The sequence below is a fragment of the Pseudorasbora parva genome, chromosome 5, assembly GCF_024679245.1.
Source record: "Pseudorasbora parva isolate DD20220531a chromosome 5, ASM2467924v1, whole genome shotgun sequence".
NCBI lineage: Eukaryota > Metazoa > Chordata > Actinopteri > Cypriniformes > Gobionidae > Pseudorasbora > Pseudorasbora parva.
Genome location: NC_090176.1, coordinates 7598982 through 7671070, shown reverse-complemented (window position 1 = coordinate 7671070; position 72089 = coordinate 7598982). Strand labels below are relative to the sequence as shown.

The following is a 72089-nucleotide window of genomic DNA, read 5'->3' as shown; positions in this document are numbered from 1 at the left end:
AATAACTATAAATGATGCATAATTACATGTAACTAACCGAATCCTAAGACTATACATCTAGTTAGGTCTAACTAATATGACTCAGTACTTAAATGTACAATTACAGTGTAACAAAGACACCTTAAAATAAAGTGTAACCTCAATCTGATATGCAAAAGGATATCAAAAGGGTATATAATCAAGGGTCTCTCAAACGCTGTAAAATAGGTTCGAATTAATGTGCTTTAATATGTGATCCTCTCAAATCAAGTGTTAATATGGGGGCGTGCGCGGCTTTTTAAGGCAAGGTTAAGTTATCCACTTCGAGAGAGAGAGAGAGAGAGAGAGAGAGAGAGAGAGAGAGAGAGAGAGAGAGAGAGAGAGAGAGAGAGAGAGAGAGAGAGAGAGAGAGAGAGAGAGAGAGAGAGAGCTAAACTGTTTTCGCGTCCTCTGGCGCCCTCGCCAGTTTTTCATCAGATACTACAACAGCTTGGATTCAGTGAGCGATCATCAACCCACCGTCCCACTTCAAATAGCTCTTTAACCACGAGTTCTTACCCAGTTACTTCATTTATTGTAGCCTATTAACAATTTATCAACTATGAAGCAAATTAGATGTTCAGATCTTTGTAAAAAAATATCTGATGTGAAAAATAATGCCTTTAACAACTCATATCATCACTAATACGCGTGAAACCGTTCGTCAAGTAGAGCCTACAGATATCACACTTCCCACATTCTGTTCAGAGACAAGCTGAAATTAGCAGAAGGGACACAAAATAGGGTACAACCTTAAGAATCCCATAGTGTATGATTGCAGCTACGTTTGCATTATTTTATGTTAATTTTGATGAATAAAAGTATTCATTTGTGTTCAATGTAATCTAAAAACATTGATTTTTCACCATAGTGTCTCTGATTGAGAATATTCATAGACACAAAGACACACACACATCGATAATGTTTTTTGTTAGACCTACATATTCTTTACACAGGTACACTGGAGTCGAGTGTTAATTAAGAATAAATATCATTAAGTTCTATATTAATATACACACATACTCTTGAGCAGTGTTGTGGGGTAACACAAGTAACTTGAGTTACGTAGTTAGATTACTTTTTCAAATAACTAATGCATTACTTTTAAAATTTACAACAAAATGTCTGAGTTACTTTTTCAAATAAGTAACGTGAGTTACTTTGTTCTCCCATTTATTGACTGACGCTCTCTTGTCCTGTAATTGCAGGTGTTGTGTGTAAACATGATAATTATTGTTGTCCTAAACTAATGTGAGCAGGCATTTACTCATCTCACTTGCATAAAAAACATTCAGTATTCCTCAAAAAGAATGTAAAGTCAGAATACTATACAAACCTCCAATGATAAAATGTGTTAAATAAAACATTTTTATGCATTTAATCTCACTTTGTGGACCAATGTTCCTGTTGCTGACCTTAGATGATTTCCGTAAAACTATAGATAAAATGAATTTATCCAGAATGGCAGCACAGCTGAAAGATATGCATTTCATGTTATTTAAATGTAGGTGTGAGAGTCTTTACATTTGCCCAAAAATAGAAGAAAAAATGAGAAAAAGTAACGCAAAAGTAATGTAACACATTACTTTTCCTAAAAAGTAACCAAGTAACGCAATTAGTTACTTTTTAAAGGATTAACACAATATTGTAATGCATTACTTTTCAAGGTACCTTTCCCCAACACTGTGTATGGTGAGACAGAAAGTGGATATGAGCTGTGGGCTGTCACAAAAAGAGAGATTATTTTGGATTGGTCTTTTGGATTGTTTCAAAAACCTGTTTTTGAAGGATATTGCATAATGTGGCCTATGTTTTGTCTAATTGTTACAACTTACCCAAGCATGTGTTACCATGGGCTAAATTGTAACAAAGGCATAAGATGTATTTGACACCAACTCATAAGGGCTGCGATTTGTTCTTGCAAAGAGTTTGAATTTGGTTCATTTCGTAGTAAACACATGGTTTGTATTTAAAGGTACTTTGTGAAAACACTCTAAAAATTCAGATGCAGAGTTACAGATGCTCAAACGAAACGTAATACATGAAACAATGCATAATAAGCATAGGTTACAAAGATTTGTACAAATCTCATAAACTTATACTTTATAGACAATAGAATATATAGATAACATATCAAATGTTGAAAGTGAGACATTTTCAAATGTCATGCCAAATATTCACTTATTTTGTGTTTCATGAGAGCTACTCATTCCAAAAAAGTTGGGACAGGTAGCAATAAGAGCCCAAAAGAGTTAAAAGGAACAGCTGGAGGACCAATTTGCAACTTATTAGGTCAATTGGCAACATGATTTGGTATAAAAAGAGCCTCTCAGAGTGGCAGTGTCTCTCAGAAGACAAGATGGGCAGAGGATCACCAATTCCCTCAATGCTGCGGCGAAAAATAGTGGAGCAATATCAGAAAGGAGTTTCTCAGAGAAAAAATGATGAATCATCTACAGTGCATAATATCATACAAAGATTCAGAGAATCTGAAATAATCCAGGGGTCAAGGCTGAAAACTATACTGCAGTGGTTGGCTGGTTCTGAAATACATTAATCTAAAGGATTATTAGGAACACCTCAATTTCTCATTAATGCAATTATCTAATCAGCCAATCACATTGCAGTTGCTTCAATGCATTTAGGGCTGTGGTCGTGGTCAAGACAATCTCCTGAACTCCAAACTGAATGTCAGAATGGGAAAGAAAGGAGATTTAAGCAATTTTGAGCGTGGCATGGTTGTTGGTGCCAGACGGGCAAGTGTGAGTATTTCACGCACAGCCATTTCTAGGGTTTACAAAGAATGGTGTGAAAAGGGAAAAACATCCAGTATGCGGCAGTCCTGTGGGTGAAATGCCTTGTTGATGCTTGAGGTCAGAGGAGAATGGGCCGACTGATTCAAGCTGATAGAAGAGCAACTTTGACTGAAATAACCACTCGTTACAACCGAGGTATGCAGCAAAGCATTTGTGAAGCCACAACACACACAGCCTTGAGGCGGATGGGCTACAACAGCAGAAGACCCCACCGGGTACCACTCATCTCCACTACAAATAGGAAAAAGAGGCTACTATTTGCATGAGCTCACCAAAATTGGACAGTTGAAGACTGGAAAAATGTTGCCTGGTCTGATGAGTCTCGATTTCTGTTGAGACATTCAGATGGTAGAGTCAGAATTTGGCGTAAACAGAATGAGAGCATGGATCCATCATGCCTTGTTACCACTGTGCAGGCTGGTGGTGGTGGTGTAATGGTGTAGGGGATGTTTTCTTGGCACACTTTAGGCTCCTTAGTGCCAATTGGGCATCGTTTAAATGCCACGGCCTACCTGAGCATTGTTTCTGACCATGTCCATCTCTTTATGACCACCATGTACCCATCCTCTGCCACATCGAATTAAGGCAGTTCTGAAGACGAAAGGGTATCAAACAGTATTAGTATGGTGCTCCTAATAATCTTTTAGGTGAGTTTATATCTGTCATGATAGTGTAACAGAGACGACCTAGTGAGAGATGTGCAGGTAAACTCCCCTCATGTCATTAGAGGCTCTAGTCTAGTGGCTTATGCAAAAAGTGGCAGCTTTTAGCCTCATTGTTAGAGCGTCAGACTTCCTTAAGGAAAGACCCAAGTTCAAGCACCGCTTAGAGTGGGCGGTGTGAACCAAAGAACAAAAGATCAATGATGTCAATTAAGTATGCTTGGGATTAAGTTAAATTACGTCCCTTGCAAAGACTCTGCAGGACCCATTGAGCGCACAGGTGGACATGGCTCATGCATCATTTGCCTGGGCCACACCCACATAGAAGCCGCGACTGTCACACTTAGCGGTGTATAAACACTCCTGATCCGTCATATTCTATCCAAGGCATTGAAGGAACTTGAGAACTGGAGTGGGCTCCTATGGTCGAACCAGAACACAGTGGGTTAAACAAGTGGTTGCCATCGTAAAGCGGCCTTCCAAAGACCAGCCCCCTTCTTTCCCAAAGTGCACATGGAGGTATCTAACATGTGGCATGCTCTGTATTCGGTCCATGCCCACATCTCTGGGCCTGCGCTCATCAATACAAACAGCACGGACACAGGGATATTCAAAGCTCCCCCTGTGGAGAAATCGGTTGCTGTTCATCTTTGCTCGGGGTTGTTGAGGGGTTACTTGCCCGTTCCATGGATTATTCTTTTGCCTGTCTCTCCTGTCTTGTTTGCCTGTTTGGACTGTTTGCCTGTGTATGACCTTTTGCCTGTTCTGGCTACGATTGTGGATTACCCTTCATTAAAGCTCAACCTTTTGTCTCAGAGCAGTTCCGTTACAATAATAGACAGACCAGTTTACGAAGACTTGATGCATGTTACCATGTGTCAGCACAATCTGTTAAAGACGCAGTTATGACATGTCAGTGTGTCCCAAAACTTGACTGCTCTTTTGCTACACAATCAAAAGTATGTGCATTTAATTTACATATTTCTAGGTCATAAATGTAGACTAACAGTGTCCCCCCCCCCCCCCCCCCCAGTTTTTCTTAAGTAGTGCCTATGGTGATGTCATGTGTATACCCACTATTAAAATTAATGCTATTGATGCATATAATAAATACTAAAAATATGAATAGATTGAATAAAAAATGTTAATGTTAAATACACTAATTATTAATATACAGTGTGAAGTTAAGAAAAACAGAGCTTTTTTGTCAGCAAAAGCTCTCAGGTGACGAGTTTTGACAGCTCCAGGGCTTTCATGTAAATTACAGATTACTACAACATTTTTCTATCCTCACCTACAGACATTCTGATCAAAAGAGGGTTATTTACAAATCAGTTATTGCAAGAGTAGGTTTATCAGTAAAAATAGTATTGAACTTTGTCTACTCTATAAACAGCATTAAGAAAAAAATGGAACGCTAAAATAGCCTTCTCAGCTGTACAACTGTGTTTTGGTTTGAGGGTTATCTAAAGGGTCCTCACCGTTCATCTTCTTCCAAATTAACAGACAGACTTGCAGTTTCTTTCAGTGTTCCCTCTAAATTTGGCCCAACACACTATAGTGGTTTTCTCTCCATATTTACAATTCTTTGCAGCTTTTAGTTACTGTCTACAACACTCCAGAGCCATCACTGGAAACCAACAAATAACTAATTCCCTGGAATTTATCCTTTTAATTCTTGCACTGGGGAACATAAAATTTTTTCCAACAGTTTTGTAAAAAAATATTTCCTACTCAAGCAAGGTGATATTTGACGTATGGGTATTGAAGATTATTTGACAAAAGGGTTGACAACAGTCCCTTTTCTCTGTTTTCTGTCAAATGGATTTCTGTCACAGCATATGAACTAACTGTAAAATATCGGAGTCTGGTATCGTCTTTGCTTGCCTGGATCACACAGAACGCTCTGTTATCTGTAGGGTACTTTCCTCAACTCCAGCACTGATTCCTCTCTGAGTGTTTCATTGTGCATCTCCATCATCTTCTCTCCAACATCTTAATCACTCTTCAGTTAAGTCTACAAACTGTTACTGCGTTTTCTATGTTCTGCAATAAAACTCCCTGTGAGTGGGTTTGCTGATATCCCATTGTTCAGACCACACAATGGATCCAGTGAGGAAAGGATTGTCACTCATCACAGAACCCTTCCCAGAACTAGAAGCCCTCTCTTCACTCCCCAGTTCCAGAGCTTGTCTTGATTTAATAACCTCCTATACCTAACATGCCAAATCTCGTTTCCTTGGCTTAAAGTTCTGCCATGGTCAATCCAGCTCGCTACTCTGGATTGGTGAAGGATTGCAGTTGTCTGCTTTTGCAGTGCTGTAGACAAGCAAAGTCCTGGCTGTGCTGATCCATCCTATTCCTGTCTGTGCCATGTATGTAAAAAGTCCTTACAATAAGCACCAGGTAAAAGTCCCTTATGAATATCAATAGTTTCTGGATTTCTCCAGGCAACAGCAAGCAACCCTCACAGAGCTACAGCCAAGTGTGCCAATGCCCAAAAGTCAAATCTATCCTTTATCTCCCGCAGAACAGAAGGCCATGGATGAGTATTATAGAGAAACCCTTGAAACAAGGATATTGTCAGTCTCACACACACAAAGGTCTCACACAATACAGCATTACTTAAAACTAAAAATAAATTATAAAAACAGAAGAATTAATCATGTCAAATAATCTTAAGCAAATGAGTCTTAAGCAATACTAGTCTCAAACAAAATAACCACAAAACACAAACGATCTTCAGTCGACATATTCAGTCCTTTATGCAAAAGGACCTGTCCCAGGATTGAACCACAGACCCACCAAACCTCCTCTCTCCACCTAACGGGAACTTCAACTAGAAAGTGTGTACCCAAACTACTTGTGATATTAAATTAATATAAATGGGAAATAAAACAAAAGAATGAACGAAATCAGTATCTTTCATCATTCAAAATGCATACTAAGAAATACGTGGAAAGGTGCTGAGACACTTTTCCATGCTATGTTTAATACCTGATAAAAACTGCCTTAAAACTACCCCAACCATCCTCTGTTGAGGAGGACATAAGATTTCACTTTAGCTACCATGATTTAATTTGGGCACATTGACAAGCCTAAAGTGCATCTGAATGTCAGAGACGTTGCACGGAACATTTACATTTTAGTTTGCAAATTGATGAAAGAGAGAGGTGTCACATGCTCAGTTCATTAAAGACCCCTCTTGGGTCAGTCTGTATCTGGATCAGTTGTAAAGGTTATCAAGAACATGCTGGAAGACCTGGAAAGAGAGTATTACAATAGTCCAGCCTGGATAGAACAAGAGTTTGGACAATGAGTTGTGTAGCATGTTTCCGATTAGAAGAACCTGATCTTCCTAATGTTGTATAAGGCAAATCTACAGGACCGGACAGTTCTAGCAGTGGTCAGTCAAGTTTAACTGATCAATCACAACTCCAAGGTTCCTTGTGGTCTTGGATGGAGGTAGAGTTGATTAGCCTAGCTGAATGGAAAAGTTGTGATGAAATTTTGTGTTTGCTGAAACCACACACTGTTCTGTCTTGGCAATGGTTGAGTTGAGGGTTATGGTCCTTCATCCAGGAACAAATGTCTGTCAGGTTGGCTGAGATGTGACCAGTTACCGTCAGATCATCCGGCTGGAATGAGAGGTAGAGTTGTGTGTCATCAGTGTAGCAGTTATAGGAAATTATGTTTCTGAATGACGTATCCTAGTGATGGCTTGTAGATAGAGAATAGAAGTGATCCAAGCACTGAGCTCCGAGGAACCCCATTAGCTAGATGTTGCGACTTACACACTCCACCTCTCCACAACACACTGAAGAACCTGAGAGGTAAGACTTAAACCATTGAAGTGTAGTTCCTTAGATGCCTTTTGTTATGAGGATTGACAGGAGGATATGGTGGTTAACTGCATCAAAAGCAGAAGACTGATCCAACAAGATGAGTATGAATGATTTGGAAGCTGCTCTTGACAGTCTCAGAGCATCAGCCAAGAGCAGGACAGTCTCAGTTGAGTGAAAGTTTTGAAAGCCAGACTAATTGCTGTCCATGAGGTTGTTCTGTGTTAGAAAAGCAAATACTAACCAAGGAAATAAGCTTAGCTAATGCATCAGTTGTTGAAGTTATTCCCTTGATTGCAGCATGGAACATCTGCTAGAGGCACAAACACACCATGGTGTTAAACAGCTAAAAAATCTCTGTTGGATGTTGTTAACAAAAGCTGCATTGCAACAGTACTAGATCCATGATTTAAAAAAAAAAAAACATTACTTTGACACAGAGAAAAATCTGCATTCCATTATTTGTGAAGATTGCACCAGCGCAGAGAGTGAGAAACTATTTAGTACAGCATCTTATGTTCTCTCATCTTATGAGAAAATGAACTGTCTCTACTACAAAAAAGCCAATCCAAGGTATGTAGTTATTTACTGTAAAATTGTGTAGCCCTGTGAAACTTTGATCTTGACTTGCGGCTACATCTGTTGTTTACCTTTACTAGTGCTCCTGTCATGGTTCACCCTAATCTGAACGTCCCCTTCTTGTAGAGGTCAATGCATCCACTATTGGAGTCCTATCCCTATGCTTTCTTTTCCTTTAAAATCTTAAATCAGAATTATGATATTGGCAATTGGAAGCAGCTAACCAATAACTGGTGCTGAGAGAGTGGTGTCACTAATTTGAGGGATTCCATCATCAATTTCTGATCACCACCACCTGGAGTACCTTTGGGATGCCAGATGGATGACCCCTCACCAGGCCAGGTGGTCTCTTTTCTCCATGCAATTTGATTTCACTGTTACTTACCTACCATGGCCCAAGAACACCAAAGCAGATGACCTCTCACATCTTTATGCACCTTTTTCCATTCCAAGCACAAGTCCTTCCTACCTTCCTTAGCCTCTATGAGCCCCATCTCTGAAAAATAAACTTGTGGAAGCCTTTGTCACAGAGCCTGCTCCACTGGGTGCCCGAATGGACTACTCACTCTAATGGGCTCTTCTGGTCACCCCTGCATTTACCAGACCATCTTTCTCCAGCAAGAACATTATTGGTGGTCCTGTATGTCCCAAGTAGTCCAACATTTCATCCAAGGCATCTGGCAAACTTTAAGCCCTACCGTCATCTTCCAGCTTGGAAACGTCTTCCTCTGTCCATTCTTGTCATCTTTGGTCACACCTAGGAGTCAATTGTATTACTGATCTCCCCATCTAAAATGTATTCACATGTGTGAAGCTTATAAATAAATTCTCAAAAGTGTGTTATCTGGTTCTACTGAAGGGTCTTCCCACTGCCCTCAAGGTCCTTAATTCAACTCACAAGTTTGGAAGGCCTTCCTTCCTGGGTGTGACAACAAACATCTCCCCTAGATACCACTGTTATGAGCAGAGTTATTTATTCATTCATCCCATCCTGTTGTCCTGTGTTCTTCTTGTGAATTTTCTCTCTCTGTGTGTATGTGCATATGCATGTTTGTCTTACAGGTGGGCGGTGACTTGTGTTAACCTGTTGGATGGAGGCTGCAATTGGTTCTCCCTTTCACCTGATCCAGATATCCCGGACGAGCCCCCAATTTCTATGACTGTCTAGGGGTCAGTCGCAACAGGAAGAGGAAGAAAAGAGTCTCACCTAGAAGAAAAACTAACTCACCTAGTGAGACTCTTTTCTTCCTCTTCCTGTTGCGACTAAGCCCTAGATGGTCGTAACAACCACACTCAGAAAAACAGGTAGATGGAAAGGGAGATCCATGAGATTCCTGCCATGAACATCAGCACGACTGTTTCATACCTTGGGCCAAGTATGCACAAAACTACCCTCACCAGCCTGCCACCGGCCTAACACCAATGTAAACGTCATATTTGACATTTACATTAACAAGATTTTTTTTATTTATTTAAGATTTTGTAGTTTTTTAAGATTAAAAATGGTGTATAAATAATCAAGTACATTCAAATTGTTTCAGTCCAGTAAATGTTTATCTTACATTTGCTTTAAAATTCATTAAAGATTTATGAGCAAAAAAAAGACTTCACAAAAAAGTATGGCATGAAGGCATGAAGTAGATTGTGCACATGTTTTTCAGTAAAGATTTTGTCATATTGATCATATATAGGCCCTAGAAATTTGCGTATTAAATATGATACAGAAGGTTAATATATCATAAATAGGCATTATACTTATTGTTTAACAGAATGTTACATAGAATGTTTAGTTTAAGTTATGAGGGTTTATAAATAAAAGTTATAAATGTAAAAAAAAAAAAAAAATATATATATATATATATATATATATATATATATATATATATATATATATATATATATATATATATAAATGTTGGAACACACATTGCCAAACAATCATTCTGTTTTCAATTAATTTATACCTCCATAGGGGCGGTATCCTGGGGGATACAAACATGAATATAAAATAAAAGTTCAAAGTTATAAAAAAAATTCTTTGTGAGATAAGATAATAAGATAATTTTTTTTGATGTCCCTTTTTAGGGGTATATGTTTTGTGGGGTATTTGTTGCGTATATAGCCCTATTCGGACTGTGTCTAGTGGGGTCGTTAAGTATTTTCATTATTTACAGTGGCTAGTTTGTGATTTTATTGCTGTCCGAATCCAGAATGTCAGTGTTTTTCTCCCACCACCAGTATAAAAATCCCTGGCCTAATTACCTACTGTTTTTAGACAAACACCAAGGTTGTGTGGTAATTTAATTGCCGTCCGAATCCACATCTCAAGAAAAGATTGTTTCACAATTACCTGTTTATATCCTTTTTGACCTCAATGGAGCACCATATCGTTGTGCTTCGCTGTAATTTGTATGCATTTTAAAGATCTAACCTACACTTTTATTACTGATGTGCTGGAAATTGTTTACAAGAATAAGCTTTCATCACCACTCAAAAGATAAAAACAAAACAAAAACAACAAAACAACAACACGTATACATTTGAAATGAGGTATTATGGCAGTAATTAACATTATATACACTCACCTAAAGGATTATTAGGAGCACCATACTAATACTGTGTTTGACCCTCTTTTGCCTTCAGAACTGCCTTAATTCTACGTGGCATTGATTCAACAAGGTGCTGAAAGCATTCTTTAGAAATGTTGGCCCATATTGATAGGAGAGCATCTTGCAGTTGATGGAGATTTGTGGGATACACATCCAAGGCACGAAGCTCCCGTTCCACCACATCCCAAAGATGCTCTATTGGGGTGAGATCTGGTGACTGTGGGGGCCATTTTAGTACAGTCAACTCATTGTCATGTTCAAGAAACCGATTTGAAATGATTCGAGCTTTGTGACATGGTACATTATCCTGCTGGAAGTAGCCATCAGAGGATGGGTACATGGTGGTCATAAAGGGATGGACATGGTCAGAAACAATGCTCAGGTAGGCTGTGGCATTTAAACGATGCCCAATTAGCACTAAGGGGTCTAAAGTGTGCCAAGAAAACATCCCCCACACCATTACACCACCACCACCAGCCTGCACAGTGGTAACAAGGCATGATGGATCCATGTTCACATTCGGTTTACGCCAAATTCTGGCTCTACCATCTGAATGTCTCAACAGAAATCCAGACTCATCAGACCAGGCAACATTTTTCCAGTCTTCAACTGTCCAGTTTTGGTGAGCTCGTGCAAATTGTAGCCTCTTTTTCCTATTTGTAGTGGAGATGAGTGGTACCCGGTGGGGTCTTCTGCTGTTGTAGCCCATTCGCCTCAAGGTTGTGTGTGTTGTGGCTTCACAAATGCTTTGCTGCACACCTCGGTTTCAACAAGTGGTTATTTCAGTCAAAGTTGCTCTTCTATCAGCTTGAATCAGTCGGCCCATTCTCCTCTGACCTCCAGCATCAACAAGGCATTTTCGCCCACAGGACTGCCGCACACTGGATGTTTTTCCCTTTTCACACCATTCTTTGTAAACCCTAGAAATGGCTGTGTGTGAAAATCCCAGTAACTGAGCAGATTGTGAACTACTCAGACCGGCCCGTCTGGCACCAACAACAATGCCACGCTCAAAATTGCTTAAATCTCCTTTCTTTCCCATTCTGACATTCAGTTTGGAGTTCAGGAGATTGTCTTGACCACGACCACAGCCCTAAATGCATTGAGAAATACGTGAAAACAACATTATGGTCATTAACAAACAACACACGAGCTAGCATAGCAAGCCTAAGTACATTCTGACTAACCCCAGATTATACATGATGAACTTAAAATTACTGTGAAAAAGTATAAAGAATATCTCACAAAACAAGGCATACATACTGACAATGCTAAGCCAGACACAAGTCATCGACAGATACAAATGAAATGCAATGGAATTTAACAGACTTAAACCAAACACTGAAACTGCGCATGAAGTGCGCAAGTGTTTTCCTTTCCAAACTACAGGTTGCGAAATCGGATATTACGACCATGCGATCTTAAAGTGAACATGACCTAAATAGAAACACATAGGAAGTGCATGTTCCTGGAACACAGACCAAATGCTGACTAAATGTAAAGCATGTATATCTTCTGTAAATTTAAACTGAATGCTTATTACATTTTTTTACTCATAAAAAATCACTCCCCGCCTGACATGGACACACATCACCCCACAGTCCATGCACAGTTTTTTTTTTTTTTTTTAACAGCCCATTTGCTATACAGTCCATTACTGTGCCTCTGGAGGTAGAAGGACAACTATTTCATTGACTGGCCTGAGAAAGAGGCTAGTCCCGCCTGGTTTGATGATCTTCACCTCAACCTAGCGCACTACACTGTAAAAAATAAAAGCGGAAAATATACTGGTCATTTTCTGCCAGTACATTATTTCAGTTAACCCTTAAAACACAAACTAATGCAGTGTGTAATTCAAAATACTGGTAAAATACCTGTAAAAAACCAATATGGAAAATTCCTTCATATTTATAAAGTACCTTGTGCCTTATTTTTATGGACTTTTTTTACAGTGTATCCCATCTTTGCTAGGGAAGGGCTGTGTAATCAATCCAAGAGGCCATTCATTCCTAGGTGCTTGGCTGCTCTTGAGGAGAACAACGCTTCCAGACTGAATGTTTGGCTGAGTGGACAGTCATTTCTTGCGGACCTGCAGTGTTTGGAGGAATTGTTTCCTCCAGCGGTCCCAGAAGGTGTTGGACAGATGCTGAACCTGTCGCCACTGGGACTTGTAGAGGTCTGCAACTCCAAACTCACCAGCAGGAGCAGGCACAATGTTCATCTTTTGTGTCAGAAGAGCAGTTGGCATAAGTTTGAACGAGTCATCAGGGTCCATAGTCATTGATAATTGCTTCAACTTCTGCCATGAAAGTCACCGGCACTATGTGGGTAAGCTTGTCTTTCAGCTGAAGGAACATTGCGTCCATAATCCTACTCGCCAGCCCTATCATTCTCTCCCATAAACCACCCCAATGGGATGCATGTAGGGGCTTGAAGGACCAGATGCAGCCCTTGTCTGAGAGGTACTCTGTTAGTTCCTTACAGGCAGCGGCGTAGCACCAAATTTTGGGCCCTGGGTACAAACCATCTTACTGGGCCCCCATACCATGTATGTGTATGTATAGAAAACTGACTTCTAAGACTTCTTTTCGTCTAAAAACACTCCGCGTCCACACTATCATTTTTAATCGTTTTCCAAAAATGTTTATCTACACTGAAACGTCTGAAAACGCTTACATCCCTGTACTGCGCATGAGCAAATCCAAGACGATTCGACTTGCGTCATTTCCGCTACTCATTTATTTACTCTTTGAAATTTTGCGGCAATGTCGAGAAAAGGCAGAGTTTTTTAAATGGGTCGACAGTGTGGTGGAGTTGTTGCTGTGAGTAACACATGAATATAAAGTGCTAAAAGCAAGTGAAAATGTAGACTGGGAGACGTGCCAAAATAAATACGGCGTGAATTGGTCATATGACTGCATCACATGGCTAAAAATGCGTCATCGTATTAAAAAGCCTCCGTTTTCACAGTCCACACTACAACGCAAAGACGGCGTTTTCAAATTTATCCGCTTTGGAGAGCATTTTCAAAACAATATGTTTTCATTGACTTAAAACGCTGTCTCAGTGTGGACGGAAGGCCAAAACGGAGAGAGAAAAATATACGTTTTCAAATGAAAACGTATTAGTGTGGACATGGTCTAAACCTGAGTTGACAGAGGAAGTTTATACCAAGTTTTGAGAAATGGTTGAACTTGATCTAAACAAGGTTGGATTTATCTGGATTTGTCAACTCTAAACCTACTCTGAAACTCAGAGTTTGTTCAACTAGCTTTATGCAACAGGCCTCAGATGTGAATAAAGATGTGTTTATATTTGCTGGGTAATGAATTGGCACTTTCATGTTTTCAATACTTTAGCTTTTAATTGAGGGTGGGCACCCACTGGCAGAAGCATAAATCAGCAACTATGCCCCAGACTACTGATCACCCATACCTATTCCTCATTCCCTGATCAACTCAGTCTCCCAACAGTCTCAGTCAATGTTTTTAGTCAGGTCATGTCCACACTAATACGTTTTCATTTGTAAATGCATCTTTTCTATTTATTTTGGCCTTCTGTCCACACTGAGACAGAGTTTTAAGTCAACGAAAACGTAGATTTTTGAAAACGCTCTCCAAAGCGGATACATTTGAAAATGCTGTCTTCGCATCGTCGTGTTGTCAAATGCCTGTCCTGTCTTGTGTTGCGCATGTGGTGTTTTGTTATTTTGGGCATGTCATTGTCTGATCCCTCCCCCTTGCTATCTTCCTAGTGTCTGATTTCACCCACCTGTTCCCCTTTGATTATTTAACCTTCTCAAGCCCTATCCAGACTGGATTAGATTAACATGGGGATGTGGGGGTAAAGTAATTATTCCCAGAAGTTCTCTATGATTTTAGTCCTGTCCGAATGTGCCATCTCGGTAATCATTATGGACAATGTCAGTGATGATTACAGAGATTTTTACCTTCTGTAAAAAGGTCCGGAAAAATGACCTCGGGTAATACTAATCCCGTTCGAAAAAGTTTTAAAAGTTAAAAATTTAAAAATTAAACTTTTAAAATTAAAAGTTTTTAAAAAAAGGCGCATTTTGCGAGCTTGAATGTTGTTGTTTTTTTTTTTTTTTTTTTTTTTTTTTTTCGTTTATTGAGCAGTGATGAAAGCTTATTCTTGTACACACTTGCCAGCATATCAGTAATAAAAGATTAAGCAGATCTTTAAAATGCATACAAATTACAGTGAAGCGCAGATACGGTGCTCCGCTGTGGTCAAAAAGGATATAAAGAGTTAATTTTGCAACCCAGGCTCATTGGAAATACGTGACTCTGCCTACATTTTTGCAACACTTGAAATATGTACCTCCAGGTACGTTTACCTGCACTTTTTGGGTGAAACGTCCACCGGAGGCGCTAAGTGGTAATATTTTTTCTCCATTCACAGACTGCACTGTTACAAAAATTTTTTTGGTTTAACTAAGGAAACATAAGTAACCTGGTTTCCTTAAAATTTTGAGTTTATTGAAATAAAAAATTTGAGTTGATACAATGAAGGAAATTTGTTTAATACATAGAAACTCAAACTATTATTGTATCTGAACCACATAAAACAATTGATAAATCATGAAAATAGCACTTTTTGGCATGTTTCACTGTATCATCAGAAATAAAACACACACAATTACCCAATATGCTTACACAATCTTTTAATAATATTTTAATAAAGGTTGTCGAATCTCAAAAAATTTCATCGTATTAACTCAAAATGTTAAGGCAACCAGGTAACTTTTTTCTAAATCATTTTTTATAGTGATCTCATGAAATGGTGTATGTATGACACACCAATTCGTATTTCATTTTTCAAAACATTTAATCAAAACGCATAATTGCTTTTTAGTGTGTTTATCAGCGCCGTTACATTCTATCCCCCTACACTGCCCCTACCCCTAAACCTACCCATCACACACACACGCACACACACAGCCCCTAAACCTACCCATCACACACACACGCACACACACAGTCCCTAAACCTACCCATCACACACACACGCACACACACACACAGCCCCTAAACCTACCCATCACACACACACGCACACACACAGCCCCTAAACCTACCCATCACACACACACACACACACACGCACACACACAGCCCCTAAACCTACCCATCACACACACACACACACACACACGCACACACAGCCCCTAAACCTACCCATCACACACACACACATACACCCATGTGTGTATTATAAAAAACAGGATATAACAGGCAGACGACTGCAGGCACAATTTATTCAGAAAGTACAAATATCCCAAGTGTTCCGAGGCCAAACGATTGATTTGTGTGAAGAAAATCCCCAAAAGCGATCAATAACGTCGAGTCCATCTGCCGAAGATTAATACATTTCAAATATTGCCGCCGGAAGAAACGTCAGGTCAGCTTTGACAGCATTGGCTGTCGTGTGTCTCGTGACCAATTGCGTCATTACGTCAGCTTTGATTGTAAAATGCCATTGGCTCTCGTGTGTCTCGTTACCGATCGCGTCATTAAAACTTGCCCTGTGTTTCATTTGAATTAGAAATATGAATGAACGAGTGTGTGTGTTCTGTTCGCAAAAAGGAGTGCGATCATCATTTCAACGACTAAAACAGTAATATCAACTCTGTTCTTCACATGATGATATCGTATGACTTCAGAAGACTTGGAATGCAACATGAGTTAATACTGTTATACCGTTTTTTGGTCAGTTTTTACAATAAATATGTGACTGTACATTTATTTGCCTGTTACGTGTTTTATATTGTGTTGAGAGTTGGTAGGTTTAGGGTAGGAGTGGAGTTAGTTGCTCCAAAATATAAAATTAGGCTATAAATATTAATTCTGTGAGATCAGATTGGCGCATGTATGTTTACGCTAAGTCATGATGTCATGTTGCGCATCTGGAATGGAGAAAAAATATTACCACTTAGCGCCTCCGGTGGACGTTTCACCCAAAAAGTGCCGGTAAACGTACCTGGAGGTACATAATTGGGGTGCTGCAAAAATGTAGGCAGAGTCACGTATTTCCAATGAGCCTGGGTTGTAATTTTAAAACAATCCTTTCTTGAGATGTGGTTTCGGATGGAAATTAAATTACCACACAACCTTGGTGTTTGTCTTGGAGGTGCTTGAAGCATTCGGTTGCATTGTAGATGGTGGTGGGACAACTCTGTGGAAAATGTCCAGTATTTTCCGCATTGCATATGTCGGCAAAAATGCCTTGTTGATGCTCGAGGTCAGAGGAGAATGGGCCGACTGATTCAAGCTGATAGAAGAGCAACTTTGACTGAAATAACCACTCGTTACAACCGAGGTATGCAGCAAAGCATTTGTGAAGCCACAACACACACAACCTTGAGGCGAATGGCTACAACAGCAGAAGACCCCACCGGGTACCACTCATCTCCACTACAAATAGGATAAAGAGGCTACAATTTGCATGAGCTCACCAAAATTGGACAGTTGAAGACTGGAAAAATGTTTCCTGGTCTGATGAGTCTCGATTTATGTTGAGACATTCAGATGGTAGAGTCAGAATTTGGCGTAAACAGAATGAGAGCATGGATCCATCATGCCTTGTTACCACTGTGCAGGCTGGTGGTGGTGGTGTAATGGTGTGGGGGATGTTTTCTTGGCACACTTTAGGCCCCTTAGTGCCAACTGGGCATCGTTTAAATGCCACGGCCTACCTGAGCATTGTTTCTGACCATGTCCATCCCTTTATGACCACCATGAACCCATCCTCTGATGGCTACTTCCAGCAGGATAATGCACCATGTCACAAATCTCAAATCATTTCAAATTGGTTTCTTGAACATGACAATGAGTTGACTGGACTAAAATGGCCCCCACAGTCACCAGATCTCAACCCAATAGAGCATCTTTGGGATGTGGTGGAACGGGAGCTTCTTGCCCTGGATGGGCATCCCACAAATCTCCATCAACTGCAAGATGCTCTCCTATCAATATGGGCCAACATTTCTAAAGAATGCTTTCAGCACCTTGTTGAATCAATGCCACGTAGAATTAAGGCAGTTCTGAAGGCGAAAGGGGGTCAAACACAGTATTAGTATGGTGCTCCTAATAATCCTTTAGGTGAGTATATATATATATAGGAGACGATAGTTAAGACTGGTGCTCATGTTGTGTTTACTCACGTGATAACTGCAACGTCATACACACATGACGACCTGGGGGTTACCCTGGTGCGTAAAGCGAGTTACTCCTCCCACTTCTGCTAGTTTTACTGAGATGTCTTATCCTGTGCAAATTGGCCATTAATATTACAGACGTCCTGAGGTAAAATTACTCTACCTCCACGTCCACATGTTAAAATAATCCCATCTGAATAGGGCTTTAGTCTGTGTCGTATTGTTGTCGTGTCTACAGCTTCCGGTTCCCCAAGATTCCCAGTGGAATGTTTTATGTTTGCATTTGTTATTTGGATTATGCGGTTTCCCCCCTCGTGGGTTTTTGTTTATTTTATGTTTTATTTCTGTTAATAAATCTTTTCCTTCTTCTGCACCTGAGTCCCTCCTTTAGTTTTCTTTGAGTTTACATGACAGAATGATCTGACCATACTATGAGGACTCAGCAGAGGAAGGCTCCCTCTTTGCCAGTTCCGGGGGTCCTGAGTCCGGTAGTCTCAAGACGGAGGAGGAAAAGGAAGGCTCTATCCGGGCCAGCTCCTGTGGTCATTTCAGGTGATTTTGAAAAGTGCGCATGTGAAAACGTGCTCTAATGCCTAAGAATGATTGATTCTTGAAATAAAGCAAAATAATTGAGAAAAATAAGAGTTAGTCCTCAGATGCTATGTCCATAATTTATAGCAAAAAAATCTAGCATGAATTCAATTCGATTCTAAATCTATTCGATTTAGTTCTGGGCTGATTTCTCTCCTTTCTTAGAAACATTGGCCCTCATTTATCAATCTTGCGTAGAAACGGGCGTATATGTTGGCGTAAGATTATGCTTACACTCCTCTCACCGCCTGATTTATGAAACTGTGCGCACCTCTGCAATTCAGGTGTACGCAATACCTGCCCTTGATAAATGCCGCGGCTGAAAACGATCGTCATTAGAATAACACGCCCCTATATATTCAAGTCTCCGCCTCTCCCACGCCCTCATTTTACGCCATGGACACACGGAAGACGGCAAAGAAACGAAACTTCTCCGACGTGGAGATCGGGCGCGCTCAATCATCTCTTTAGTCCACTTAGTCAGGGCACTGATTAGGACATAAGTCAACGGGCTGACTCCCTGATCAGTGCTCTGACTACTGAACTATTGAGATGATTGAGATGCGCCCATCGAGACCCTCACCAGGGAAGTGGAAAAAACCCCGAAATTGTTTTATTTGGGAGTTTAAAGTGTGGGATTAAAGGCGCTCACAAAAACAAAATATGGACCCAAATTACGAGTAGCTACTGTTAGTGTGGGGGTTGAGAAGCGCACTCCAGCAGTTTAAATAGCTGTTTGGATGATAAATTACCATCACAATGCATTATTTTACAGCACGTTTTGAAACAATTAGCATTTAATTTCGTATCACGGCACATGTGTTGGGGTGTACAATAGTGATGATGATGTGATGTGGAGTAAGATTCATTCACATTAATAATTACATGACAATTTGTAAGATTCTTCTTCTTATTATTATGATTATTATTCTTAATGACGCTTGTTATTTAGAAGAAAATGCCGTTTTTATTGATTTTATTATTATTTAAAAGAAGAAGGCCATTTTTATTATTTTGTCAGTCTGAATTATTTTAGTCCCAGTCCGTGCGCAGCTGCTGGGCCAGGCGCGGGCCTGAAACGTCAGATAAAGCGCACAAGCTCGCGACTGGAGGAATACATATGCCTACAGATCAAACACTTTGGTAAAGTCACACAAATTAAACATTGACGTTCATGTTACACAAAAATAAACACTAAATGTTGTTGTTGTGGTTTTTAACAATGGGTCATATAGCATATCTTGTCAGTGCGTTTTGTGGTGTTAGGAATTGTTTTTCTGCACATTTTCGCACTAACTCAAACGTGCGTACACCACCTCCTGAGCTGGCGTAGGATTTGAGCGTGCCGTACGCCAACGTCCATATTGATAAATCTCAAAGTCACCGTGGGTTTGGGTGTACGCAAGGTGTACGCTGGAAATTTGGTGTACGCACTTTTGATAAATAAGGGCCAGTGAGACCCAACGAAGTGAGATCTTGCATGGAGCCCCAGTCCGAGGGAGATTGACAGTCATGTTTAGCTTCTTCCATTTTCTAATGATTGCTCCAACAGTGGACCTTTTTTCACCAAGCTGCTTGGCAATTTCTCCGTAGCCCTTTCCAGCCTTGTGGAGGTGTATGATTTTGTCTCTAGTGTCTTTGGACAGCTCTTTGGTCTTGGCCATGTTAGTAGTTGGATTATTACTGATTGTATGGGGTGTTCAAAGACTTGTTTAGTTTAAAAATCATATATTGTGATTTCTGGATTTTTTTTTAGATTATGTTTCTCACAGTGGACATGCACCTACGATGACAATTTCAGACCCCTCCATGATTTCTAAGTTGGAGAACTTGCAAAATAGCAGGGTGTTCAAATACAGTTTTCCTCACTGTATGACTCTAAAATAACATGCAAACTTTTAGTGAGAACGGACCAGGGGTGCGTTTCCCGAACAACCACATTCCTCACTGCTGAACTGCCATAGTACGTTGAATCAGTGTCCCTGTCCCAAATGGCACACTTCATGTGCACTTTCAGTCTTATGGACTTACAATAGCCTTTGCGTGCACACGTCCGTTAAGTTCAGGAGAGCACAGGGTGTCCCATTTGTCATTTTAGGTCTCAGAAGGGTGCTCGCGAGCACCCCCTTGTGGCCGTTATGCACCCTCGATGTGCACTTCTGTTGAGTCCGCACTGGTGCGGTTTCATCACAGACTTCTTCCAGGCAGTCAAAGGGTGGTTAAAAGTGCGGACTCTGAGGAAGACCATGAGGGTTTAGGGTGCAATTTGGGACAGGGCCGTTGAAGAAATTAAATAGGGTCCTGTCCCGAATGGCACCCTAAACACTCACAGTCATCCTCAGAGTCCGCACTTTTACGATGTAATGCCGCTTTGAGTGCCGGGTAGAAGTCCTCTGCGTAGCTCGCAAACTTGCAGCATCGAGGGCGCATAGCAGCCGCTAAGGGGGCGCTCACGAGCACCCTTCTTTAAGCTTAAATGATGAATGGGACACCCTTGCGGTCTTGTGGACTAAACAGACACGCGCAAGCAATGGCCATTGTAAGTCCACAAGACCGAACGTGCACATGAAGTGTGCCATTTGGGACAGGGCCTAGCCAGTCCTGACTGTTTCCTGAAATCATATTGTCGCAAATCTTTCGTTTAACTACGTTGGTTAATGATGTCACACAGGTGGTGGAGTAATAACTGCTTTTAATTAATTATTTTGAGATCGAATTCATGCTAGATTTTTTTGCTATAAATTATGGACATGGCACTTGAGGACAAATTTTTTTTTTAATTCTAATTCTTCCAGATTTAAATAGGCTCGTTCTTATGCACTAGAGCACGTTCGCACATGCACTCTTCAAAAAATATGCTTTAAATCTCTTGGCAAACTTAAAAGATATAAATTATATTTTTATGTAGGCCTATTCAAAATAAAAATATATAGATTGTACTAAATGTCAGCTTGCTTATTTTGCTCAAGATAAGTATTTATTAAGTCCACATGTCATGCAAACAAGAAACTCTGCTTCTAACCACGGGTGGAGATCTGTCGTGCAGACCACACAAGTTCCTGTACAACGACATAGCTCGCAGATTAACCACCATAGTACGATGCATCTTTGTGCGAAGTCTTTTTCCCGAGTCTTTTGTACGAAACCATGGTACCTGGGTGGCAGATCCATAGTACAAACTACGTTGGTATGAGCCGTCGTTCTAGCCTAGAAATCTAGACACACCCTAGCGGCAGCAAATTTAATCTGCCCGCAAGTGTTGTCTAGGAACTCTCAATATCCTTCTGAGCTGTATTCCTCTCAATCTGGACGGGCCAATCACATCGTGTATAGAGTCGGCGGGCGGGGCCATAATGACGACAGCCGAGTTGGGTTTGCGTGCTTCTAGTAAACACAGAAACTGGCGAATGGCGATCTTTCGAATCAGCTCTGACCGCGACTCTGGAAGACTTAGAGTTAAGCTTTTCTCTGAGAAAAGAACAAAGAACGGCACTGAAGTCATTCTTAAAAAGGGAAGATGTGTTCTGAGTTTAGCCGATCGGATACGGCGAATGTTTAATCTGTCAACAAGCTCTGTTTCACCTTCGTTGCTCTGGTTGGTTGTAGCGCTATCCTATCGCGTGCAGAGGGAGTTTGAAAGACAACCGTTTATCCGCCCCTCGGATTGAGCTGCCAATGGTGAGTTTCCAGACCAAACATCTGGATGTGGGTCTGCCTTGTCAGGGTAGGGCGTTCTTCTTCTTCTTCGATCTAATGGCTGACTGGAGACATGAGCACACAATGCCACCTACATTAATTTGGTTTTATTTTCTCTTTTCTTCGACTCGAATTACGCTTTTGAAATGACGTTACCTAGGAGTCGAGTAACAACGAATGATTTGTTTGTTCTGCAATACATTATACACACACAGAGTTAAAAATGTGCTCTTTTCTGATCTCAATGTCAATAATTTCACAATTTCAGATAAATACTATTTCTTATGTAATATTGATAGGCTACTTAACCACAATTGAAAAAAGATGGGTTTTGAAAACCTGTGATGTACTGTTGTGGATTGCCTATTTTGCTCAATCTTTCCAATTTTTGTCTTCTTGCCATTCTGACGTGTTAATGAAAATGACACAAAACCCCTAATTTTCAATGCTTGAAATTGCAGTTCTTTTCGAGAAGGTTGTGGAAAATAATAAAGTCCAGTAAAGTTCAAAGCTGAAAAATAGCATTACAAATGCTGACAAAAATAAAATCTGGGCAGAAATCACTTAAAAAATAAAGGATGCTAGCTATGGAGATGGACAAATCCCAGACAAAGTCAGGAATAAGTGGAAGGACTTTGCAAGTGTGACAAAACAGAGGGCTGTGGCACGAAAGAGGGAAGCAAACAAAACTGATGGGGTATCAGTTCAGTTCCTCCTGTCCCTACAGAGGTAGACACAGTTTTGGCCATCCTGGGGCCTGGTGCAATGGAAGGATCCTTGGAGATATGGATTCATGTGCATTAACCAGGCCTTTGCCTTCAAAGTCCAGGCCTCCAACATCAGACCCTCTCCAGTCTGGCCCTTCACATCATCTTCAGAGGGCAATAAGAATGCTTTAAATTCAGTTGTTAGCTACACTGCATTATTATGCTGTTGGAAATGTATGGAGGTGGTGGGTGATGGCCTAATGGGTGGGTGATAGAAGTACACATGACTCTTTAGTGTGGGCCACTTCTGCAGTTTGCAGGTGTCTGAAGAGGGTGCATGGCTTTGGTTATAGCTGTCTGCTGGAGACATGTCCTCTTCGCCCATACGTCCTGTCACCTGTGCAGCATCCAGCCACCACTGCACTTTAAACCATTTGTTTAATGTGACATAATTTGAGTTAAATATTTGGTTTCTTTGTCGATATGTATTAAATGAACACTTAACAACATAAAAAAAACTTTTGCAAACAGTGTATACTCTCTCTCTCTCTCTCTCTCTCTCTCTCTCTCTCTCTCTCTCTCTCTCTCTATATATATATATATATATATATATATTCACACACAAACACATATGTAGAGAGTATTCTATATTCTAATTTTGTAAAAAAAAAAAATTTAAATCACTCATTGGCAAGATTAATGCTTTGAGAGGGCACTTCGAAGGGAGAATAATCGTGAAGGCCACGCTTCTATACACTGTAAAAAATATTTTTTGTTGTTGGTTTAACTTAAACAAGTAAGTAACCTGGTTGCCTTAAAATTTTGAGTTTATTGAAATTAAAAATTTGAGTTGATACAATGAAGGAAATTTGTTTAATAAATAGAAACTCAAAATATTTTTGTATCTGAACCACATAAAAAAAATTAATAAATCATGAAAATAGCACTATTTGTCATGTTTCACTGCGTCATCAGAAATAAAACACACACAATTACCCAATATGCTTACAAAATCTTTTAATAATATTTTAATAAAGGTTGTTGAATTTCTAAAAATGTTCGTTGGATTAACTCAAAATTTCAATTTCAATGAACTCAAAATTTTAAGGCAACCAGGTAACTTTTTTTCTAAATAATTGTTTACAGTGCATAGTTTAAAACTGAATTTGTAATAATAATAAAAAGGCGATTTATGTGATAAACTTAAACCACAATATTAAGTCTTTTAAATCAGTCAAAGTGGATGGTGAAATCTTCTGAATAGGGCACAGGGTCGATAACTCTGAAGAGAACACAGCCCAGGTGCGGCGCAATCAATGACGTCGACACAGCACAATAACGACGAACTATGCCTCTAACCACAGGTGGAGAGATGTCGTTCAAACGACACAAGTTTGCGATGCATTTTGCGAATGTTCGTTAGAACTATGGTTTCGGGAAACACTGAATCGTTGAACTACGTTGATAACGACGGAACTTGCGACCATAGTTGGCTAACGATGCTTTCGGGAAACGCACCCCTGGTCACGCTATAGTGAGCATTTGTCGTTGAGTTAGCCAATAGCCTTGTGCGAAGCACTTCATCTTTTATAGCATGACATTTTGGCGAAAATGGCATGGCACACACACACACACACACACACACACACACACACACACACACACACACACACACACACACACACACACACACACACACACACACACACACACACACACACACACACACACAAAATACTTGAGTGCCCACATAGCTAGCTACAATAAACGCACACAACATAAACCGGGCACTATAAAGACAGGCCACATGACTTCCGCACTTCAAGGCGAGCGCTGCATGTGATCTGCTTTTATGGCCTATAATGGAAAAGAGGAAATGTCAAATTCCTCCAAATTCTCATTTCTTTAGGCCTAAACCAGAATTTTGGATGAGACGTCAGTGTTCACGCGTCGGGCAGCATGCAGCCTACAGTGCGAGATTGTATGTACGAATATCCCAGAGCACAGAGTAGGCTATTTACTAATCGCTGTGAAGGGTATGTTCTGTCCTTCTTGTGAGGGCACTACAGAAAAAAAAAGGTTTTCTTTATCCCTTCCAGCTCTAATTGTGCTTTTGAGCAACTCACGGGTGTTTCACAACTGCACCCGCTCACAATATCTCCAAAAGCAATGCTCAAGTAAATTATTAATAAAAAAAATAAAAATAAAATAAAAAAAAACACTAACACTTTTGCAGTGTAGAGAACAAAATAAAGTTCTGGAGTTTCTACACTCGACACTAAACCCTTAGATCCTCGCAGGTACGAAAATGCGAATAATTTACAGATTTTCCCCATTCATTTCATTTATTTCTTTATTTTTAAATGGTTGATGTATCCGCAGTGAGATTGACTCTACACCTTACCTCTCTAAAAGATGCGTGACACACCTTGTTTTCTATATATCAAATTAACTGATATTATTACAGCAGCAATTTCTGATATTCGTCAAATTATGACTTATCAATAAGATCAGTAAGTTAAAAAAATAGTTTTATTTAGCAAAGACACAATAAATTAATCAAGACATTTAATACTTTGAACTTTCTATTTATCAAAGTATCTTGAAGAAAATGAACCATGCCCCCCCCCCCCCCCAAAAAAAAACAGCTTTAACATTGATTATAATAATGAGTTCTTTCAGTTCACTAAATCGGCATTTTAAAAGATCACGTGACACTGAAGAAGACTAGCCTATTGGCTGCTGAAAATTCAGCTTTGCCATCATATACCCTACATAAACATTTATACATGCCAATATACATTTTAAAATATGATGACAGAAAAGTTATTTTAATTAAACTGTAATTCTATCTATCTATCTATCTATCTATCTATCTATCTATCTATCTATCTATCTATCTATCTATCTATCTATCTATCTATCTATCTATCTATCTATCTATCTATCTATCTATCTATCTATCTATCTATCTATCTATCTATACACTTTTCCACTGATGTGCTGCGTAAGTAAGCTTTTGATTGTAATTCAATAGACTTCAGATAGCCTGTATAAAACATTGTGCATAAACATAGAAGAAAATTAGTCTTAAATGTTATTTAATATATATATATTTTAAATGCATCTTAAATCAGGCTTACTCGTAGACAACTGAGGTGTGGTGTAGTCCAAGTTCAGCTGATCCGTTTGCATGTCACATGGTTAAAAAACTATCCAATCAGGCACTAGGTTATCTGACCTATATGTGATTAGTCCGTAAAATAAACATAAAAGCTTAACTGTCAACGGATATTGTTCCCCGCTAACATAATCCATAACAGACGATGAGTTAAATTACAAATCATACACTGTGTGCGAGTAAAATGGAAGTACTTGGGGGTTTGGGTGAGGAGTTTGGAAGTTTTTACCCGTCCGCCTTCAGGTCGCACTCCAGCCGGTCTGCGTCAGGAACTCCGCTGTTCTCTTCCAACCCGTCTTCTAGAAGCTCCGAGACTCTTACTCCTTACGGTTCTTTTTCAGACCAAATCGGCACAAGTTCCTCAGTCACTTATGGATGTAATTTCGGAAACAGTTGTTATGGCTGCAAAGTACCACAGAACGCAGTGTTTCCGTCTGGTGTTGTGAAACAAAACGCGAATGGACAGTCTGCCAGTAAACCCCTGGATTATTCTGGAGATGCCTCCAGCTGGCTGAAAGAGTTCGCTCTTTACCAAGGTTATTCCTACCCAGGAATCCCTGCCTATATTGATTTACCTATACTTCATAGAGCATTGACCGGAGATCCCAGACATGAGACTTTGACAATGGAAGACCACCGGCCATGCAACTGGTCAAACAATCGCAGCAGTCAACTTTATTGCTCCAAAGACCAGACGCAGAGTCCGCATATCTGGAAACCATCACTGGCAGGTAAGACTTGACTTCTGCTCTGTGAATCACTCCTCGCCTCTCTTCATTAGTTGGGTATAAAGAGCTTTTTTTCTGGACACATTAAAGAGTCACACATCATGCACTAATTCTCTGATTGAAGAGATTTTGTCATCTTGTGTTCATTAAAAGCTTCAATTTAAACATGTTATTTCTACGCTTTAGCACCACCCTGTTAAATGTCAAAATCAGTATTAAGATAGGCTAATTAAATAAATAAATCCTTAAAACCAGAAGCACAGATTTATCGCGCTTATCTGAAATGAGTAAAGACAGAAATAAAAATGTCCCGTTCAAATAAAGGCGTTATTTTAGAATTTAAAAAAAAATCCCGAGTTTAAATGTGATATCATTGGGTAACTCCATTTTTTTTTACAGTGTCATTTGTAGGCACGATTACATGCAACCCAACATATTCTCATGAAATGTGTATGTATATTGTAGCCTATTTATCGTGCGAGTTATACGCCAAAATTAGTTTTTACATGCTTTATCACCCCATTGGATAGGTTTAGTGGTGAGGGGTACGTGCATATAACACGTTATAAAGTGCGTGTCATGTGCACGAGAAACCCTAATCCTATAAGTACACGTTGTAATATTACTCTGTAGTGAAACACACATACACACACACACACACACACACACACACACACACACACACACACACACACACACACACACACACACACACATATCTCCTTTGTATCTTATATTTTTTTGTACTTTTTGATGTGTTATATGAACCCGTCGTGTCTGCAATAAATAATAATACGACTGTAACAATGACACAAAGTGTAACCCATCATCGTTTATCTTGGAAAAATAAAAAGGTCTTGCTTGATTAAAGTGTTTTTTATTTCCTCAGAGGGGACCGCGGGTTCATTCTGTCAGCGCGGGAAAAAGAAACGGGTTCCTTACACCAAACTGCAGCTGGAAGAACTCGAGCGTGAATTCACCAACACGAAGTTCATTACTAAAGAGAAGAGACGGCGGGTCGCTTCTTCCACCAACCTGTCTGAAAGACAAATAACTATATGGTTTCAAAACCGCCGAGTCAAGGATAAGAAGAGACCGAATGACCTAAAAGAATTGTAACCCTGTTAAAGATTGATACATAGCCTACACTCTTAGAAGAAAAGGTTCTATATAGAACCTTAAAAGGTTCTATCGGAGCTACGTAGTTGGAACCCCTAAAAGGTTCACTGCAAAAAATGCTTTTCTTACGTAGTATTTTTGTCATGTTTCTAGTCCAAACATCTAAACATTCTTAAAACAAGAAGCATTTACTAGACAAGCAAAAGTAATTGTCTTATTTGGGGGGGAAATAACTCAAAATTAAAAGAGTTTTTGCTAAGATATAAATGCATTTTTTGTGCAGTGTTCTATATAGAACCCTTTTTAAGTGCCAAAAGGGTTCTTTCTTGTCATTATAGAACCATTTTAGCATAGTCTTTGGAGTATACTCAACTATACTTCTATATATAACCGTTTAAGGGTTCCAAATACGTAGCGCCAATAGAACCTTTTCTTCTAAGAGTGCAATGGCTGATTTACTTATAAGAGATTATCTCCTTGGTCTTTTTTATAGTAAGGGCTATTATTTATATCTTCTTGAAATGTTTAAAGGTATATAGGCTACATAAAGTTCAAATGGTTTGCTGGAAAAGTGATGGTCAATGAATTTCAGTAGCCTAGTTTCAGATTTTTAAAATGATAAAATAGCAGTTACTATTGAAAATAACTGAAATATTGTTAAACCGTTTTTGTCATTATGTAGCAGTAGGGTACTAGCCTAATTTCTACGCTTTATTCCAGAATATTCTTTCCATGCTTTCTAAAAGAGCAGACTGTGTAGCCTATAGTTGTTTATATGACCCGAGGTTTTTTTTTTTGTAACCCAGAATGTAACACTGACGTAAATAAAAAGGATAAAACAATCCTTTCGATGTCCTCTTTATCCCTCTTACATTTTAACAGTACGGCCATGGTTTTCCATAGCACCAAATAAAGCGTTAATAACACAATTCATTTATATTTCCGGTTTCTTTCTTTCTTTTTTTATGGATCGGCGATAAATTCATGCATTTTGTTTTGTTTACTCTCAGTTACACTTCATTCATTTTGCAGCATTTGCCGAAAAGCGCTAGTCTATTCAGTGTTTGACAGCAGACCAATTGTACGTTGCCTACTTTGAGTAGCCTATAACTAATGCATCTCAGAATAGGATTGATATTCATAATAGCGCGGATTTCACAACTGTTGAGACTTGCAATGGTGTCCAAATGAGTTTACTTGAAGATTAAAGAAGACTATTAGTTGGAATATTAAGCTAAGCAGTCTTTACTCGTAAAATATTATAATCAGACTCACAGGCAATGTTTGATTGAGCAGCTAACAAATTAAGTTGTTATTTTATTAATTGCTTGAAAAGCAAGAATTTGTCCTTTTTTCTTCGAAAAGCAAAAAAGACACAATTAGCCGAAAAATAACAACACAAACTAGCTGCCTTTTAAATAGAATTATATTTTTTAAAAGATACTGTTATCTTCTTTTGAAACGGAGTCTTCCCAGTGACCTTGAGACACATTGTCAGACTAAACCTTGACTGCTATAGGGCTTATGAAGTATACTAGCCACAAATTCATGAAGCTGCGTCGCCATCTATCGGTCAGCATGTGCCTTGCATTAGACCATTTAAAATTCAAAAATGAACCTTTGTATTCAAAGAAAACACAGCGTTTTGAGAATTATTTCAACAGCTGGATCTTCAAAGGAGATGATGGTGCTGTGAGTTTTGAATAAATATGTAATATACAGTTAATCTGTCACAAGTGGGGGAAAAAAAACACAGAAAGCGCTTCCCTCGGAGGGCTGAGGGCTCCCAGCACAATAATGACAATTCATCGGAACCGTTTTACGTTTTGTCGAGCTGTTTGGCGGATTCGCACAAAAGGTTTAACAACGACGGCACTTAAACTTTTCAGTTCTCAGTCATGCTGATTTCAGCTGTTAAAACGAGAGTATCTGCGTGGTCATTTAGGACACATTTTACATTAAATAGGCTACTGTCAAACCTTGTTTGTGACCTTTTTTGTATTATTATTTTTTTCTGACTAATTAAATGCACTTGGACTTGTTATTGGTAAATCTGCGTCTGGACTTTGACCTTGAACTATACTGATGTGGAATCTGCACTACTACTACCATATACTTTTCATGTAAATGTGTTTTGAAGGTTGAACGGGGGAGAGTTCTGTGTTGTCAACACGCGACAGAATGTGAAACAGTCTAAAGCAATCTAGTTTTAAAGGTGTTCATGCGTATTAGACTCGTAAACGGTGGGAGGTTGTACTGTCTGCACTCTTTCCGGAAACTGCCTGATGTTTACAATAGTCTTTTTGCCTGTCCCTGCGTATCTGCACTTTCTTTAAAAATGTGTTTTGGATCATCTGGATAAACCTATGGGTAAGATTAAATATGACTTGCATACCCAGACCTACACTACAATTTGAGAAACCGTCAACAAAGATTATCCGATCATTTCATTTCTTGCTCGGCATCTCAAGACCAAGGTAAATACAATCGACTTAATTTTTTCCCTCAATATATTTTTAATGAATTTAGATATCAGCCAGCCAAAAACGAAATAATAAAAACAATTGAATTAGTAGCTTAGCTATTTAGCACAATTCAACTTTATTTCCAGGTCTTAGAGAGGAAACAACCAACACACACACAAAAACAATAAAAAATAAAATAAAAATACATGGAATAAAAAACATTTTAAAGAGACAATTATACCAGTACTTTCATATGTGACTGGTATAATAACGTATCCACGTTTAAAATGATATGTCTTATAAAACGTAGAACTTATCAAAACGTTTTTCGTTTATACCAAAAATGTGTACACACGTATGTGAGCAATGTCTACAGATGGCCTTTCAAACTAAAAACTATAGACTTTTACATGCATTATAAGCCCTATATATAAGCCATATTTAATAATAATAATAATAATAATAATAATAATAATAATAATAATAATAATTATAATAATGATAATAATAGGCTAATAATAATAATAATAATAATAATAATAAATACATTTTATTTATAAAGCACTTTACATTTTAAAGAAAATCTCAAAGTGCTAATTATCCCCGTGTTTAATTCACATTTATTTGCATAGCGCCTTTTACAATCTCGTTATAACAAATCTTTTCGGAAAATACAATTCAGAGTGATCTATTATCAGAGATGACTGTGTTTCCATGTGTCAGAAATGTACAGTTTTGATAATTCAAACCATGCCATTTGCTGCATCATGTATTAATTTTGAGGCATTGGTCTCATTAAAGTAGTAATTACAAGTTGTGATCATTATGTCTACACATAAAGAACATGTGGAAGTTACGAACTAAAACACAAACGCAGGTCTTTCGAAAGTCCATGTTGCCATTTCATCATTTATTACGTGGAGTGTCTGTCTGTCTGTCTGTCTGTCTGTCTGTCTGTCTGTCTGTATGTTAATCCACCGCATTTTTAGACGAAATTAAATTATTAACAACTGAAAATGTATTTGTACAGCACTTTTTTTTTTATAATATACATTGTTTAGAAGCAGATGTTCATTATTGTATGCTGGATTATTTAAAGTTACTAATAAATATAGTCTTGACTGAAAGTGGCACAAATCTCAATTGTTAATCAAAGCTATGGTCATGTGAGATATTTTAGAGACCTCAAATGTGTTATTTGTGGTTTTTACAAAAGGCTATATATTTGAAAAAAACAGTGCAGCGTGCTTTAACCTGTACTGCCTTTTACAGCAAAGCAAAATGCATTTTAAATAATCAGACAATGAATAAATTCGTTAAGGCCAAAGAGCAGTTTATTTCATATGCTTTTCATTCTGACTTTGCAGCACTACCGCCACATGGGCGTGGCTAAACCTTTTGCTTTGCATATCACGTGACGGTGCATTAACAAATCAACAATTACCTTGCTCGTATTCTTTAGGAGTAACTAAAAACGGGTTTAAGGAGCGTTCGGGCGAGCTCGTCAGAAATGTGCGAGCACAATCTTCTTAGTTCTAGCTATGTTGCTCCCCTTTTGAATTTTCACTCTCCCGACTCCCTGTACCTCCAGAACCTGCGAGGCAATGGAGTCCATCTATCAGGGCTTCCGCAGATGTCCTACGGTCGAAGTGAGGTGTGCTCGCTCCCGTGGAGTTCTCCAAATGCGTGCACTACTCCGGCCCAGAGCCGCGCCTACAGTGGCTACTCTCAGCCGATTTTTAGCAATCCAGCCGCTGTGAGCGCTAGCCTCAACAGTCACAAAAAGGGCTCACTGGAGGAATCCGGGAGGTACTACTTCCAAGATGTCAGCCACAAATCAGAGGAGCCATGTCGACCTAATGCAGCTTACGCAGGAGAGCAGAGCTCTGTCAGCACTGAAGTTTCAAACTCGGACAGGCGACAGCAGATTGAACTGAACTCCATTGAGCAGCCAGTGACCGATGGGTCTGTCAGCTCCAACTCTCCAGTCCAACCATCACTGAGCTCCCAGACCATTAGGTCAGCCTTCTCCGATGGTACGCCACTTCTTCCTTGACCCTGCCTATAGATGGCATTCTGTGACCTTGATTTCAATGTTTGCTTATTGTGTGAGATGTTTGCTTTGACCAGTCGTGAATGTGCCACTTTTGAATTTCCAGACCTAGTTTGTTTTCAGACAATACTGTCTGATGCCACATGCTCCATGGGGTTAGCATTTGAAATGACCCGCGGTTTGAAGAGTTGTGCTTGTCTTTAGATGAAAATACTGATTCAGAAACATATGAATTATGACTAATAGTTTCTTCTTCTCCTCCCCAGGACTACCATGGTGTCCCTCACAGGTGAGATCAAGAAAAAAGAGAAAACCTTACACGAAGCTACAGTTGAATGAGTTGGAGAACGAATTTATGATAAATGAATTTATAAACCGGCAGAAACGAAAGGAGCTTTCGGACAGATTGGAACTGAGTGATCAGCAAGTGAAAATCTGGTTTCAGAATCGCAGGATGAAGAAAAAAAGACTTATGATGCGCGATCATACCTTCACCATATACTAAGATTGTTTTTCTTCCAGCAAGGTTTTTTTTTTTTTTTTTTTTTTTTTTTTTTTTTTTTTTTTGGTGGAGACATCATTCATACAAGAGACTTTTCCTGCAAGTCCACCAAATTTGGAAAAAAAGTTCTTCCGAGCACCAATGAAATGTAATTTAATATTCAAGCTGGATATATGGATATTTATTTGGCTGATTGAGTCGCAGCATTTGTATGTGTCTGGTGTATGTTTTTGTGGAAAACCAAAGGTTCCAAAGATGTAATGTTAGCTTGCTTTGTATTGCCTAAAAAGATTGCGTTGTAGTTTAGAACAGAAGCAAATGTAGAGTAGACACGTGTGTATTGAATTCATGACGACATATAAAACTACACTGGGCAGCTAACATCTAACTGGGAGTCTTACTTTTTCAGACGGTCCAACCTTTCTAATAACTGGGATAAATCCCGTTCTGCAAACATACATTTCACTTTTGGTTCTTTTTTGATCAAAACTGTTGTGTAAGTGTTCTGTAAATTCTGCATTATATTAAACTTCTGCATTCTTGTGCAATATGTCTGTTTTAATTCAGTGGGTTATTCTAAAATGTGCTAATAAAGTCCAAGCTCAAGTTCGATCTTTCTTCTGTATATATATATATATATATATATATATATATATATATATATATATATATATATATATATATACCCGAATTAAACTCGGTATTGAAAAAGAAAACTAAGTGCTGTAGTTTATGGATTAAGAGTATATATGTAAAAGGAAAGTGTACGACCAAACCATTCCTTTTAACAGTATTTAAATTTAAATGTAGACTTACGCAATATAAATGTAGCTCTTTTTTGCTTGCTTTTAGAAATAAATTCAATTGCGGCAAATTATATTTCTACAAATTAACTTGCTGATTAATCATCGGAATAATTTGAAAAGAGAGTATACGGAGATAGAGTTATAAGTATAATGTTTAGTTGCATGATATACGTAGACAAAACGATCCTATACCAAAATACGAAAAGGTAGCCTATATATTAATACCAGCACGGTAAACCTGTGACACGAGGACATATTGATAATCTCATTAGGCCTATACTTTGCAATTCCACCTTTTTAGTGCACATATTCCATCCCCCTAAATGTTTTCTATATACTTCACTTTCTGATTATAAGGAATATTGGTAAACAATGTGGTACAATTATAGGTCTGAAATTAAAATCCTGATTAATAATTTAGGATGTGAGAATAGTTTGAAAAAAAAAACAGTAGTGGTAATGAGTAAATGAATAGCTATATAAATAAATATCTGTTTATAGTATGTGCCTACATATTTTCCTAGTAAACTATAACCACGGGTATTTGTATTTTTATTAATATCAAGTAGGCCTATTATCATTATTTTAAAATAAAATAAGTATTATCTATACCGATCAATGAATGAATGAATACATGACTGAACCAATCAACCAATCAATAATACAAAGGAACGTTTTTGATCCAAGTTATTCGTCTGGATAATTCCTCTAAAAGTGATGAGTTAAAGCCTGAAGAAGAGAGAAACAAGCGGAGTGGGTTTTCCTGAGAGCTCTGCCAGACATTCAGCGACCGCTAGAAACTGGGGGCGCCAATACAAAGTTAAGGTCAAGTTAGTGGCTTTCTTCACTGACTTTCTTTCTACTAACAATACTTTGCATATAAAAATAAAATAAAAATCCGGACTCTCATTTAAGGCCAAACCTCGCGGCAGAGCTTTTTTGATGCGCTAACACTTAACAGCTACAATTAACAAAGTTAGCTACATATTATTGCGATTGTTTTCATCATCATCATCATCATCAACTTTTATTTCAGACTCATTGTCCATTTAGAGACACAGACATAACAAGCAACATACATTAAAGAAAATAGACTTTTAAATAATAATAACAATAATACAAAATAAATTAAATAAAAAAATAACTACAATACAGAATTACTATAAAAGACACTTATACCAATATTTTATTCAATCCAATCAAATAATCTTTGGACATCTACAGATTTATATTTTATTGGGCTCTAACACTTTGGGTCCTACACAGAATAAAAAAGCAACAAATGAAAAAGTCTCAAGTGTGGATCGCACAAGATACTCTTTCTTCGTTAAGAAAGCCCTCCCTTAGCGACACAGCTCACTTTCTATTTACGAACAATGATATTTATTTTAAATCTGTGAAAATTAAATAAGATGCTTCTTGTGGAATGGTAGCGTGCAAATTGAATTTAAACGTAGGCCTAATTTAGCCTATATTAAGTTCCGACTTCACCAGCTGTGCTAAAATCAAATAACCTTATGGTCTTTAGGTCGCTTGGCATGTTACAAGATTTTAAAATAAACAGATTTAAAATACACCAGGCTGTACAAAAATAAATAAAGAACGTGGGTTGTTTTATAAGCGTAACAAAGCCAGGCATGTGTCTCATAAGACATGCAGATATCTGGAGAAAAAATAAAATTAAAATAAAAACCTGGTAAAAACGGTTTGATAGTCTCTCGGTAGGATTGTAGCAGTCACTATTTACATCCACCCAGGAAACTAGCACATCCTTTTGTCTGTGCAATAAAATGATTTGGCTGACGGTTATTGGTGATTGCCGGCTGCGCTTTGTCTCAGACCACAGACGTTCAAAGCCAGAACAGTTGTTTTGTACTTGGCAGTGTGAATCTTCTCTTCCATTTGATAACTGTGTTCGCTTTACTACTGGAATACATGATCGGACTAAATGCTGATTTTACTCCAGGCTAAAACAGAAAGGTACAGTTTCTAACTGCTATTAGGCTACCTTTTATTATATATTGCCTTGTTTTGTTTTTGGAAAAAGAAACATTCTCGTGGCTAAATGTGTACTTTCACTATAGACTGTGTAGAATAAACAGAAAATGTGTTTTCGCTGCATCACAACCAATAACTATATTTGGTGACTTGCATTACGATTCTGTTGGTTTCTGTCACCCCCCAAATTTGTTTTCCTACTTATTTTCTTCTTTTTCATTATTTCCTGTCTCGTATGTAGCCTAGACATTAAGTTTCCAAGAATTTTAGTAAAATACAATATTTCAGGTTAAGAAAAGAAATGCAGCAATTCTTATAACAGCACAAACAGCACCGTGCGTTTTCATCGTATAAGGCTTGGGATTCTCAATTTCCGGGAATAGGGAGAGAGACTAAAACATTGCAATTTTGCTTCATAGTCAAAGTTTTCTTTCGGCCGTGAGGGTAGGCTACACGGTTGGGAAAACTAGGAAAATATTCAAATAAAGCAATTGAATAATACAACTTAATGTTTTACATTTAAAATGCATTGCATAACGTTGTGATTAAGGTCTTTTTTAGGTGGTATTTCTGTGATTGTTTACTAATGCCTTGCAATACACACGGGGGAATCAACATGGGAGTTTCAAAATGTAGGCAACCAATGACCTGCCTCATGCGGTTACCTATGAGTCGCTCACTTAATGACTGATATTGATATATGGTAATTTTTTTTTTTTTTTTTTTTTTTTTTTTTTTTTTTTTACCGGATCACATGACACAATTACCTCAAGAATCGATCAAGATGAATTGCACGTCAGCGTACGTTTCCGATTTTTTCTTCCTCGCGAGTCCTATCCGCGCGCATATGGTGCAATAGATGGGCAAAGTTTAACAGTCAAGCTGACGATTTTTCCTCTCTAAGGCTAAAGCGAGCAATGACCGACTACGATGATCGCGGCAACTGTGCATCTAATATGTATTTACCGTACTATGTTCACGACTTCTCGTCGGTCTCATCGTTTTTACCACAAACAACGTCGTGCCAAGTAAATTTCCCCTATTCTTCCAACATAGCGCAAGTCCAACCTGTTCGTGAAGTGACTTTCAGGGACTATGGACTGGATCATCCGAGCAAATGGCATTACAGGGGCAATTACGCTTCGTACTATTCAACGGAGGAGATAATGCACCTACAGTCAACAAACAGAGCGGAAATTATTTTCAAAAACGATTCCATGTATAGCCATCATCACGGTGGTAATAACTCCTCGTGCAATTTCTTCGGCAACGTCGGCCGAAATGGGGTACTTCCACAAGGATTTGATCAGTTTTTTGAGACTGCTAACTCGGAGAAGCCCAACCCTGAACAGTCCGAACAAAAGCCAGATAGTGTCCCCGGAGATGCTGCATGTAATGTGCCTACAGATCGCGCCGAGCAGCCCAAACAAGACCCCACAGAAACCATGGAGGACGAGTCCTCAATATCAACCTGCGACGAAGACAAGAACAACGGCTCAAGTAGGTTCACGCGTTTAACAGCGCTTCAGTCTGCCCTACAGCTTTTATGTGCCGCTTTATAAGCATGCAAAAGTTTTTATATAGCTTGTAAGATTCTCTTTGCAGTCGTAAAAAATATTTACTATGGGGAAGGCGCTTTAGTCGGATCATACACAAAACATTTAGTTTATGAACTGTTATAAAGACTGAAATGATCGTCGCGATGCGAATCGAGAAAGACCACTTTCTCAGACCTATCTTAGAAAAGTTTGGCCTATTACAAAATATTTTAACTTAAAATCGAAACACTTTAATCGAAGTGAAAACACACCTATACGGGTTATTCGTGCATGTGCGCGTGCGTGCGTTTGGATGTGAAATGTGTGTGTGTGTGTGTGTGTGTGTGTGTGTGTGTGTGTGTGCGAGTGTGGGCCGTTTGCGTGCATGTGTATAATTAATGTAGCAGTGTGTGTGTCGTTGTACTGCCCATGTATACAAACTTTCTTTCTTCCGAGTGCTTTGTCTCACTGTGAATTGAGCAATAGTTTTGTGTGAAAACAAACGAGGCATTAAGCTAGTATCTGAAGTGTCGGATAGACTTTGACTTGTAATGCCATCTGCAGTTAGAGTTCAAATTCATTGCAATGTAATCAAGTTGCGTTTCTATTTGTAGGTGCAACAAAGTCCAGAAAAAAGAGATGCCCATATTCGAAATACCAGATCCGAGAACTTGAACGAGAATTCTTTTTCAATGTGTACATAAACAAAGAGAAACGTCTGCAGTTGTCGAGAATGCTCAGTCTCACAGACCGTCAAGTGAAGATTTGGTTCCAGAACCGAAGGATGAAAGAGAAAAAGCTGAACCGAGATCGTCTCCAGTATTTCACTGGAAACCCATTGTTCTGAGAGATACTGGCCGCTTCGGGAGAGATGGCTATTCTGTTCGTTCATGATTGTCGGACATCACCCACTCCTCGGACACATGACTTATTTTCACGTCAGCTCTGTATTTTACTATGCAAAATACTTGCTATCAAAAAACATTTTATCTGCAATTTAAATTCTGCACAAATTATCTACAACAATGTATCCGCAGTGAGCGAAATGATCAGGAACATAGGTACCTCGACAATCTCTTCATACTCTGTGTTAATTCCATTGAAATGCAGTAGCTTTGTATTTCTATTTATTTATTGTATTTTGGCATTGTTCATCGAAATGCATTAAACAATCCACACTGCGTAAGCAACAAATGCTATTGGTAACATCAAAATCAATACGTAATTACATTAAGTTAGAACTGTGTATGCATTTATTCGTTTGAAGCATGTAATGTATCTATGTATTAAATAAATATTCAGCAAGTTATTTGCAGATTTTTATTAATTGCTGTGACGCCTCTTGTGTGTATGGTAGTGCGCGTATTCTAGTCAGCAAAATAATGCATTTTTAAGGTTGCATTTCAAAATTTTAGGCCTATACTATTTTTCAGATGAATGTTGTTTTCAATTATCATAGCGGAAGAAGGAACGTGAGATGGCGAGAGAGCAATTTCCAATGAGAACTTTTATAAGTCTTTGGCTAATTCCTTTCCTTGTATGTTGTTTTACACTAAGGCTATTTACTAAACCTTGAGCAGTCTAGACAGTACAATAAACCCTGGGCAGTAAATTAAATTGGGGCTATTGGACCCTCTGTCCACTTCAACTGTGACTTTGCCCTGAAACACAAAGGGTGCAGATGTTTTCTCTTTTTTTTTTCCTGTCTAGAAAGTGCTATGTGAACAGATAAGAGTGAAAATCTATTAATACGTGTTATGTTACAAAAGAGGCCTTGTCTTCGGATTTAACTTCTACTACTAGGCATTAGACATCACCCCTTTTCTACACGCTTATTGGGCTGTTTACGTCAAATGGAGCACGTGGACACTTACAGTAACCGGCTTGATCACAGTGGTTTACAAAGTTTGATTTCGTCATCAACTCAAAACGTCGAATCAAATATTGTATTTGAACTTCTGTAATGTCAAGGTCGTCACCCTTAACCTTTTTGAATAAGTAAAGGCGCCTTTTTGCGGTTCTCTTTGAAAAACTACGCCCTCTCAGAGCCGCCGCAGTGCAGCATGTCCCAATATGGCTGCTGCATCCCCTCAAGCCCACTGATCTGCCTTCAAAGGCCTCCATACTGTTACCTCGTACTGGGCTATAGGTTAATAACAGGCAACTCCACATAGGCGCCGATTAGCCTGGTCGAATCCTTTGTAAAATAAAACCATACAACACAACCACATCAAATCATCCATAATGTTTTTCTCTCACAAAGGAAAGGGCAATAATGCCGTATTATAGTCTACACTGTTTACGTTTCAGAGCGTTTACGTTTCTTAAGATGGTGCTTAAATAACCAATAGCTCCCAAAAGAAGATAGTTTTCGCCTAATCCCTTTTTTAAAAAGAGGTTACCTCTGTGGACTGTGAAATTGACAGGAGGCAAACTCAATGCTAATTTTGTTTCCTAAATAGCTCAGCCGTAGGCTATATGTAGGCTACAGTAATTTCCATATTTCTCTTTATAGTACAACAATTTACCATAGCATTGTTGTGTGTTTTACAATAGGCTACATTGTCAGTAATAACAGTCCCTTAAACCCTTTATTTATTTACTTTTTGTTGCTACTGCTTGAAGCCACGAGAGGGCGAGCTTACAGCAGTGATCGGACCTGCTGCTGTGTGTGATCCATGTGGTCCTCAAAAACAATGACTATGATCTTGAGCCGAGCTATGTGGTAGCCTAATTTAATGTTTTTACACCCGTATGTTATTATTGCTATTCACTATTCTTAATTAGATTTACCCCGTTGCATTATATTTTCCAAATAACCTGAAAGCCGGGAAAACATATTTTAGTGGCGTACGGAGGATATATTTCTCTGCACGGTTGGGGAGACAATTTCAGAAGAATTTATTATTATTATTATTAGGCTATTTTAATTCGTATAGTCTCAAGGTTAGTGGGCCTTTTTATGGACCCACATTTTTTTTAAGAATCCCGTTCGATAAAGAGATAATACATCAACAGAACATTATTATTATTATTATTATTATTATTATTATTATTATTATTATTATTATTATTATTATTATTATTAATTAGTTTTGTTTTCCTTAATTTAGCAATTATTGCGATCGACTTTGGCAGACAGATTTTGTAAGGGTTCGACCATCTTTTAGCTTTATATTTTATATCCTGCAGTTCGCAGGAAGACGGCAGGCTTGTGTGTACAATAAAAAGAGTTCAATTAAATATTCCTAATATCTCCAATGATACGGTAGACGGATACGGTCTTATTTAAGAAATGCATTTAACTGTGCACGCATTTTTATTATTTTAATATATTAAACCATCAAACGAATTAACCAAAAATGTGATACGTTATTTAGAGTAAATATATTTGCCTATAATTTCAGAAAATAAATAATTTATGCATTTAGCATAGTTTAATAATTTGACGTTTTATAATAAACGCTATACTTCGTATTATGAAAATTGTGTAGGCCTGCTTGTGCTTAGTGTTTATGTCTGTTTTCAGATGCCAGCCCATTCTTATATATTTAGTTTTTATTTATTATTTATCTGGGAGGTCTGACAGTGTTTCCTGTTTTTAAGACTATTAACATCAGTCTAGGAAACCTACCGATGTAGCGCGTCCGTTTTTGTCATTTATGCTTTATCAAAATGATATAAAGAAACCGTGCGCCATTGTTTACCTAAAATCAGTATTTCTATGACAAAGTTCATGACTGCTTATAGCTAATTTTATATTTTAGTGGTTAATGTAGCCTAGATTACGACAATATTATTGGTTTGTGACAATATACACATTTAACAAGCACAATGGCAATAATTCAACGGCATATAAAGATAACATTTAACTATTCTTGCGCATTTTCATTGCATCCAGTTCTGAAGCAGAGATAATATGATACCCTTTATAAGTGCATTTAAATTCTGCAAACATGTGCATATTTATTTATAGCGAATATTACAGTCTACAATAAAGTCCCCAATCATTTTATAATGATGCACTGGCCTATTGCATGTTATGCCTGAGTGAAGATGTACGTATTTTCAAAGCCAATTTTTAAAAGCGTTTGCAACGCTATAAATATAAAAAATGATACATAATATCTAAAATGGTACAAAAACATAATAATACACTCTGTACATAATGAAAGAGCTGCAATAATTGGACAAAACAGAATGGTTGTTTAAACCTTTGACTTGCGCTCTTTATTTTGCTTTTGCTAATATATATATATATATATATATATATATATATATATATATATATATATATATATATATATATATATATAGGCTATATATATATATATATATATATATATATATATATATATATATATATATATATATATATATATATATATATATATATATATATATATATATATAAACGTATACCCCAAATCCTTATAATGATAATTTAAATAATGTCATAAAATACACGGACTGGCTATGATTTAACAAGTGGGCCTAAAAGGTTTATTTTATTTTATTTTATTTAGAAAACAAACAAAAACAAGGTATTACATTAATTATTACATAGTAATAACATTTGAATTTCATTGTGGCGTCCGACAAAAAGATCTGCGGGACAGGCAGAATCATTTGTGTCGAATGAAACATAAATCATGATAAAAAACAAACATTGAAAGGAAGAATCACAGTTTTGTGTTTAGGCAGGCGTCGGCCGGCTCTTTCTCTTCTGCATTTCGCCTCGTGAACTATGAGAAATTCCTTCTGCAGTATCTTCAGGCATTTCCTATCATGACCTTGAGTTGGAATACAAAGGTTTAGTAAACAGACTTTGCTAAATGTTATCATTTGATTTCCTTGTTCTTGCTCTTTGTTTTACAGCAGGCCTAGATATGAGTCCAAGCCTTGATTTTATGTTATCTTAAAAATTGCTTTACCAGCGTCATTTCGGCTTGGTCTTGGAACCAATTTCAAGTCCTTGTTCTAGGTGTCGCTGTTGACCACGTCTGAAACTTCAAATCATGTGTCAGTGCGCCCACGTGACGGGGAAGAGCCTGCGTCTCAAGGCCATTTTCAAATTTCATTGGTGAGAGTGTCATGTGGTTGCAGAGAGACTCGCTGGGATATACAGGGATTGTTTTGCTAGATATGTCAGCTTACAGAGGACACTTCTCTGCTTCTTAAAAAAGAAACTCTCCAAAATGTCCTTCCCCAACAGCTCTCCTGCTGCAAACACGTTTTTGGTAGATTCCTTGATTGGCGCGTGCAGGACAGATTTTTATTCCAGCAGTAACATGTACATGCCAGCCACTGCAGAAATGGGAACCTATGGAATGCAAACCTGTGGACTCCTGCCGTCTCTTGGCAAACGGGGGGAAGTAAACCACCAAAACATGGGCATGAACGTCCACTCGTACATACCTCAGACAGATAACTGGGCAGATCCGAGCAGGTCCTGCCGATTAGAGCAACCGCTCAACCAGATGCCCACCTGCACATTTTCACAAAGCATAAAAGAAGAGACTAACTGTTGTATGTACTCCGACAAGAGAGCAAAGGTCAGTTCGTCTGAGATACCCGCGTACTCCAACCTGATCCCCGAGCCATGTTCCGTTGAGAGTCCCGAGATTCCGGTCCCTGGATATTTTAGACTCAGTCAAACGTATGCGACGGCGAAAAACCCGGACTATGACAACGAGACGATGAGCCCAAACTCCACGTTAATGCAGCTGAACAGAGTGACTCCAAAGGCGCAGTCAACGCCCTTTGTCGAGGTGGAAAAGAAGCTTCCGCTCGACCGGGACACCAGGAGCTCTTCCCCGCCACAAAGTCCTGAGCCTAAAGTCAGCACGCTGGAGGAGAAGCATTGCTCAACTGAGGCGTCTGTCTCCAGCCCTGAATTGCCACACAGAGAAGGCAAAGGTGGGTACAATAAACGGATTAATCGCGTCTTGGTGTAACGAGAACGCTCTAGCATCATAAAACCCAATATAAAACACAAACAACCCGAAAGTCGTAATGTTTAATGGGAGTCTTTCTCAGGTTGCAGTAAAAGCCCGAACAGGAAACGGCGCTGCGAGGGCGCGTTAACATCAAATACCTTTTGTTGCAAGTGACTTGACATTCTTCTTTGGTCAATATAAGATGAGCCTTGGTGAAATAGACTTGCGACTTCATCCATTCAGCACGAGAATGAATATTCTTTTGATGAATAAAATAATATTCATTTGATACCTTCTGACTGAGTACAGCTCAAATACAATTTCTGGTGCAGTATATAGGCTATATTAAATATGAAAACTGCAAGTGCATTGGTTATTACATGAGGTAATAGCTTGAACAAAAATAAAAAATAAGACAAGGTCGCGTGTTAACCAAATGCAACAGATACAAAACATTCAACATATTTCAATAAAATCACGTTGTAGACATATGGTCAACACTTGAATACTGGTAAACACCGGGGGTCATTGTGTGCCGAACGACCAAACGAGGCCACATGCACTTATAGATATCTGGACTCGTGGGTTACTTCTAATAATCTGCAGATATTTAATTATGATACGCATATGCACGTCTATTTTTTCATGCAGAAAGAAACACATTCTTACAAATGTAACTGTTCCAGAAGGGTTCCATAAAATAGCCATTTTTTAAAATTATTTAGTGATCAGTTCTTAAACGAAACATGTTTTTCTTGCTGTTCAGAACATTTTGATTTAGTCTAAAGAAACCCTATCCACCATAAGGATCACCTTTCGTGGGATGGAAGGGTTCCATTAATGTTAAAGATTATTCATGGAACAATAACACAAATGAATAACCGTAATTTCCCCCGTGTGCTTGGTTGTTTGCTTGATGCTGTCTTTTTGTTTTTGCAGAATCCAAAAACGACACACCGACGAGCAACTGGTTGACCGCGAAGAGTGGACGGAAAAAAAGATGCCCGTACACAAAACACCAAACCTTGGAATTAGAAAAAGAGTTTTTATTCAACATGTACCTGACTCGGGAGCGCCGTCTAGAGATAAGCAAAAGCGTCAACCTGACTGACAGACAAGTGAAAATCTGGTTCCAAAACCGCAGGATGAAACTCAAGAAGATGAGTAGAGAAAATCGCATCCGTGAACTTACGTCCAACCTCACTTTTTCGTGAGCAGACAAACCACTGCAGATCAGAAACTTACCCCCCTCATTTCGGTCAGTCCATGCTCTCCTGTGTAATGATGACATGAGGGCAGTACGCATTGTTTTGGCTACTTTCACCTTCCAATGTTGTGATCGTTGCTAATCCTTGTCATTTGTTGCTACATTGCATTTGAAATGTGAAGCCTTGTGTAGTTCCACTATTTCACAGGGTATTAAAGTGGTGTAAGGTCTTAATTTATAAAAGAAGATGATCGAAACTGGCCGTTCCAAGCTGTTTCATTTTAGCGGGAACGGAGCAAAAATGTGGCGCCAAAAAGTCATGACTTTGGACATGAAAGCACATTCGAAAGTAAACGTCTCTCGTTCTCTCTCCAATGAAAACGTACATTTATCTGAAATAATTGCGTTTAAAGATTTCTGTATAATAGATGTTTAAATATGTCTGTATAAGTGCATGTTTGTGGCATGTGGTCAGTGGACTAATAAATTGATAATGTCATGATAGTGTTTTGGTGTAATATTTGGTACAGCGTTTCTAAACCACAGCTTAATCAAGACCATGTATCATCACAGACACACACACACACACACACACACACACACACACACACACACACACACACACACACACACACACACACACACACACACACACACATGTTTGTTTTTGTGAATTGTGGGGACATTCCATAGGCGTAATGGTTTTTATACTGTACAAATCGTACTTTCTATCCCCTTACACTGCCCCTATCCCTAAACCTACCCATCACAGGAAACATTCTGCATTTTAACTTTTTCAAAAAAACTCCTCCTGTGTGATTTATAAGCATTTTGAAAAGTGGGGACATGGGGTAATGTCCTGATATGTCACCATTTTCTGTAATACCTATGTCATACACATGTTATTATACACATTTTTGTCCTGATATGTCACAAAAACAAGCACACACACACACACACACACACACACACACACACAGATAAATTACAAAGATGGATAATTTGATATCATTTTTTATTCACAGATAAATCTGCAAATGCAAAGTAATTTCAATTGACTTTTATTTGAAGACAGAAAACTGACATTTCCATACTTTTCTGTGCATGGCCATATATTTTTTATTTTAGTACACTGTTACTTTGGATTATTTTACAGCCTACAGTTATGTTAATTATTAGCCCTATTGTTATAAAACAAAAACAAAAATATTCGAAGTGGTATGCTTCGACTACCAAAAATGGGCTGGTATGTTCGGACAAAAAAAGTGTCTCTAATTTCTGTAAACCCACAAAATAAATTATCCGAAAATGAACCCATAACCTTAACAAACTTCAAAGTCAATATCTTCGAAAATATGATACGTCAAACATCATTCGGAGTACACCAGAAGCCAAGAGGTTTGGTAGGCTATATGTGAAGTTCATTTGGCCCCATACATTCATAAACAACCTTTTGTCTAAAAGTGGTCAGATGTACTTATTTCCGAGTTTTAATACCGTTCTTCCACGCGTTTAAAAATATATATTTCTAGCATGGACCACTTGAGCACACACACACACAAACACAATGCCATATACATCTGTAGGCACACACTCAGATGTGTACAAGTGTGTGACCACAGATGGGAACACAGATTGTAATTTTGTCCAAAATTGTAACGGCAGAGCTCTCAATGGCTGCTAAGCCTCGTTGTTTTCCTGACACTAGTTATTTTCTCAAATTAAGATGAAATAGCCTAATGTTTAGTCTATATTTTATATTTCCCTTGACTTAATCTCCTTTTACACAAATTATTTATTCTATTTATAGCATATACACTTCTATTATCTTGATTATATTGTGACACAGTAACATCCGCTTTTTATTACCACTTTATTCAATTCTCGACGTAGGCCTACTAATAAGATCCGAATATTGCTTTATTATTATTATTATTATTATTATTATTATTATTATTATTATTATTATTATTATTATTATTTAATGATAAACACATAGGTCAAGACACTTTGAAATGCTAAGAGTCTGTTTTATTAAGGGAACATTAATACATAATCAAATGCACCTCATAAAATTTTTATTGATACACATAAAATACTATGACTCTCCTTTGAATAAGTACCAAAAATATACAAATGTTACTTCCTGTGTCAATCTTACAACACCTCGCCATGCAGTCAGCATGAAACCTGCGAGGATCTTAACACTAAAGCAGCGAGGATCGTTTATAAAATATGAGAATCTGCGAGGCGGTGGTGGTTCGTTGTTTTACAGCATGTTATTACATTTATTTTACGAGGACTTGCAACTCGGTACTCTATAAAATACTTTACAAGGCTAGAGTATGACATACCTTATGACGATTTTTTGCAAGATTTTACACCGCTGGAATCGTTTGTTAAGGTAATGGTGAGTGCAAATAAATGGGTGATTTAATCTGACCTTGTTAAAAAAAGAGATACAGACATATTTTAAAGCATGACGAATGCAGATAATCTGCTAGATGAGATGATAATAATACGTCTTGTTTTTTTAACACAAAATCAAACATACCGTTATCAGCGGACTGATTTAGGCTACTCTATGTATTAGTAAATATGATCACGTGATTCATGCAACCAATCGCTGGAGATGAAGGCAGCAAAAATACTATGATTGTTCAGAGGCAAGGCTTCGGAAACAGAGTAACGTTTTATATGAGTTCGAAGGGATCCAAAAATGTCGACTAGTTCAGCCCTCAGTAGCTATTATGTGGACTCTATAATGGGGCACGAGACGGAGGATGTGTACGCAGCGCGCTATGTCCAGGGTTCACACGCCGCGCCCGCGGGAGCGAGGCCGTCAGGTGTGGGGGAAAACGCGGACTTTTCTTCATGCAGCTTCGCTCCCAAGTCAGCCGTGTTCCCTGCGTCCTGGTCCTCGGTTCATCAACCATCTGCTGTGTCCGGGATTTACCATCCATACGTTCACCAGACCCATCTTTCTGACAACAGATACGTCCGCTCCTGGATAGAGCCAGTTTCAAACCATATCTCTTTATCGGGGTTTCACTCCAGCAGTCGGCACAGCGGTACAAAGACTGAAAGTTTACCCTCCTCGAAAAGGACTGAGAGCGCTGCGTTTGAAGCGGAGACGCCGGTGGTCCCCGAGTTTAGCTGCAGCTCTGTATCCGTGGAGAAAACTACTGAAGAAAGAGTCGCAGATGAGATTTCGAGCCACGGCGAAGCTAAAGACGAAAAACAGCAACAACAACAACTTGACCCAAGTAAGTAAAATGAATTGCCCTGTGATTTACAACTGTCGAACTGTCCTAAACTGGAGGTTTTACAAACCTATAAAAGTGTCCGGGCTCTTACCACTGGCCTTCATCGGCATAGTGGCCATTAAAAAAGAAAAACTTTAGAAATAATTGCATTAACGCTAATGTTTAACACCAATTACACAATATTTGAATGGTTAAATATTAAGCTCGGTTTCTGATATGGGCATGACCTTTTTTGTGGAAGTGACTCTTATGTTTTTTTACATTGTTGTTATTATTAGGCTATTATTATTATTATTATGCTTTCTTTAGCCTATTTCTTTCTTTTCAGGCAACCCTGCTGCAAACTGGATCCATGCGAGATCAACAAGAAAGAAACGTTGTCCGTATACAAAATATCAGACACTGGAATTGGAAAAGGAGTTCCTCTATAACATGTATTTAACGAGGGATCGGCGCTATGAAGTCGCACGGATCCTGAGTTTAACAGAGCGGCAGGTTAAGATCTGGTTTCAGAACAGAAGAATGAAAATGAAGAAGATGAACCGAGAGAGGAGTATTAAAGACCCTTAGTGAAAAAAGCGAGCTTCAGCTCAGCAGCCAATGCGTCCCTTTAGCATATGCTTGCATTAGGACATCACTTTTTTTTTTTGTTACTCGAGATTGAATTGGCATTCTTATATATATATATTTCACAACAATTTCTAAAACCAATTTTCCAGTGGTTCTTTCAGGTTCCGAGAATTCAGATTTGTATTTTGCACAGTAAAATCCAGCGTCAGTAGTTACTCATAAAAATCCTATAATGTCTAGAAAATTTGGATATAATCCGTGATCTGCTGATCTTTAAATATATGTCCATAATGCATGCAAACCCCACTCTTCACCCTCATGCAGCCCCGTGTAATCATTTACTGTGCCTTTCATTTCTTTTTTTTTAAAATTGGACATCATGTGTACAATCTCTTATTTCGGATTTCTCCTAACTAAACTTGTGTATTTCCCGTTGAAGCTTTTGTTGGTGTTTTAGAATCGTCAAAAAGGTCTAAATTATATAAGTAAAATCCTTTTTGTTCTATTTTATGACTCTTATTTTGCCTCCAGTGCTGTATCATGAATTTATGTGTAGACAAGCTTTGTTGAATACTCGACTCGTGCACTTACTGTGAAAAAATGATTCTTTTTAAGACCAATTTTGACAAATAATTTGCAAGTTCGTTGGCGCAATTTTCTGATATTTTGCACACCAGCGATATGAGATTATATGGTGTTATGATCTGCGACAAGACTCATTTTCTTTCATTCTGAACACAAAATAGTGATTCATTGTTAGGGAAATATTTCAAAAAACAAAACTAAAACAGTTTATGACTAGGAAAAGGTGTTGCACTGAACGTTTTTTCCCCTCAAACCTGTACCAAGAATTGCTTTAGAGCAGGAAGACACTGGGTCCAATAAAGCTATAGAAGAGCTAGACGTCTGGTCTAAATGAGTTTATGGTATAGGGCTGTAATTGCTCTTCTCTTTGAAACTAACATCACTGGTTCTTTGTGTCTGTACTTGCACACAAAAACGTAGACACTTTTTTTACGGGGCGTCTGGTCGATATATTGATTGTGAGACTAAAGCGGCATCGACCCCCCCAGTAGGCTACACGGAAAGTCACGTTTATTCTCGAAATGCATCTCCACTGTACAAACCTTAAAGCTGACAATCGTTTTAGATGTTACAACAAAATGCAACGAGATTGATTTCAGCCATGCATTCGTTGCAGCACTCATTTTAGATTATTAACAGACAGGCCTAAAAATGTATAATAGCTTTTAATGTGAATGGAGAAAAAAAAGAAAAAAGAAAAGAAAAAAGAAACATGAATGCATCCCCTAATTTCAAAGAATGCCAAATTTAACAGGGTGCACATTATTGCCACTAGAGGGCATAGTTGTTCTGTGAAAATAAAGCACTGTGTAGCCGTGCACTTCTACTGACATGAGATGAATCGGAGAGCAACACACAATAATTACTGGAGAAATGATCTAAATTCAAATTCACGGGACAAAACATTTCGGGGCAAACAAAAGCTCAGTTCTCCCAGTTTATGCATGGTTAAGATGCACCCGTAGCACTTTACAGCTCTGTTCTGAATATAACGGGTGAGAAATTAACAAAGGGATTTGGATAGAGACTGTATATCCTATCTGAGCATGGAGCACGGTGTGGGCATATCTCAGCTCAGTTTTAGTAGATAAAACATTAAGCATATAAGAATACCTACTCCTATTTTGGATAAAATTCTCTTCATGATGGTTCCGAGATCTCTGTCAAAAGTTTCTCGTTTATTAAATGAATAATAACCATAACAATTGTGTCACGTACACACACAAAGGAAATGGTGCGAGGACTCAAGTGCAGAAAAGGATATATTTATTATAACAAATAAAACATAAACTCAAAACAAAACCCACGAGGGGGAAAAACACACAATAGAATAATACAATATAAACTTAAACAAACCAACAGAATCACAGGGAGAACGGGAGACGCAGACATTACACAAGGATCCAACACAGACTGACAAACACAAGGAGATTATAAAGGGAACAAACAAGGCAGATAATGAGGGAGAACAGGTGGGGCAAATAAACCAATAATCAGATAACAAGGGCGGGGTTGACAGTAGCACATGCAAGACATGACAGAACCCACATGTGCACACAAGACAGGACAGGCATGTGACATTACCCCCTCCTTAAGGAGCGGCTACCAGACGCTCCACTAGGGACGGGCGGGAAAGACCAGGGAGGGACGGGAGGGACAGACCAGGGCGGGGCGGGAGGGACAGACCAGGGCGGGGCGGGAGGGACAGACCAGGGCGGGGCGGGAGGGACAGACCAGGGCGGGGCGGGAGGGACAGACCAGGGCGGGACGGGCGGGGCAGACCAGGGGGGCACGGGAGGGGCAGACCAGGGGGGCACGGGAGGGGCAGACCAGGGGGGCACGGGAGGGGCAGACCAGGGGGGCACGGGAGGGACAGACCAGGGGGGCACGGGAGGGACTGGAGAAACAGACAAGGAAGGAACAGACAAGGGAGGGGTCAACAAGGGACACATGAGGAAAACAAAAAGTTCAGGCACCCAGGGCGGCGCACGGAGAGCAGGACGCCTCAGCGGCGCACGGAGAGCAGGACGCCTCAGCGGCGCACGGAGAGCAGGACGCCTCAGCGGCGCACGGAGAGCAGGACGCCTCAGCGGCGCACGGAGAGCAGGACGCCTCAGCGGCGCACGGAGAGCAGGACGCCTCAGCGGCGCACGGAGAGCAGGACGCCTCAGCGGCGCACGGAGAGCAGGACGCCTCAGCGGCGCACGGAGAGCAGGACGCCTGGGAGGCGCGGTGAGAGCTGGACGCCTGGGAGGCGCGGTGAGAGCAGGACGCCTGGGAGGTGCGGTGAGAGCAGGACGCCTGGGAGGCATCTCCGGCCCAGCGGCGTCCACCGGAATGCGATCCACCAGCACAGGGACCACCGGAACACTATCCACCGGAACAGAGACCACCAGCATCGGGACCACCGGAACACGATCCACCGGCACAGGGACCACCGGAACACGATCCACCGGCACAGGGACCACCGGAATACGATCCACCGGCACAGGGACCACCGGAACACGATCCACCGGTATAGGGACCACCGGAACACGATCCACCGGTATAGGGACCACCGGCATCGGGACCACCGGAATACGATCCACCGGTACTGGGACCACAGGCACAGGGACCACTGGAATACTATCCACCGGCACAGGGACCACCGGAACACGATCCACCGGCACAGGGACCACCGGAACACGATCCACCGGCACAGGGACCACCGGAACACGATCCACCGGCACAGGGACCACCGGAACACGATCCACCGGCACAGGGACCACCGGAACACGATCCACCGGCACAGGGACCACCGGAATACGATCCACCGGTATATGGACCACCGGAACACGATCCACCGGCACAGGGACCACCGGAACACGATCCACCGGTATATGGACCACCGGAACACGATCCACCGGTATAGGGACCACCGGAACACGATCCACCGGTATAGGGACCACCGGCATCGGGACCACCGGAATACGATCCACCGGTACTGGGACCACAGGCACAGGGACCACTGGAATACTATCCACCGGCACTGAGACCACCGGTACAGGGATACTCTCCCTGGCAGCTCGTTCCTGCTCTCGAGCGAGACCCTCCACCATTGACTCAAAAGTCCCCCCATCATACATGCTCCTAAAAAGCCAGTCCATGGGCCCATCGAGCGCATAAAAGAAAAGATCCTTAAGAGGGCCCTCATTCAGCTTCAATCCCTCTGCTGCTTCAAGAAACTCGATCGCAAAACTCCTCAGATCGGTCCCATGTTGGCGGAGGGATGCTAAGGTCTGGAACCTCAGGATGCGCTCATAGTGGGAGCACGAGACAGTAGGAGCAGGTAGATGGGGCGAAATCCTCTTCCGCTGAGTCCTCGACATTGGTTGGATCCTTCTGTCACGTACACACACAAAGGAAATGGTGCGAGGACTCAAGTGCAGAAAAGGATATATTTATTATAACAAATAAAACATAAACTCAAAACAAAACCCACGAGGGGGAAAAACACACAATAGAATAATACAATATAAACTTAAACAAACCAACAGAATCACAGGGAGAACGGGAGACGCAGACATTACACAAGGATCCAACACAGACTGACAAACACAAGGAGATTATAAAGGGAACAAACAAGGCAGATAATGAGGGAGAACAGGTGGGGCAAATAAACCAATAATCAGATAACAAGAAGGGCGGGGTTGACAGTAGCACATGCAAGACATGACAGAACCCACATGTGCACACAAGACAGGACAGGCATGTGACAAATTGAGCTACAATAGTGTTGAAATGTTATACTTCTACTAAGCGAGTTCACTGCAGCTTATTTGTCTTTACGTTCTCTTTGTCATGTATTTTCTTTTTGCAATGATAGTACAATACGATCTGAATCATCAGGAGGAAAAGAACAGTCCAGAACATTTATAAATGAAAAGCCTTCACTCAAGACAGCATACGGCAATATATATATATATATATATATATATATATATATATATATATATATATATATATATATATATATATATATATATATATATATATATATATATATATATATATATATCACTGTAAAAAATATTGTTGGCTTAACTTTAAAAAGTAAGTAACCTGGTTGCCTAAAAATTTGACTTGATACAATGAAGGAAATTGGTTTAATAAATAGAAATTCAAAATATTATTGTACCTGAAACACATAAAACATTTGATAAATCATGAAATTTGGCATCTTTCACTGCGTCATCACAAATAAAAACACACACAATTATCCAATTAGCTTCTTTAAAAAAAGAAAATATTTTAATAATATTTGAATAAAGGTTTTCGATTGTCAAAATTGTTCATTGTATTAACTCAAATTGTTAATTTCAATGGACTCAGTTTTTTATGCCGTTTTATGTTTTAATCTAGACAAACATAAAGACTAACATATAAGTGCTGTCAAATGAATAATCGCAATTAATCACATCCAAAATAAAAGTTTGTGTTTGCATAATATATGGTTGCACTGTATATAATTATTATTTGAGTACACACACATGCATGTATATATTTAAGAAATATCTGCATACCGAATATAGCCTATTTATATAATTTATATCCTATACATATAAATATTTTATTTATAAATATACCACATTTTCTTTTAATATATACAAGCATGTTTGTTTATATACATAATAATCATACACAGTACACACACACACACACACACACACACACACACACACACACACACACACACACACACACACACACACACACACACACACACACACACACACACACACACACACACACACACACACACACACACACAATGCAAACATAAACTTTTATTTTGTGTGCGATTAATCGTGATTAATCGATTTGACAGCTGTGTATGTTATATATTCATGCATCTGCTACAAAACAACTAAAAGCATAATCTAGAAGTAAAGCACTTAATCTATTTTAAATATGTATTGATTGAGCTTTTGTTATAGCTGAAGTTTTAGCTGATGTAGGATATTGTTTTCTAGTTTCTAACAAAACAAAAGCGCAACCTTTTGCAAGTCTGACTTTCGCAGTGCCTAAACGGAAAAAAGAGCAAAACATAAACTTACATCTCATTTTCCTTTCCTTCCTCTCCCTCCCTGTCTGTCATGTGAGCTGGGCTATAACTAAAAGCGAGCGTGTTTCGGGGCATGCAGGATCCCCTGGCTGCTGAATTTGGCTCTGGGCCTGTTCACCACACAGGCCACACTATTCAATAACAGCAGCTCTCAATCATATCTGATTCCACTGGCATTAATATGTAACGATCTGACACCATCACTTCTCACTTTGTCGACCCTTCCCATAATACACAGGGTGAAGTATTTTCTCCTGCGGATCAACATTTCCACGAGATGCTGAACGGTAGGCATGTGCGTTTGGCGACTGGAGCAATGATTTCATCTGCTCGGGAAATCTGGACACAGAGCGCCCGTTATCAGGCGAATCCGGGGGGGAATGAGGTGTCACCGCGACCGCGCTAAATTTTACGCACACGATAACTTTCAAAGCCAGCGGGTCTTTACGACACTGCGAGAGGCCGGCCGGCCGGGTCGCTACGATACCGAGCCTGTAAATCGTCCGGTAGTGATACTGGCTCGGACCCAGCGTCCCTAAATCAGAGCTCGCCTCCGTCTCAGATGTTCACTTGGATGAAACTTCAAGGTTGTCTGCCATAAAATCTGTTTTCAGATTACTGTAACTTCCCTTTGATTATAAAGGCGTTCCCCTTTAAGCCCCACTAGTATACATTAGTAGCCTATTGCATATGTAAACTTCAATTAAAAGCATACATTTCTTTGAAAAAACACAATTAAAAAGACGTGTCTGTCTTTGGAAAAGGGTATTATGCAATACACCTAATGAAGATTCCTCAATTTTCAGAAGCACGTACACAAAAAATATGTGTAAAAAACAACCCAACATGGGTCCTTTATGGACTAACCCAGCAGTTGTTTTGTTTTAACCCAGAGATTGGGTTGTCTTAAGCAACTATTTAACCCAACCACAGGATTAAAACAACCCAATCGCTGGGTTAAAACAACCCATTTGCTGGGTTAATCAATATTTGACCCAACATTGGGTTAAAACAACCCAGCATTTTTTTTAGAGTGTATTTGTGCTTTAACTGTCCCGCAGTGACAAATCAAACTATTGCGGCACACGCTAAAAATTCAGGTTTTAACTGATTGTCCAAAATAAGATCAAAAAGCTAATTTAGATTAAAAAAAGAAAGTAACGAAAATAACGTATTTTTATCAGGCATTAATAAGGTGATTCAAAAATATTTTCTTTGTATAATCCCTATTATTTTGCGGATTATTATTATTTTTTTGCATGTAAAATCGCTATTTATTGGTAACGCGGTATAAAAACTAGTATTAGGCTATAGTATTATAAAGCTCCGTACACATAACTGCTCATTATTATCAGTCGTTTTGACCCACAAGCAAAAAAATAAAGTAAAATAAAAAATAGAGTCAAATGTGTTTAGATTTTAAACGCCGACGATTTATTATTTCCACATTTGTGCCAGGTTTCGTGCTGTGCTCGTTCGTTTCGTTTGTGAGAACCATATGTGCATTATTGCTGTTTCTAAAATAGGCTATTCATAAAGGCTATTTTAAACAAAATATTACATGCATTTCGTATATTTAGTTAGCCTGTTTAATATCTATCTGAAATGCATTATGTATTCAAAGCGTATTATCCAATACAATCTATGGTGAGCATTAAATTAGTCTATAATTGTCATGCATTTTGTATTGTTCGTCGATACTTGTTTTAGTAAGAAAAGATGTTTTTATAGCTCAAATTTAGTCGGATTTTAGACTGAACTCAAATTATTTTGCATAGGCCTATACGAAACAATGTAAACGGTTAGCGTGTTTGTAATTTCTCTCTCACTCTCTCTCTCTCTCTTGCTATCTCTTTCTCTCTCTCACACAGACACACACACACACACACACACACACACTCCCACAGACACACTCTCTCTTAGCAGATGCCTGTGACTGTATTTTCTTTGCTGAGGAAGTGCAGCTGGCTCAGTCATTATGCGCCAAAAACCAGCGGCTTTGCTGCAGCCCAGATTCCTTTTTGTTAGAAGACAATTTACAGCTTTGTAATAGATCTTTTTATGAGGCTGTTTCGTCGGTCATTGGATGCCACTGGTCATGTGCAGGACGCAAACGTCTCCGTGACCCCTTTTCCTGATTTCCCAAGCGATTTTTCCACCGCATTCTGAGGCTTAAAGGCTCCAAATCCAAATACACGGCGTTCGCATATATTCCTCTTTTCTTTTCTTTCTTTTTTTTTTTTTTTTGCCGTGCATGACTATCTGTGTTAGAGATCGAGAAGTCAAACTCGAGGCCGATTGCGCATGCTGTCAGATGCCACACGGCTGCTGCAAGAGTTGACTTTCTAAAGCAGAAATACAGTACTGGACGACTGATCCGAGGCAGGCTTCGTGAGACTCACAGCCGTGCATGAGGAAAAACATGGATTATACGGCTTTATTAGGTAAGTTTATATTTCATAACATGCTAGTGTCAGTCAGAAGATACAGAACCAGCAGGTTATTGGTTTGCGATTATAATTTCAGATTGTGACAGCAGCATTGGCAGTCTAAGTAAAACAATATCACAGTTTTTGCAGTTAAAACATAACTCACATATTTCATTTTGAACACAGACAACGTTTCCTTATGGATTGCATGATACATTGCTGTTTTTGTGGTTTTCTTTTAATGCATTTCTTTATAGATCTTACGTTTACTCGTTTTATATAAATGTTTTATTTGATCTGAAAACATGAACCTTTATGAATACATGCGTAATTCCTAATAATTAATATTATTATCACGAGTATTATTAACAGTAGTTGAAGTATTATTCAAATGAACCAGCAGTAAATCTTCAAAAATGTGTAAAATAAAAATGCAAACCTTCAAATTATGACTTTTCAGCAGTTATGTTTATGATTATTGTAAGCAGACTCGTGGATTTACAAGTCGTTAACACAAATTATACGACCGACCCGTCTTGTGAAGTTTAATGTACATGCTGACACTTATTTCGTCAATGTCACATTTAGCCACAGATTAATTATATATAAAATAATGACGCTGAATATATATTAAGCACAGTTTAAAAAGATTTCACGCACAAATTAAATATTATATATAATCACACATATATATATATATATATATATATATATATATATATAGAATTATAGATTTTATATAAAATATATTTAAAAATAATGATTCACAGCCATCCTTAATATATATCCAGACGTTGTTGTTTTATCCACAATTAATCTGTGCATTGAAATAATGATTCACAGCCATTGCTAATTTATAAAGACGTCATTATTTTAATCTACAATTAATCTGTGCATGAAAATAAAGATTCACAATATGATGTCCAAAGCTTTGGCGGACGGTGGAGGAGTTGTTGTGCGTTTTAATCTATGCCTCCCTTAATGGTGAGAATGGCGCAGTTTTTTGGGGAAGGGAGAGAGGAGCTCTGCGGGACAAAGACAGTATTTCACAGTCAGCTGACAGGCAGAGGTATTTACAACCTCACTGCAATGCGGCAAAACAGGCGAGGAGCCCAGGCGAGTCCATGCAACGAGCTGCATTAATACACTTACTTCAGAACAATGTCTCTGTGTATAGCGTTACAAACTTGAAATGCCATCGCACAGGTTACTGTTATAACAAACGGGCAATTTATAGGCTATATTATTATTTTATATTTATATAGATTTATATTTATTTTTACAGAATAATTTAATCGACTTTTTTCTCTCCACGCATTGTAGTCAAATCGCCAGACTATTTTTTTCAATGTAGCTTTTAAAGCACCAGCATTTAAAGTGTTGCCTTTTTAAAACCCAGATCGCATTAAATATGCCTACTGTCTTATTTTAAATAATAAGTATGCTCTGTAAAATATGGCAGTAGTGTAACTTGTATATTTATTGATGCATTATTTGAACATGTGTTTTATGCAAAGAATATTCTATATCTAAAATAAAAAAAATCCACACTCTAAAAACTGCTGGGTTAAAAACAACCCAAGTTGGGTTGAAAATGGACGAACCCAGAAATTGGGTTGTTTGAATGGGTCCATTCACTGGGTTCAAACAACCCGATTTCTGGGTTTGTCTTATTTTCAACCCAACTTGGGTTGTTTTTAACCCTGCAGTTTTTAGAGTCTATTTCCATATGAGCAGCTGTTGGAGAAAAAAAAAAAAAAAAACACCAGACAGACGGAACACCTATGCAGTGTGTGCTTCGGTCGGCAGGCGGCGCTGTTGTCTAACACTCTGGCACTTGCTTGTCTGCGTTCTGCATCTTTGTCCTTGAGCTCATTTCCTGTGACTGTGATTGGTTGTCGCAGTCATGTGACACAACCATACAGCTCTCTTATAACTGATCCAAATGTTCATTTTTAGAACGAAATAAAAATAATACTTGCAGGAACTGATTAATTAGAATAATTGTACTTCGCTTTATTATAAATATTTTATTTAATTATTGATTATAATTAAATAATTGTCATGTTGACATAAAGTTGGTTTACTTTATAGCCTAATAGATTACACTCTAAAAAATGCTGGGTTAAAAACAACCCAAGTTGGGTTGAAAATGGACAAACCCAGACACTGGGTTGTTTGAATGGGTCCATTCACTGGGTTCAAACGACCTAATTTCTGGGTTTGTCCATTTTCGACCCAACTTGGGTTGTTTTTAACCCAGCATTTTTTTAAATTGTATACGGCGATCAAAAATATCAAAATATCATTACAAAATATGTGTTTAATGCACTTGCATAACATATTAAAACTAACAAATAGCATATGTAATGTAGTTTGTAAATTAAATGTTTAATTCCGTAAAAAAAGAAAGAAAATAGGCCTAAAAAATGCTGGGTTAAAAACATCCCAAGTTGGGCTGAAAATGGACAAACCCAGAAATTAGGTCGTTTGAACCCAGTGAATGGACCCATTCAAACAACCCAATTTCTGGGTATGTCCATTTTCAACCCAACTTGGGTTGTTTTTAACCCAGCATTTTTTAGAGTGTAATCTATTAGGCTATAAAGTAACCCAACTTTATGTCAACATGACAATTATTTAATTATAATCAATACTTAAATAAAATATTTATAATAAAGCTAAGTATAATTATTCTAATTAATCATTAGCATTTTTTTAGAGTGTGATAAAAAAAATCTCAGAGGTGAGAACATTTCTCTTAGCAGTAAATGTTGTAATATTCTGTGCCGAAACTTCCCCGATAGACATTTGTGACTTTACATAAATCGACATCCCGCCATATGGCGCTATTTATTTTCCTCTCAAAAAAGTAGAGTCAGAAAAATATCCCCATTAGTTCACACGTCAGAGATTTCACAAACACCTCATTTGCCCTCGAGTGAACGAGCAAACTGAAGCAACACACGAAATACTACACCAAATAAATCTATAAATACTACAAAAATATATTTAGCAGACATCAGTCTTCTAGGATCCAAGAAATAAACTGTGGTGTGTTTCCCTCTGAGTGCAGTGAATGCGTGTCTTTATTTCCTCCTGAGATCAGAGTAATCGCCATTATTGAATAAGTGCAACTTTCAGGATTATTTATGGCACCCGCGCGCTGTCATGAATGGCTGTGGGGAAGCACGTGATACCATTAAACTTTGTTTTATGGCCAGGGAGTTGACAAGCCAAAATATAATTCACATTGTATATTAGAAAGGTCCCTCAGACGGTCTAGAAAAGATCCCAGTGTCGCTGCGGAGGAAAGAGGCTCCCCGCTCGTTTTGATCATGGATATAGGAACTTGTCGAAGCGCTTTACGCGCCGCGCCTGCTTCTGGAGGTAAGCTCGTCTTCTTCAGTACGCGCGTCGCTGAACTTGTGCGGGTTTGAATTGTGCCATGATGTTTACTGTAGTCTCACACACTACTGGTGATCCACCAAACCTGTGATATGTGAACTCCTCTTGTGTCGTTGTGTACAGTTTTGTGTGGTTGGATAACCAAGGAGAGAAAAAATAGGTTGTGATGAAGGTGACGTAAATGTCATGCAGGCTTTGGTGCAGTTGTGGCGCCACGTTACGAAAGATTTTTTTTCAGGGCTTAGCCTGCATGCATGACTAAAATGATGATTATTATTATTATTATTTCAAGAAGGTAATATATATATATATATATATATATATATATATATATATATATATATATATATATATATATATATATATATATATGTTTTAATTTCTTGAAAAAAAATAATTTCATATATATACACACACACACTCACACACAAAATGTTTTATTAATTGCTTTAGTAAACTAGTCTACTTATTAAATGTGACTTTTTTTCAATTACACTTTGGCCTGTATTGAGCGTTGTCTTTTAAGGGAACTTGAGTTCACTTTTTTCTTTTGTTGCATTGAATTTGCAAATTATTGTTACTTAAATGCTCATTTTATGTAGCTCGCTTTGTCGTTATTAGATTGTGTGCCATTCCTTTTTTTACAGAGATCAGTCGACACACGCGCTTTCGTGACTTGTGAGTGAACTCTAATTTCTGGGTTTCATTGACGAGCTCTCTAGCGCCCCCAAGCAAAGGAAAATCATTTTGGCCGTAAACCATTCCTACTTTACATTAATTTTCATCTCTGACTGTTTAGATTAGTCAGAAAAACATCGAAAGTCCTTCTCGTTTAAGCCTGAATTAAATGGTCTGATTTCAGAATCGCAGAGATGCGCTATTTCATGGTCATGCTATAAAGGGAAATGTAAAATACGTAATTTCCTCACTGGTTTCCAAACAGAAAATTTAAGTATAAATAACGAAATTATATATTAAATATTTTTTTATTTATTTAAATCAAACTATATGAGATTTAAAATATAGCACATATAAGCCTAGCATGTATGTCTACGAAGAAAAATTAAGATACTCTGTATTAAAAGTTTAAAAAAATAAGAATATCTTTAATTCGTTGATAGCCAAAATGTGGCAAATTCCCCTGTGCGTTGAAATGATTTATCAAACATAAATTAAGCATAAAAACGCCAATTAGTAGGAGAATTGCCGTCTCAATTCACAAATCTGCACACAAAAATGAATCTAACTTGGTTAACGTTGGGGGGGAAATAATAATAAAAACGGCTAATATCACGGGAACCCCTATGTGCATGCATGCGAATTAAATATCTATAAAAATGGAGGTATTTTAACTTAAAATGAGAAGTGAGGCTCTGCTTCTTTTGTTCATCAGTACCTCGGCTTTGACCCGAATGAACACGACGCAGAGCGAGGTGAAGCACGGGTCACGCTGTCTAACAAACTCAAATAAAATACACAAGATGACAACGCTCATCTTCCGCATACACACACAAACTAAACCATATAATCAACAGCTAACATCAAGCATGAGTGGCCTGGGGAAAAAGTAGAACGTATATTGACATATTTTAATCACCAGACTTTATTATTATTATTGTTGTTGTCGTTCTAAAATTCTATAATTCATCTGTAAGTTCTAAAAGCATAACGCATATCGTGTATCAAATTTAACAGACTAATCACATTTTTAGGAAACGATGGCAAATGCCCATGAAAGTTCTTTTCATGGGCATTTGCCATCGTTTCCTAAAAATGTGTTTACTGTAATGATAAAATAAAATAAAAAGATAATTATTCCTAAACTTGAAAACGTTGAGCGTCCTTAATTCTCACGTGTTTTATTGGTTCCGAAGGTAATTGTATCTCGGCTCTGGCGACCGGCTGCGAATGACCACAGGAGCTGCTTATCAGAGGAGGTCATGTATTATCCATGAACTTTTCTCCTTTTTCCGCTACCGCTGTCGCCTTACCAAAAATAATGAAACTTCGTGATGTGTGTTGTAAATGATTCAGCTTGACCCCTCGACCTTTAGCCTTCCTTTATATGCTTTTTCACGGCCCACAGTTTTAAGGCTACCTGATCAATGTGACTGCCATGCTAGCATCACACTTGGCTCGAAAGACCTCAATTCTGTACCTGGATGAATTTACAATCATTTGTATGTTGTGTTGTTAGAGATACAGAATGAAAAATTAATCGTTTTATTGGTTAGATTTGTAATCTTTAAAGATATGAGCGCAGGATCGGAGAAATGGAGCTGCGGGCCTGTGCCTGAAGATTTTTTCCCCTTGTTAAACATTAATAATAGAGTAAGCTTTTGCAAAAGCAGTGAGCGTTTTTTAATCAATGCAACCCTTGATGTTTGAGCTAGAACGGTTGTGATAACGGCTTTATTATGTATATATTCTGTCTGTTTGCTGAGCGAACACATGCCGTCGTCTATATATACCCTGTAGAACCGAATTTGTGTAAAAAATGAGTCACAGATTCGATCCTAGGGGAGTATATGGTCGATGCAAGAACTTCGAATAAAACTTTGTCTTATTTGAGTGCTCGACCACTGAATGTTTTTGCCATCTAACGTAAGGCGTAAGGGGGATATATGTAATTTCTTAAATGTGCGCTCCCATTCGCACAGTGAAGAGCATCAAATGATACGCATATCATGGCATAATATGATTGTGTGGAAAAGCTTTGATCAGTCTCTATCAGTGCACGGTGATGTGTGTATGCGCTTCTACCTGCTCTCACTGAAACAAGTCTCTTTGACCTCTTGTACAGCGCTTAAATCACACTCAGTGTCGGCATATGCATAGAATAAAATATTTGGCTACACTTATAACTATTAATTATGTATAACTGTATGCAACTAAACCTAAACCAAACCGTAATTTGTCCTTGTTACAGTGTAATTATACAATTAAGTATTAAGTAATACTATACAATTAGGGTTATAGGGTTTGGTTTAGGGTTAGTTGCATGTAGCTATTTATAATTGTCTGTTATTATTACATGCAACATTTGGACACTGTACAATTAAGTGTTGCCGAATTATTTTATTGTCACGAAATTTTGTGCAATAAAATCGCTCCTCTTATTATACAGATAACCTTAGCAATATTTTGTATGAATGTTAACCAACTTTGCGCATCGCTCCCTGCGGTGATTGTCTTTTCTGTGGTGTTTGATTATTGATTGGCACGCGCATTGATGAAGCAGGGCGCCCTATACAGCGAGCTGAAAGGATGAGGAGCGCAGGAATGATGAGACTCCAGTAACTTCTGACTGACCTCTACATGACAAAGACGCTCTCCAGCGATTGTCTGCTGGCTTTATGTGGCTCTTTTTGTGCCTTAGACCGTTTTTTATCTTTTGTCCTGTTTTGTTTATTACCACTCAAAATCCCTGGGTTGAGTTTGATTTAGCTTAGTTGAATATTAATTTAACAAATGGGCTTCATGCGCATATATGTGATGCAAAAATATGCTCTAAATAAATGCTGGGTTAAAAACAACCCAAGTTGGGTTGAATGATGGACAAACCCAGAAATTGGGTTGTTTGAATGGGTCCATTTACTAGGGTTCTAAACAACCTAATTTCTGGGTTTGTCCATTTCCAACCCAACTTGGGTTGTTTTTAACCCAGCATTTTTTAGAGTGTGTTTTGTTTTAAATTTTTATAATAATCAAATGTGTGCACTCTTGGGGTTCTGCAAAGAACCTTTCAGTAAACAGTTCTTAAAATAATCTTTTGTTTTCTTTCTTACACTCTAAAAAATGCTGGGTTAAAAACAACCCAAGTTGGGTTGAAAATGGACATTGGGCAGAAATTGGGTTGTTTGAACCCTAGTAAATGGACCCATTCAAACAACCAAATTTCTGCCCAATGTCCATTTTCAACCCAACTTGGGTTGTTTTTAACCCAGCATTTTTTAGAGTGTAGAATCATATAAAGAACCTTTTGTGGAATGGAAAGATTCTATGGATGTTGAAGGTTCTTCATGGAACCACTGATGCCAATAAAGAACCTTTATATATAAGAGCCTTATTTTTAAGAGTCTGGGATCCTCCCGTGGGATAATGTGCATGTGCATTTTTCCCCCATTCCTGCACAGACCGGGTATTTAATCAACTAAATTTAATATTACATTGTTACCATCCTAATTGAGAGATAATGTGAAGTTTGTGAAATTCACTACTAGGTGTGCACAGCTTCTTCTCGGTTGATGAAGCCCCTTCACCTCGATTGGCCGAGCTGGTCACATGGTAGCCTAACTTTATTCAGTTGACAGCAAGTAGGAGGGCTTTATGGAGGGAGGAAAAAAAGACAACTCGAGAAAAATTAGTATTTCCTACCTTCAGAAATTAATGGCCATGAGTTCGTACATGGTGAACTCCAAGTATGTGGATCCAAAATTTCCTCCTTGTGAGGAATATTCTCAGAACAGCTATATACCTGAGGAGAGCCCGGGCTACTACAGCCCGTCGCAGGACACTGATTTCCAGCATCCCGGGATCTATTCACGGCCAAACTACTCTGAGCAGCCTTACAGTTGTAACACTGTCCAGGGCTCTTCGGTGCCGCCGCGGGGTCATGCGCAGGAGCAAGCCGGCCACCCCAGCCCCTTCCCCGCACAGACAGAGCAGTGCCCCGCGGTCCAAATATCCGGACCGAAGACTTGTGGACAACAGCAAAACACAAAGAGCCAGAACGGGATACCAGCCAAGCAGCCTGCTGTAGTTTATCCATGGATGAAGAAAGTGCACATTACCACGGGTAAGATTCGCTCTCTTGTAGGCCCGTCCTGTTCTGCTGTTTTAGTCACAGTTAAAATCATTCAGTGAAATATTTATGGGTTCCTCTGAAGGGGCCGCCAATTACACCAGCCATAAATTTTTATTGCTTAGGAAATAGGCCGCTAGCTGTGTTGGGCACTATTGCAGTAGCGAGAGTCCACTTGGCCCAAAGCTTTGCACTGAATAATTTAGCAAGGATAAACTTTTTTAAACACATTCACCGAAACTCCGAAATTACACGAGTACTACAGAGTTTGTGTTCGAAGAAAATATTTCTTGTGAAAAGTTCAGACATTAGGAAGCGAATTGCTGTTTAACTTAAATACTTGAGTTTAACACAAAGTGTTTTTTCGCCTTTCTCAGTGAACCCGGATTACACAGGACCCGAACCCAAACGTTCTCGGACAGCCTACACAAGACAGCAGGTTCTCGAACTAGAAAAGGAGTTTCATTTTAACAGGTACCTGACGAGACGGCGTCGCATCGAGATCGCGCACACCCTGTGTCTCTCTGAGCGACAGATTAAAATCTGGTTTCAGAACAGACGAATGAAATGGAAAAAGGATCACAAACTCCCCAACACGAAAGGAAGATCGGCGTCGGTTGGAAATCAGCATGCACAACACGCTCAGAAGGACAGCCAGACAGAGATCACAACTTTATAAGTGGATATCTCTCTCTCTCCCTCCCTCCAGATGTACAGATGAACTGTATGTAATAGACAATGCTTCGTTTGACATTGCATGGTAGCAAATCATGACATGTTGGGTACAAGTGCCAAATAACTGAGAGCCAGAAGCACACACACACTATGACTAAAGGCAGTGTGAAAACTGCTATGCGTTACACATTGCAATTTCTTTGTAACTCAAGAGGATTTGATGGTTCACGTGCCACGACGAGGTATAGTAGAACGTCAGAAGCTCACGCTATTTTATACACACTTGCCAAATTTGTTGGAGAGCATGGTTCTTTTTAGTGGCATTATTCACAATTAAAGAATCTCTGTATTTAATTTCAACCCTTTCCTCTTTTTAAACGCATTGTGGCAATTTTACGCCTATGGCGCGTCAGTTTATCTTAACTTAATCATTAAAGCAAGGCTATGTCCAGCGTATAATAAATTATTGTTTTTTTTTGTACTTAAATCAACTGGGTGCAAGTAATAAAAACAAAATAAAACTAGTTAAATCGTTGCCTGGGAAATTATTTATTTGTAGACTGAAGAGCTGAAGAAACCCTCGCGTACTGCGCGCGCCTCATTAAAGGTTTACTCTCTAAAAGACTATTTCAGTCAGGTCATTTTTAACTTCTTCGTATTATTTTTCAGAATTTCGTTATTGTTGTTTTACAACTGTTTATTGCGGTATTTTAATGACATGTTTAATCCAGAAAAAAAATTAAATAATAATATCCCATGCCTTACTTCACTATAAATCCCGCTCGACATCAACATAGCGACAAATAAAGATTTGTCTGATTTTGATACTACCTGAAATTCTTGAAAAAACAGCTTTTAATGTTGCATTTTTCAGACACGTTTAGCCCTCAAGATGTTTGAACCTTTTATTTATTAATATAATGTTAAAAGCTTTATGTTCTACGTGAACGCGCGTATCCGTTCCATAATTATCCGTTTTAAGGTTCTTATATATGTGTATATATTCCTGTATATTGTGCATATTTTCTACAGGCATATTTTGCAGTTATTAAATAAATATAATGCAGAGAGGTTTCACCCAAACTGCGTCATATTGTGTTGTAAACTAAACTCTTGAGATAGGAAAAAACACGTTTGATCGAGCACTTTCATACACATTGTTATTTTGTAAAGGGATTGGTGTCGAATCTGGAAGTGGTTTTCCAGCAGTGATTAAACTTAGACGCTCTGCTATCATTGTGGTCTCTTTGTCTCCTTAAACAAAAACACGAGGCGCACATGCACTGCGAAGGAGTCTTCACACTGATGCCTTCACGTTGTGAGCATGAAAAGGTATTTTTACAGAAGTTCAACAAAAGCCTCGCGGGCAGGTTCATCCAGAGGACAGAGTTTCTGTTGCATTAGACGCTTTTGAGCCGCGAGCACTGACCTCTACACTCGTGACCTGATGGACCTTCAGCCGCTTCTCTCTGACGCCTTTTGCACACAGATGCGCCAAAAATCTGTGTGCTCTGTAGTAATATTTGCTTGCTTTATACATGATTATTTGCCAGGCTGGGTGTATTTGTACGTCCTCAGAATCCCACATATTAAAAACATGATTATGCTGCATCTAACAACGCGTTATGTTGCGTTGCGATCATGATGAAACCCACAAATCATGAATAAACCACCATATGTGTTTTACTTCATCAAGCGAAATATATCATGTCAAAGCGTTATTGATAAACTGTTCGCATAGGTTCGCCTGCTCTTCATTGAGAGAGAATTATGAGCAAGCAGTACTATGGTTATTTCTAAAAGCAATTTTATAATTTAAATATCGATCAAATTAATCCCAGTTCTCAATCAGCACTGTGTGCTTGGTGTGTGCGTGTGTTTAGCTATAGGCTACTATTGTGTAGCAAACCCTAAATATATTTTGGGATATTCTTACCCAGAAGTGAGCTAAACCTGATACAATCTCCAAAAAAGAGGTCTTGTGAGATTTTGTCAGGATTAGCTCATTATTCTTATTTAAAAACTGTATAGCAATATAGTAAACGAAGTTTGTGGGTTACGATTTGGTTATATTATTTATAACTAGCTGTATGAAAAAATAAAATAAGTCTATTCCATTTTGACAGTGTAGTTAACGCTTGCTCTTGTGTGTATGTGTGTGTGTTCCGTGTCTAGTCTACTTAACCATATCTTGGGAACAAATTTGTACCCAGAAGTGAGCAAAACCTGACAAAATCTCCAAAAATATCCCTTTGGGCCGTACTCATTTGTAAAACAGGTATAAAAAAGTAATTTAGTTTTGTTTGAAAATGTGAAAATGCAGACAGTTTTATTTTTATTTTTATGATGGGTAGGTTAAAAAGCTAGTAAACCTGTGTGTGTGTGTGTGTGTGTGTGTGTGTGTGTGTGTGTGTGTGTGTGTGTGTGTGTGTGTGTGTGTGTGTGTGGTCCTGCTATATCCTACATTGTGGGGACCAGATGTTCCCACAAAGATAGTAATACCATTCATTTTTGACCTTGTGGGGAAATTTTTGGTCCCCATGAAGAAAGCAGATAATAAATCATACTAAGTGATGTAAAAGTGTAGAAAGTTTTGAGTGATGGGTAGGTTTAGGGATAGGGTTAGTGTGTGTGTGTGTGTGTGTGTGTGTGTGTGGGGGGGGGTTTTGTGACATATGAGGACACAAATGTGTATAATGACATGGGTATGACACACTTATTACAAGGGGAGGGTGAAATATGAGGACATTGGCCATGTCCCCACTTTTCAAAATGCTTATAAATCATACAGGATGAGGTTTTTGAGAAAGTAAAAATGCAGAATGTTTCCTGTGATGGGTAGGTTTAGGGGCAGTGTGTGTGATGGGTAGGTTTAGGGGCAGGGGTAGTGTAAGGAGATAGAAAATATGGTTTGTACAGTATAAAAACCATTACGCCTATGGAATGTCCCCATATGTCACAAAAACAAACATGGGTGATGGGTAGGTTTAGGGATAGGGATAGGGTTAGGGTGTGTGTGTGTGTGTGTGTGTGTGTGTGTGTGTGTGTGTGTGTGTGTGTGTGTGTGTGTGTGTGTGTGTGTGTGTGTGTGTGTGTGTGTGTGTGTGTGTGTGTGTGTGTGTGTGTGATGGGTAGGTTTATGGGTAGAGTTAGTGTAAGGATAGTGAAGATACAGTTTGTGCTATGAAAAGGCCCCTTATAAAACATGGAAGTGTGTGTGTGTGTGTGTGGTTGGAGGGAGGGGGAGGGGAGGAGAGAGGAGAGAGAGAATGTTTGCTATTATTTTACAAACTTGTTTAAAAAAGTAAACGTGTATATAATTTAATGTAATATTACCAATGCATTGAGACACTTCAGCGAGACAGAGAGAGAGAGATAATAAGAACAACACACACACACACACACACACACACACACACACACACACACACACATATATATATATATATATATATATATATATATATATATATATATATATATATATATATATATATATATATATATATATATATATATATATATATATATATATATATATATATATATATAAAAGCCTGGTGAAAACGCAGGGGATCTCTCCATTGTCTTTCAGTCCGGCAAGGCATTCTGAGTATTGACCTGGATGTCTGAACAGAATAAATGGGAGCCATACGCGGTTCCATTTGCAATGACTCTGCACCGACTACCGCCGCGCTCACAATGCTTCTCAAACGGCCATTTTTGATTTCCAGCTGTTCGGTGAAAATGTCTTCGCCCATCGAGACAACCCGTTAAGATAAATCAAACTGCGCTGTCGACATCCCAAGATAGAATTCGGTATATGGTTCCGTTCTGTATCTTTTTTGTTTGACCACGTGATTGTCTAAATAATTAATGCAGCACGTCCCCTAGAAACACGGCATCGTCATTAATCGCGAGGACTCTATCAGACTTGAAAACTGAAGAGATCCAAGAAAATAATATCCAAACGGTCCTGTATCTCACGCCACCGCAACCTGCACATTCGCACAGCTTTCCAGCCAATGGAAGATCGGTAGGTAAACATTTAAGATTAATACTTGCAGTGAGACATCGAATAAACATAACTGTCAGAATTTTGATAAATGGTGTCCTTTGATTCGGTCTTCTTCTGGGAGAGACTGAACAACTTCAAGCTCATTGTGATTTTTTTCTTCTTTTCTTAAATAGCTTCAGCATGGAGCATAAACCTAGTGTCAATAAATAAAATCAGTCCAGTAACAGCACTTTTACTTTTGAAGCATGAAACGCAGACAAGGAAATATTTTCTCATGGAGGCTAATGTTATATTGATGCGTGTGTGTGTGTGTGTAAGAAATGTGAAGTCCAGTGCGATAGTGTTTAGCGCTTAGCCGCCAGGGCTTTAACGAAGGCCTGTTTGTGATTTATTATCCGTCCGAGATGCTGTTCTTCAGTGGCGAGCATTTGTGTTTGGTTTGATAAAAAGGACACAAGTTTGAATTCATTGCAGAAGTCATCGTATAGTTATTGACGAGAAGTAATGCCTGAATAAGTGGATCACGACAAACATTAACAAAACAGCAAATAACACAAAAATACATGCATCCAAAAACATTTTCACTGGTGTCTAAAAACTCCACAATGTCCACTCGTGTTTAGTAATGGTGCATTGTGATCGTAGATCTATCCATGAAGTGTTTCGAGCTGTTGGAGAGGGATGACGGTGATCTGCATCGTTGTAAATCATGCTCAGTAATTCCTGAAAGGGTGAGAGGCTGTTGGGGGCCGGGCGTGGACTGTAAATCTTTCACTTTTATTAGCCCGTGAACATATGCTGCAAGGGGAGAAGACTCGCATCCTCTCCTCAGGACAATCCTGCGCTCGGCCGCCTTCCCAATCGCTTCATCTCCATCTAGCCGTCCAGCTATACATATCCATACAGCACAACCATAAAGCAAGCATTCTGCCTCACATATAACATAAACGAGTTGCATTTAAACGATAAAATTCTGTTATATGTTAAAAATAAAAAACAAATAAAAAAAGGTATGCATTTTCGAAGCAATTAGAAAACACAATACAACAAAAATGTATTTAATGCACAACTATAGACTCTTAAAAATAGAGTTTATTTATTGGTATCGATGATTCAATTCCACAAAAGGTTGTTTAGAGGGAAAAGGGTTCTTCAGATTTGTAGAATGTCCTCCACACTAAAAGGAAAAGTGTTCTTTGGGAAACCGAGAACGGTTCTTCTTTGGCACTCATTTGGAACCTTTATTTTTTTTCTTAAAGAATGAGTAGCAAATATCTAAACATTGAAAGTACCTATTTTTACACTTCGCACCCACGCGTGAATCAATACACACTCTTGCTTTTTGAGAAGAACAATATAGAATTTGGGATGATTTTGATAAATCTCTCTGGCTGACGAGGTCATACATTGCTGTCATTGCCTAAACCATAATAGTCAAACAATATTTCAGTGGTTTCTTGCAGCCTATAATAAACGGGGTTCTCTTCAAAACAGCGAGCAAAAAGTAACAAATACATATTTGATCATCTTCATCTTGAATACAAAGAAAGATTCACAATGCTGCTACTTTCAAAGCTGGTCTGATCCGCAGGCCCACAACACTGCGATAAATAACAATACAAATAAAAAATACATAAAAACAAGACATGGTGGAGTGAAAACAAAAATGGAATGATTCGCGGATTATCCGATGATCTGTACGTAATGATAAAACGAATATATTTGCATGCTTCATTTTGTACGTTTGTTTTTATTAGGCTATTCCTGGGTTTCAAGGCCATAATAAACAGCAATAGCCTTAATGATACACTCCGATTCAGTGGCGGAGATCTTGTGCAAAATCATTGCACAGTGATGTGCGGCTGGAGGGAATGTTAGCGCTCTTGCTTTTAAAATGTATTTGTGAGGTGAAGCTGGTTGGAGTAGCAGTCTCAATCAGGACAATCTGCGATCCGGATCACGTGAACAAATATGCTTGTATTTTAAGGCAGCGCCTGTATTTGTCACGATAAGGTTTCCGAAATATACTAATGTCGACTCGTTCGGTGAGCCTGCCTCTGTAAAACGTTCATTTTTTTTTCCAATGGGAGGTTGATTGCTAGTAATATTTCGTTTTGGAATAAGAAGACCTTCTTGGCTTTTTATTGGTAGCTGAGTGAGTGGCTCCCATTCTTTCGGGAATACTGTCTGCATTGGTATATGGAAATGCCTGGAAAAGCGCGAGATCAGTTTTAAGACAGTACTGTCTATAGACAAAGGGTGAAGGATATATCCGAGCAGCGGTACTGAGAGATATTGAGACTAAGAAGCACGGCTATATAATAAATTGACATCACAGGTAAGCAATTGCACGGCAAAACGTAACCTTTAAGCGTGGGTTTACATTAGGCCGGCGTAAAAATATGATTTATTCCATTCAAAGCAGCTGATCTTTATTAATGTCATCGCCTGCCAACTAAGCAAGTACGATTTGAAGACAGAGAGGTAAAACTGCGGGACTAGTTTTCATCTTTGCATAACCTTGTCTATTTCTGCCATTTAGTATGTGGGCTAATTTCAGTCTTTTAGAGTTGCTTTTTCATTTTACACATTCTGGTAGCTGAGTTAGCCACGCACAGAATAAAACATCTGTGTCATACATTGTGAGATCGTTAATCACTTTAATTTGTTTTATAGTCAATGCGATGTTAGACATGACATATGTGGGCTAGGGTATTCTTTAAACATCCATGTTTTCATACTTTTAAATCGATCTCTGTGATTTAGATTGTAATTTAAACTAAATGTATTAGGATTCAAACACTCTAACATCGCATGCATTTTGAATGGAAAGCACATTTCGCATGCAATATAAATTCATTTAAGATGTAAGAATGATTAAAGACGTAAAGTTGATTATTTTCCCACATGAAGCAAAAGCATGCTATGCAATGGAAATCTAGATGTTTGAAAACTGACCTAATGCTTATACGATTAGATTTGAAGACCTATTGTGAT

The 72089-nt window shown here is 38.7% G+C and overlaps 6 protein-coding genes across 6 annotated transcripts; all 6 read left to right on the top strand.

The window, feature by feature from the left end:
- Positions 1 to 26062: 26062 nt before the first annotated feature.
- On the top strand, positions 26063 to 27725 carry hoxd13a (homeobox D13a). Its single transcript, XM_067444775.1, has 2 exons — positions 26063 to 26609; positions 27496 to 27725. Exons 1-2 carry the CDS (start codon positions 26063 to 26065, stop codon positions 27723 to 27725), a joined length of 777 nt encoding a protein of 258 aa, XP_067300876.1.
- Positions 27726 to 31700: 3975 nt separating this feature from the next.
- On the top strand, positions 31701 to 32748 carry hoxd12a (homeobox D12a). Its single transcript, XM_067444892.1, has 2 exons — positions 31701 to 32226; positions 32510 to 32748. The coding sequence occupies exons 1-2, from the start codon at positions 31701 to 31703 to the stop codon at positions 32746 to 32748; spliced, it is 765 nt and encodes a 254-aa protein (XP_067300993.1).
- A 3718-nt stretch (positions 32749 to 36466) lies between these two features.
- Positions 36467 to 38160, top strand: hoxd11a (homeobox D11a). Its single transcript, XM_067444891.1, has 2 exons — positions 36467 to 37049; positions 37702 to 38160. Exons 1-2 carry the CDS (start codon positions 36467 to 36469, stop codon positions 37932 to 37934), a joined length of 816 nt encoding a protein of 271 aa, XP_067300992.1. The 3' UTR covers positions 37935 to 38160.
- A 3985-nt stretch (positions 38161 to 42145) lies between these two features.
- hoxd10a (homeobox D10a) lies at positions 42146 to 44705 on the top strand. The gene is made up of 2 exons (XM_067444890.1): positions 42146 to 43006; positions 43966 to 44705. The coding sequence occupies exons 1-2, from the start codon at positions 42286 to 42288 to the stop codon at positions 44238 to 44240; spliced, it is 996 nt and encodes a 331-aa protein (XP_067300991.1). The 5' UTR covers positions 42146 to 42285; the 3' UTR covers positions 44241 to 44705.
- A 2219-nt stretch (positions 44706 to 46924) lies between these two features.
- Positions 46925 to 48532, top strand: hoxd9a (homeobox D9a). The gene is made up of 2 exons (XM_067444889.1): positions 46925 to 47499; positions 47828 to 48532. The coding sequence occupies exons 1-2, from the start codon at positions 46953 to 46955 to the stop codon at positions 48067 to 48069; spliced, it is 789 nt and encodes a 262-aa protein (XP_067300990.1). The 5' UTR covers positions 46925 to 46952; the 3' UTR covers positions 48070 to 48532.
- A 15188-nt stretch (positions 48533 to 63720) lies between these two features.
- On the top strand, positions 63721 to 66652 carry hoxd4a (homeobox D4a). Its single transcript, XM_067444888.1, has 2 exons — positions 63721 to 64393; positions 64777 to 66652. The coding sequence occupies exons 1-2, from the start codon at positions 63925 to 63927 to the stop codon at positions 65076 to 65078; spliced, it is 771 nt and encodes a 256-aa protein (XP_067300989.1). The 5' UTR covers positions 63721 to 63924; the 3' UTR covers positions 65079 to 66652.
- Positions 66653 to 72089: the final 5437 nt, after the last annotated feature.

Excerpts from the sequence above, each read along its gene's own strand:
- hoxd13a (XM_067444775.1), top strand. The coding sequence starts at position 26,063 with ATGGAAGTACTTGGGGGTTTGGGTGAGGAGTTTGGAAGTTTTTACCCG. Across the intron at positions 26,610-27,495 it reads CTGGAAACCATCACTGGCAG|AGGGGACCGCGGGTTCATTC; the intron begins GTAAGACTTGAC and ends TTATTTCCTCAG.
- hoxd12a (XM_067444892.1), top strand. The coding sequence starts at position 31,701 with ATGTGCGAGCACAATCTTCTTAGTTCTAGCTATGTTGCTCCCCTTTTG. Across the intron at positions 32,227-32,509 it reads TAGGTCAGCCTTCTCCGATG|GACTACCATGGTGTCCCTCA; the intron begins GTACGCCACTTC and ends TCTCCTCCCCAG.
- hoxd11a (XM_067444891.1), top strand. The coding sequence starts at position 36,467 with ATGACCGACTACGATGATCGCGGCAACTGTGCATCTAATATGTATTTA. Across the intron at positions 37,050-37,701 it reads AGACAAGAACAACGGCTCAA|GTGCAACAAAGTCCAGAAAA; the intron begins GTAGGTTCACGC and ends TTCTATTTGTAG.
- hoxd10a (XM_067444890.1), top strand. The coding sequence starts at position 42,286 with ATGTCCTTCCCCAACAGCTCTCCTGCTGCAAACACGTTTTTGGTAGAT. Across the intron at positions 43,007-43,965 it reads GCCACACAGAGAAGGCAAAG|AATCCAAAAACGACACACCG; the intron begins GTGGGTACAATA and ends TTGTTTTTGCAG.
- hoxd9a (XM_067444889.1), top strand. The coding sequence starts at position 46,953 with ATGTCGACTAGTTCAGCCCTCAGTAGCTATTATGTGGACTCTATAATG. Across the intron at positions 47,500-47,827 it reads ACAACAACAACTTGACCCAA|GCAACCCTGCTGCAAACTGG; the intron begins GTAAGTAAAATG and ends CTTTCTTTTCAG.
- hoxd4a (XM_067444888.1), top strand. The coding sequence starts at position 63,925 with ATGGAGGGAGGAAAAAAAGACAACTCGAGAAAAATTAGTATTTCCTAC. Across the intron at positions 64,394-64,776 it reads GAAAGTGCACATTACCACGG|TGAACCCGGATTACACAGGA; the intron begins GTAAGATTCGCT and ends CGCCTTTCTCAG.